Genomic DNA, 72,089 nt, shown 5'->3' with positions numbered 1-72,089 from the left:
ATTGTGATTGAACGCATACATTTACAGTCATACAAGAACAGATTATTCATAAATCTTAAATTACAGCATGCTTTGAAATAAAAATAAAGTTAAGAGATTATACCTTTTGAAAAACCGTTCTTCAAGTTAATCCTTCAATCATACCCATTCACGAATGCGTCGAACAAGCCACGAACTCTCATCGAACAGTAGCAAACAGCAACGAGTAAACTCGAACCAAAACAGCACACTACCACTTGGTGACCTTGGTATTCTCGGTGTGAGAATCCAAGAGTGGTGGATTCTGGCTAATTTTGGTTAGAAGGAAAGTTTGGAGTTTGGAGGAGGAAGACGTTTGAGGAATGGAACAAGGCTATCGTGTAGACGACCAAGTTTATCGCATAGACAAGTCTCTCGATCATGTAGGCCATGAGGCTATCGTATAGTTTCTCAAAGTCTACCGTCTAGTAAAACTCTACCGAGTAACCCTTTTTTGGAATAATGAAATCATATTTCATATATCCAATTTTTCCATAAAAACTAAATAACTTCTTACTAAGGGGCGGTTTGAGAGAAAAATGGTTAATTATCAAATAATTAATAATTAAAAATAAATGTGATAACTAATTTATCATATTATATTTATAACTTATAGTTTTAATATTGCATCATAAACAATATATAAACCATAGTTCTTTTTTTCTATTTCATGACATTTAATATAAAACATATTTATATTAAATTTAACAACTATGAATCTTATTCATAGAAAATATATTTGAATCATATTCAAATATTAGTTCCTCCAATCAAACAATAATGTATCAAATACATTATATCAATTATATCAATTATATCATATATAATTTAATTAATTTAATTATATCATATATAATCAAATTCCTTCTTATTAATTTGAACATTTCAAATTAACCCAAAAACTGATTCTCAACTTAAATCCATTGTGCTACCAAGGGGACCTTATGGACTTGTAGCTTGAAGCTCAAACGGTACGTGAATAACTGATTAAACTCTTTAATCACATTATCCACCATCCGTTAACTGCCGGACACTCCATTAAAGACCGACATCTGCATTCTTCGTATTACAGATATATTTATGTGTCCATTGGATATAACCAATCAACAGTAAGATGACCCTTAACAAATTGCTCATAAGAACTACTAGGCCAATTTACTGTTTTACCCCTATAGTTACATATAACTCCTTAAGTACCACTAATCCCTCTAAAGAACAATATATCATAGTCCCACTATGACTAAATCCCTCTCGGGCCAAGAGAGGGTGTGGCGTCACATTGTTCAAAACCCCAAATCAGCCCTTAAGGGAGCAATTTATCTACTTACCCTGCTGTGGGGAAGAAGTGAATTCCATCTTGTGTAGCTGAGTTCCCAACTCTCCAATCAGACGAATCCCCAAAATGGTAGGCTTGTTGAGTCGACGATCTAGTCACTCTCACCCATACAAATCAAAGGACCACCCTCATAGACAGGAGTTTACAACTCACTTAGGATTAAGGTCACGTTACCTATGGTCATCCTAGTAAAATATGAACAGCATTATATACCAAGACTAAACATTTCGTGGTCCAATCTTATATAAACTCCTTTGTATAGAATATCCCTATTCTCATGTCTAATACATGAATGATCAAGATCAGATCATTTGTAGTACTTTACAACATTTATAACACCTACAAAGCAGATCATACTCATAGTGTCACTAGGATAAGGTACCCAGCCTTATCCATATACTACAAACAATTTAGGTTATCACTTAAACATGATCCACTTGTATGTCTTCACATACATGTTTAAGTTACAATGATAACTATGGATCTTAGTTTATTGGTTTGTGGTTAATGCAACTAAAATATCATATATTTCATAGACAGAAGTGAATAAAATACCATATATTATTAATCACAAAAATGTTTGTTCATACAGGTGTTTACAAACTACAGAACTTTACAAGATTTAGGGTATCAACCCTAATAATCTCCCACTTGTCTTAAAGCTAGTGGGGTGTACAAGATAATCAAATTACAAGTACACAAAACAATAAACTAGGACATAATATGCCCAGTACAAGATCTCCCACTTGCCCTAGTCCAGTCGTAGTCTGTCCCATAGACCCATACTCAGCAGGTGACCCTTGAATAATCATTAGTAAAAGTGATTAAATATTCATAGCCTCCTTTGGCTCGCACATTCATCGAACCACAAAGGTCTGAATGCACTAGTTCTAGAAGCTATTTGGCTCTATAATCTTTTCCAATAAAAAGCCTTTTAGTCATTTTGCCTTCAAGGCATGACTCGTACACAGATAAAGAATTTTCTTCTAACTCGTTTAGAAGTCCACTCTTCATCAATCTCTCAATCCTATTGAGATTAATGTGCCCTAAATGTAGGTGCCAAAGTTGAGCGTTTTCTTTTGGTGATATTTTAAGTCGTTTATGTTAAGTTACGACAGTTTTAAACATCTCTATGTTATAGAGGGCATTTGTAGCTAACGACTTTAACACATACAAATTATTTTCCAGTTGAGCTAAACATCTATCAACACCATTTTTTGAAATAAACCCTTTATTGACTGAAAAATTGAGTTGATAATTACATTCAAGCAAAGACTTTACAGAAATTACGTTTCTCTTTAACTCTAGAACTACATATACATCATTCAGAATGATAAACCTATTCTGTAAAGTTAACCAGAGACCTCCCACTACTATAGTTGAGACGATGTGCTCAATTCCAACTTACATCGTCATCTCACTAGCACTAAGCTGCCACAAGGAACTACCCTTGAAATGAAGAACAAACATGGTTAGTGGCCCAGAGTCAATAATCAGGCAGAATCATCATTCTTCACTAAATAAGTTTCCAAAACTAGTAAATCGTATTTACCTTGTTTGGCCTTCTTCTTCTCAGCCAAATATCTTGGGTAGTTCCACTTCCAGTGCCCGTCCTAGTTGTAATGAAAACTAGTTGCCTACCCCTTGGAGCAGCAAGTTGTGGGTTAGCAGGCGCCTTCCCTTTACCACCCTTCTTCTTCTTTCACTTTCTGGTGCTAGAAGTAGAAGGTGCAAACTTAATTCTAGAGGTCGAACCTTTATGGAACCTTTTGGAAGATGAGGCAACATTTCTGGCAATCTTGAGGAGACCATTTATATGGTGAAACCCGAAGGATTCATAGCCCAAGGTCAAGAGCAAATGGTTTGCAAACTAAATCGGTCCATTTATGGACTAAAACAGGCATTTCGATCTTGGAACATACGGTTTGATACTGCGATCAAGTCATATGGCTTCGACCAAAACGTTGATGAACCTTGTGTCTACAAGAAGATCATCAACGCTTCAGTAGTCTTCTTAGTGTTGTATGTAGAAGATATCCTACTCATTGGGAATGATGTAGGTCTACTGAGTGCAGTTAAGAATTGGCTAGTGACCCAATTCCAAATGAAATATTTGGGAGAGGCTTAGTTTGTTTTAGGTATATAGATCTTTCGGGATCATTAGAACAAAGTGCTAGCACTGTCTCAGGCATAGTACATTGACAAGATGTTGCTCAAGTACTCGATACAGGACTCCAAGAGGAATCTACTGTCGTTCAGGCATGAAGTCACTTTGTCTAAGGAAATGTGTCCTAAGACACCTAAAGAGGTTGAGGATATGCGACGGGTCCCATATGCGTATGTCGTTAGCAGTTTGATGTACGCGATGCCCTATACTCGTCCAGACATCTGCTACACTATGGGCATAGTCAGTAGGTATCAGTCTAACCCAGGTCAGGGTCACTGGATCGCAGTGAAGAACATCCTCAAGTATCTTCGGAGAACGAGGGATTACATACTCGTGTATGGTTCGAGGGATTTGATCCTTACAGGATACATGGATTCTGACTTTTAGACTGATAAGGACTCTTGCAAGTCCACATCAGGGTCAGTCTCTACTCTTAACGGAGGAGTTGTTGTGTGGTGAAGCACTAAGCAGGGGTGCATCGTCGACTCCACTATGGAGGCGGAGTACGTAACGACTTACGAAGCTGCTAAGGAGGCCATCTGGCTCAGGAAGTTCTTGACAGACCTAGAAGTTGTTCCAGATATGTTTAGACCCATTACCCTCTATTGTGATAATAGTGGAGCAGTGGCAAACTCAAGGGAGCCAAGGAGTCACCGGCGCGGCAAACACATAGAGCGGAAGTATCGTCTGATCCACGAAATAGTGCATCGAGGGGACGTAATCGTCACACAAATCGCTTTGGAGCACAATGTTGCTGACCCGTTTAGAAGGCCCTCACGGCTATAATGTTTGAGGGTCACCTACGGAAGCATGGGTCTACAGCCCGCGGCTGGACTAGGGTAAGTGGGAGATTTCTTGTACTGGGTTTTTATGCCCTAGTTTATTGTTTTGTACTAAGTTTTTGTACATTCCACTTTGTTTTAGGACAAGTAGAAGATTGTTGGGGTTGATGCCCTAAAGTCTTGTGTCCTGTAGTTTGTAAACAGTATGTACGAACACTTGTGTTGTTAATATATGATATTTACTTCACATCTTGTATTTTGCTCGATTAATTTTTTTATTTGCTTTACCACAAACCAATAAACATAAAATCCCTGGTTATCTGTATGTGACTCAAGCATGTATATGATGACATACAAATGGATCATGTCTTGAGTGATAATCAAAATGGTCTGTAGTAAATGGAAATAGGAGGGAAACCTTATCATGGTAACGCTACGGACGTGGCCCGCTTTGTGGAATAGTCACAAATGTTGTGACTTGTCACAGATGCTCTGATCCTAATCATTCGTGTTGCGGACATGCGAGCAGGGGCGTCCTATACAACGAGTTTGTATAAGACCTGACCACAAAGTGTTAACATCTCGTTATATAACACCGTTCATGATAGAGACTTCACTTCACTACGATGACCATAGGTAACAGGACCTCAATCCTGAGTGAGTTGGGAACTCCTACCATTGAGGGTGGTACTTTGATTTGTATGGGTGCAAGTATTCAGGTCGCCGATTCAAACCTACCATTTTGGGGATTCGTCCAATTTGGGAGCTGGGAACTCAGCTACACAAAATGGAATTCACTCCTTCCCCGTTATAGGGGTAAGTAGATAGATGGTTCCCTTAAGGGTTGATTCCGAGGCTTGAACGATGTGGTGCCACATACCTTCTCTTGGCCTGAGAGGTGTTCACACATAGTTGGACTATATTGTATTGTTCATTAGAAGAATCAGTGGTACTTAAGGAGTGAGATGTAACTATAGGGGTAAAATGGTAAATTGGCCTAGCTGAACTTATGAGTATCTGTGAAGGATCAACGTACTCATGATTGGTTATATTCAATAGACACAGAAATATATATGTGGTAAGAAGAGTTCAGCTGTTAGTCTTTAGTGGAATCACTGACAGTTAACGAATGGTGGATCTCGTGGCTAAAGAGTTTAGTCAGCTATTCACGTACCATTGGAGTTTTGAGCCACAAGTTCATTAGGTCCCCTGGGTAGCTTGGATAAAGTCGAGAACCAGTGTTTGGGTTAATTTGAAATGTTTAAATTGATAAGAGGAAGTTCAATTATATATGATATAATTGGCTAAATGTATAAGATACATTATTTTGGAGGAAATTAGATATAATATGATTTATATCAAGTAGAGGAGAAAATACTATAGTAGATATGTGATATCAAACTTAATGATATAAATATAATATGATTATATTTATTAATTAATTAATTGATTAATTATATGATAATTAACCAATTCTTCCACGTTCGGACGTGGGTAGTGGGCAGCGTTGGTTATGGTAACCGGCAGGATAAAAAATGAAAAGAGTTTTCATTTTTCGGAGGGTGAATTCATTATTTTCGACCACCCAAAAAGAAGTCGTGAAACGATCGCCCAAAAGTCTATACGATAGTAGCTCTTCCGTCTAAACGACCGTTTACCTCACGACTTCTCTAAATGATCGTATACGTTTTTACTAAACGATCGTTCAGTCTTTCCTACACGATCGTGTAACTCTTCTATACGATAAGCACTTTTGTTATACGATAGCGTTGTATTATCTCCCACTTGCTTATCGTATACACGACTCGTTGTCCTCCGTCCTCTACCAAACTCACCAAAGCCCACTCTTTGGGTTTTCACTCCGAGGACACCCGGGGTTCATTAGTGGTGGTATCTCCCTGTCGCAGTGTTCGTGTTCGTATTGATCGTGTTGTTGCAGCCGACATACCCGCCGGGTGATAGTAGATCTGTTGAAGGGATCTACTACTTTGGGTTCAGAATTTCAAAGAGAGTCTTCAACTAGTATGAACCCTTTCTCTGTTATTTATTGTGTTCTGAGCATGCCGATAATTAGATTTATGTGCATAACTATTAGTGTTGAATGTATATCTTTTGTGTTTCGGTCATTGTGAAATCGGAGCGATCTGAACACGCGCATGGAACTCTCGGTATGAGATCCTTCAACTTTCTGGTAACGACTCAAGAATAATGTTAGCCTGACTGACTTCATCGATGCTCGACTTGTTTATCTCAGTCGCGTTAAAGTGGACCATCATATTGAGAACATGTTCCCAAACAGATATTCCCTCCTTCATGCATGAATTAAAGATGTACTTTAGAGCGTCGTGTCTGAACTGCGCAGATGGTTGTCCAAAAATTCCTCTCAGCTACTCCATGATCTCGCGTGCAATGATTATGGGCTCATGCTTCTTGGCCAAAACGCCGTTAAGGTTGGCCAAGATATACACTCGGGCTTTTTCGTTTGCCCGTGTTCAACGCTCATACACATATCAAACGTTTCAAGCGGCGGTAGGAGGTGGAATAAGCGGACACTCCTTCGTAGGGACGAACCTCAGGTTATCGATGATTAGTATCATGTTAATTGTGTTTTTCCAACTAGCATAATTCTCGCCAGTCAGTTTATCGGCGACAAGTAAAGATAGAGTAGCAATAGCCATATTAAAATTACTGAAAAATGAACAAAATTAATAAGTCTACTTGCATTAAACTACTTTTAAAACCAATCAAGTTTTAGCAAAATAGTTCTAGTGTACCCTAAATGACGTCTATTTTGTAATGATGCTCCAGTGAGTTAGGACAAAAGTCACTATAGGGTGATCAAGTACCCTTTCACTGGAATGAGACAATCTCAACCATTAGACAGAAACAACTCTTTATAACTGAATCTAATAGTCACCATTGTTCGGTCCAGAATTTGTTAACATCCTTAACAATTTTGTGTAAGTGTAACCTCTCATTTTAGGCCCTAGAGTCTGCCCTAATGAGCCAACCTTAGGGAAAACCTGATTAGGACAAGAGAGTAAAGCAACTCTATCCATTTTTGGAGATCAGATAAAGAGTTGTGCAAAATTGCCATCCTTTAGGTGGACACTCCCAGGGTGCCACGAGACGATGCATGAAAACTTTATCCAACCTAATGAGAGAGATCGAGGGATATGTTATCACACGTCCCACTCCCACATACTATGAACATTATCTCTATTCACCTTGTTATTGACCTACCTAAATGTCACCCGTAGGAGGACACTCTAGATGTGCCTCGAGGTCGAGGATAGATCTCACGGTGTGAACTTTTAGGGATAAACGTGTAGAAGTCAAGTGAAGTATCATATACCCCAATTACCACCCACTAAATGTTCTACCTAGGGTTCATTGACTTAGAAAATTCAGCTACTGATTTTAACTAAGTGGTTTGTTTAATTTGCTCAAAAAGAACACTTGCTTTTGATGATTAAACAAGTTTGATTCTTTCTTATTAAACACTTTAACAGACTTTCATCAAATTTGCATGCATGTAATAAATCTATCTAATTCACTTTTCTAAGTAGGTTTCCAAGTAGAGGTGCGACATTTTCATCGACTTAAGTACCCCAACCTAGCCAGAACAGCCTTAGCAGGTCCCTTATAGATACATTTGTTACATATTTAATATTTTATTAGTCAATTTAATCCTATTAAATCGAATTCATGGATTAAACTTAGATTTCTAATCTCATTAGAAATGTGATAGGTCTATCTCAATCAAATTTTAAAACATTTTTTTAAAAGATGATTAAAGCCTAAGGTGTGCATGCAACTCTTTATTATTGATTTTAATTCTAATTTCATTAATTATAACTCTTATAAAAAAATGAAACAATTAAAACCATTCCACATTGCTAGCTAGACATGCATAAGGTATTTATAACTTTTATAAATAAATTTAAGGTGTCTTGCTTCATGCAATGTTCATTCATCACTAATATATAACTTTTATATAATAAAGTAATGAACTAAACATACATTCCATGCCAGCATACAACCTTATATTATAACATTTATAATATAAATGATACATGGATATGCTTTAATGCATGTATATATTATATGATGCATGAGCATACTTTAATTAATTTAATCATGCATACTAATATATTATCTCTTATAATATAAAATGATGCACGAAAAAATGCAAACCTTATGGTGGGTTTTAAAACTATATGACATACATTATGGCTTCTAATATAGACATACATCGCATGCACATTTAATAAAAGTTGATGGACTGAGATAGCTTATCTCAAAACCGAAAAAGAAATTCTAAACTATTAAAAAAGTTCGAGTCAACCGGTTCGAACAGATGAATCGGGTCTTGAACCTCCCACCTTGAAGTCTTATCATTTGATCGTGTAGCAAATCCTTTGATCGTCGAGCAACGAGTGTCGAGTGTAAACGATCGGGTAGCTTAGTTAAATATCTAATCCTTCGATCGTACTCGTTCACGAATGCATTGAACAAGCCACGAACACTCCTCGAACAGCAACGAGTAAACTCGAACCAAAATAGGACACTACCACTTGGCGACCTTCGTATTCTCGATGTGAGAATAAAAAAGTGATGGACTCTGGCTAATTTTGGTTAGAGGGGAAGTTTGGAGTTTGGAGGAGGAAGACGATCAAGGAAGGGAACAAGGTTGTCGTGTAAACGACCAAGTCTATCGCATAGACAAGTCTCTTGGTCATGTAGGCGATGAAGCTATCGTATAGTCTCTCAAAGTCTATCGTCTATTAAAACTCTATCGAGTAACCCTTTTTTTTTTTTTGGAATAATGAAATCATATTTCATATATCCAAGTTTTCCATAAAAACTAAAAAAACTTCCCACTAAGGGATGGTTTGAGAAAAGAATGGTTAATTATCAAATTAATAATTATAAATAAATATGATAACTAACTTATCATATTATATTTATAACCTACAGTTTTAATATTGCATCATATATAATATATAAATCATAGTTCTTTTTCTCTATTTTATGACATTTAATATAAATCATATTTATATTAAATTTAACAACTATGAATCTTATTCATAGAAAATATATTTGAATCATATTCAAATATTAGTTCCTCTAATCAAACAATAATGTATCAAATATATTATATCAATTATATCATATAAATAAGGTACCCAGCCTTATTTGTATACTACAAATCATTTTGGCTATTTACTGAACTTGATCCACTCTTATGTCTCCATATAAAGTTCATATATTCAAATAATATGCATGGATCTTTAGTTTATTGGATTTAGTCTTTATAAGTGCAATTCACATATTCAATAACAGTTTTATTGAATAAACGTCAATAATATCTTTATTGATAAAAAATATGTTTAACATTACAAACTGCGAGTTTTAAGACATACAACCCAACAAATTTCACCTTCACCCATCCTCAAATAACTCCCACTCACAGTGATGCATTTGAATTCCTCATTCCAGCTGAATCCACTACAATTGGTCTTCTTATTTCTGCAATCACTTGGTTAAGTTTTTTCAGAGATTTGACTCGACAATCATAGTCGGTGATCCTTGGAATACAGTCGAGCAAATTCTCAGCCATCAAACATTGTAGTTGTACAAGTATCAAAGTCAAAATGTCTCATTGCTGATCTCCATCCATCAGATGCGACCAACGTCACCAAGCACTCGACCAGTTTCGCTTCTTCCTCTTTAGTCCATGTATGCTTCGGGGCCTTTGAGGAACTTGACATTCTAGTGTATACACGTACACATTTTAATACAATTAGACAATAAACAAAAATATGAAACGTAATTAATGGATAAAGTGACGTACAAAATATAGTAAACATAATGTGAGAGTTCCGAATGAAGTTATTTCACAACACGAAAAATAAAATAAGTATTCTAATAAATTAAAAAAGCATAAAGGCACTACACGCTATGCAACTCCGATTCAGTAAACATCTGTTGCGCCAATTCATCCCTCTATTGGGTCCATTAATTTGAACTCTCAATATAAACTGATATCACCCCCCCTCCCCCCAGTTATAGCAAATCTTAAATCCAACTCATTCAAATCTTCGACCAGTTCACTATTAGTCATCTCCCTATTGATAAGATTGTGCAGAAGGCAACACGCCATGATGATTCGACATTGGATTTGCACTGGATAGTATAATTTTCCTCATAAGATTGCCCATCTATCCTTCAACTGAAGGAACCATTAAAGGTCCTTGAGCAGAACACAGGAACAGACCCAAACCCAAAATTTACAGAATCATATTTTTACAGTAATCATACAGAATTATGAATCTAATTAAAAACAACATGCTTGGAAGAAAATGGGAAAAAACCTTTGGAAACCCATACCTTTGAAGATAATTCTTCAATGGAATCCCTCGAACCGACGAATACCACCACGATGGAAACTCAGTATTCTCTAGGTGAGAATCTAGGAGGAGTGTGTGCTCTGTCTATTTTGGAAGAGAGAGAATTTTAGAAGCAAGAGAGGAGGAGGAAGATTCAGATCTTTTCTCTGTCTCTGTATTTTTTATTAAAGAGAGAAGAAACTTCCAAAAAAAAGTTCCCACTAACACGTAGTAGTTGAGAGAGAATAGGGGAGGAAAGTTATTTCCCTCCCATCAAATTTTTTAAAAATTAAAATTAATTAATTTTAATTTATAATTAAAACCATTATATATATATATATATATATATATATATATATATATATATAACCATATGTTATATCATATATAACATACAACTTATAGTTTAGTATTGCATCATATACAATATAACCTATAGTTTTAATTCTCTCATCAATGCATTTAATATAAATCTCATTTATATTAAATTATATGAATTAAATTCACATAATTAATATTCCAATTATATTCAAATATTCATTTCCTCTCGAGTAAATTTTATATTATGATGTATCATATACATTATAGTAATTATATCATATATAATTAAAACTAAATTAATTACATCATATATATTTAATTCCCTTAATTAATTTGAACAATTCAAATTAATCCAAAAACTTATTCTTTTTAATTTTCGTTGAGCTACCGAGGGACCTCATGAACTTGTAGCTTGAAGCTCCAACAGTATGTGAACAATTAATTAAACTTCTTTAATTAATTACTCACCATCCGTTAACTGTCAGGCACACCACTGAATACCACCAGCTGCACTTTTCATACTACAGATATATTTTTGTGTCCATTGGATATAACCAGTTAACAGTACGATGACCCTTCACAAAATGTTCGTAAGTACAGCTAGGCAAAACTTATTGTTTTTTTCCCTGTAGTTATATCTAACTCCTTAAGTACCACCGATCCCTCTAATGAACAACAAATCATAGTCCAACTATGACCAAACCCCTCTCGGGCCAGGAAAAGGTGTGACGCCATATTGTTCAAACCCCGAAATCAGCTCTAAGGGAGCAATTTATCTACTTACCCCGACGTTGAGGAACGAGTGAATTCCTTCTTATGTAGTTGTGTTCTCAACTCTTCAATTAGACAAATTCCCAAAATGGTAACTTATTAAGTCTCTATCTGGCCATTCTCACCCATACAAATAAAAGGACTGCCTTCATAGGTAGAAATTCACAACTCACTCAGAATTCAGATCATGTTACCAATGGTCATCTTGGTGAAATGTAAGTCTCTATTATGAACGATATTATATAATCAGACTAAATATTTCGTGGCCCAGTCTTATAAAAACTCTTTTGTAGAATATTCTCGCTCACAGGTCTCCACATGAGTGATCAAGATCAAATCATTTGTAGTACTTTACAATGATTGTAACATCTAAGAAGTGGGTCATAATCGTAGTGTCACTAGGATAAGGTATCGAGCCTTATCCATTTACTACAGACCATTTAAGTTATCACTTAAACATGATTCACCCATACATGTTTAAGCTACAAAATAATCTTAGATCTTAGTTTATTAGTTTATGGTTAATGCAACTAAAATTGAAATAAAACATCGTATATTTTATTAAATAAATAAGAAGTTTGTACACTATAATTACAAACTATAGAACCCTACGAGATTTAAAGCATCGACCCCAACAATCTCCCACTTAACCTAAAGTCAGTGAGGTGTACGATATAAAAGTAAAAACTAATATATAGAGTACACAAACAATAAACTAGGACATAATACGCTTAGTACAGATCTCCCACTTACTCTAGTCTAAACGTGGTCTATCCCATAAACCCATACTCTGCAGGTGACCCTCAAATATTTTAGTAGTGAGGACCTTTGTAAATGGATCAACAATGTTGTGCTCTAAAGCTATCTGCGTGACGATCACGTCCCCTCAATGCATAATCTCTCATATGAAATGATACTTTTACTCTATGCGCTTCCCGCACTTGTGAATTATTGGCTCTCGGGATTAGCCATAGCACTACTATTACCACAATAAAGTGTGATGCGCTTTCACATGTCTGGAACGATTTTCAGTTCAGTCAAGAATTTCCTAAGCCAAACAGCTTCCTTCACAGCTTCACAAGCCGCTACATACTCAACTTCCATGGTGGAGTCAACAATATACCTTTGCTTGGTGCTCCTCCAGACTACTGCCCCTCCGTTAAGAGTGAACACTGATCCTGATTTGGATTTCCTAGAATTCTTATTAGTCTGGAAATCAGAGTCCGTGTATCCTATAAGGATCAGATCCTTAGAACAATACACGAACAAGTAGTCCTTCATTCTCCATAGATACTTGAGGATATTCTTAATGGTGGTTTAGTGATCAAATTCAGGATTAGACTGATATCTACTGACTATCCCCACCATATAGCAGATGTCAAGTCTAGTAATAAACATCGTATACATTAGGCTGCCAACAGTCGATGCATAGGAGATTTGTCTCATTTCTTCAACCTCTCGAGGTGTCATGGGACACTGTTCCTTAGACAATATAACTCCATGCCTGAAAGGTAGTAAGCCTCTCTTGGAATTCTGCATCGAATACTTGACAAGCATTTTGTCAATGTACGATGTTTGTGATGGAGCTAGCGTTTTGTTCTTTCGATCTCTAAAGATTTGAATTCTTAGAAAAAACTGAGTCTCTCCCAAATCTTTCATTTGGAATTGGGTCACTAGCTAGTTCTTAACTTCAGTCAATAGACCTACATCATTCCCAATGAGTAGGATATCGTCTACATACAACACTAGGAAAGCTAATGAACTATGGATGATTTTCTTGTATACGGAAGGCCATTCTGATCAAAGCCATAAGATTTGATCGCAATGTCAAACCTTATGTTCCAAGATCGAGAAGCCTGTTTTAGTCCATAAATGGACCGATTAAGCCTGCAAAGTTTTTGCTCTTGACCTAGGATTATGAATCCATTGGGCTGCTCCGTATAAATAGTCTTCTCAAGATTTTCATTCAAAAAGGCAGTCTTAACGTCCATTTTCCAAATCTTATAGTCATCATATAAGGAAATGGACAAGAGGATCTGGATAGACTTTAGCATATCAACAGGTGAGAAAGTCTCCTCATAGTCGACTCCCTTAACTTGGGTATAACCCTTTGCACTACTCTAGCCTTGAAAGTTTGCACCTTTCCATCAGCACCTAATTTTCTCTTGTAGATCCATTTGCAACCTATAGGTTTAACCCCATCAGGTTGATCTATAAGATCCCAAACCGAATTAAAGTACATCGACTCCATTTCGAGATCCATAACTTTGATCCACTCATGTTTGTCAACATCCTTCATTGCCTTCTTGTAAGACAATGGATCCTCAACATCTTCATTAGCTACCATAGCTAAGATTTCCACTACACTAATATAACGAACAGACGAGTTTGCGAACCCTCCCATTGCATCGACGCTCCTTTAACCCTTGAGGTGAATTTACCAACTAGATGATCCAACTTCAACAACTCTTGTTGAGGTATCAAGTTCTTCAACAACTCTTGCTGAAGGTTCAGTAGATTCCTTGCGAAGTTCATTCAACACAATCTTACTACGGAACTTGTGCTCCTTTATGTATTTTCCCTTATGTAGACTTGTCCACATAAACACTTTATTTTTCTTAGGATTGAAGAAGTAACCACCTCTTGTTCCTTTGTTGTAGTCTACAAATAGGCAAAGTTTTGAATGAGGTTCTAGTTTATTGGGATATACCTCAATTACATGTGCTGGGAAACCCCAGATTCTGAAATGATGTAAATTAGCTTTACGACTATTCCATAACTTCAAAGGTTTTTTTGTAACATTCTTGGATGGAACACAGTTCAAAATATATACTGCAGTCTGTACTACAAAATCTCACAACGAATCAGGTAAGGAATCGTAACTCATCATATACCGAACCACATCCAATAGGGTTTGATTTCTCCTTTCTGATACACCATTTTGCTAAGGTGTACTAGGTGCTAAGAGTTGGAATACAATTCCATGCTCTATCAAATAGTTCTGGAATGTAAGATCCAAAAACTCTCCACCTCGATCAGATCGAAATGTCTTAATTATCTATTTAATTCATTTCAATTTCGGCCTTCAATTCTTTGAACTTTTCAGATCGAAATGTCTTAATTATCTATTTAATTCATTTCAATTTCGGCCTTCAATTCTTTGAACTTTTCAAAGTATTCGGATTTATGTTGTATCAAATAAACATACTCATAACTTGAATAATCATCAGTAAAGATGGTGAAATATTCAAACTCTCATCTTGCTTTTACATTCACCGAATCACAGAGGTTTGAATGTACAAGCTCTAAGGGTTCTTTTGTCGTGTGACCTTTTCCAGTAAAAGATCTTTTAGTCATTTTGTCTTCAAGGCATGACTCACACACCAGTAAAGAATTTTCTTCTAACTCGCTTAGAAGTCCATTCTTCACCAACCTCTCAATCCTATTGAGATTGATGTGTCATAATCTCAAGTGTCAAAGTTGGGTATTTTCTTTAGGAGAAATTCTAAGTCTTTTATTTTGGTTACCGTAGTTTTAAACATTTCAGTGTTATAAAGGGCTTCAGTTACTAATGGTCTTAGCACATAAAGATTGTTCTCCAACTTAGCAGAACATATACCCACACCATTCTTTGAAATAAATACTTTATTTACATAGAAGCTAACATAATAAGAATGTTCTAATAAACACTTTACAGAAATTAAGTTCATCTTTAAACCAAGAACAACAAATACATTTTCAAGTAAAATATATTTATTCTATAAAGTCAGTTGGAGTCCTCCCACTGCCACAGTTGAGACGACGTGTCCATTTCCAACCCATATTGTCATCTCTCCAGCTACAAGTTACCACAAGGAACTAATTCCCTGAAATGAAGAACAAATGTGCTTGGTGGCGTCCAAATCAATTATCCAGGTCGAATCAGCATTCTCCAGTAAACAGTTTTCTAAAACAAGCAAATCACATTTACCTTGTTTGACCTTCTTCTTTTCCATCAAGTATTTGGAACAGTTCCTCTTCCAATGTCCCTTCCGGTTGCAATGGAAATCACTTTGCAACGTTGGCTTTCTTGCTCTTTTGGGCAGCAGCTGGTGGGTTAGCTTTCCCCTTTCCACCTTTCTTCTTCTTCCACTTTTTGGTGCTAGAAGAAAAAGACACAAACTTTGTCCCAGAGGTCAAACCTCTATGAAACTTCTTAGAGCATGAAGCAACATTTGCTTCACCTTTCTATTCCTTGGTTTTCATCAAGGACTGAAAAGTCTGTAGCTCATTGAGCAAGGTGGTCAAGTTGTAATCAATCCTATTCATAACAGCATTGCTACATAACTATAGAAACTTTTCGGTAAGATTCCAGAATGAAGCTAACCTAGCTGGCTTTATCTATGATGAACAATTCATCTCCGCCACGTTGAAGAAGACCATCATGTTGAACATGATCTCGAACAGATGCCCTTCTTGCATATGGGCATTGAAGATGTGTTTGAGAGCGTCATGCCTAAGCTGTACGGATAGTTTTCAGAACATTCCCCTCAGATACTCCATGATCTCATGGGTCGTGAGTATGGGCTCATGCTTCTTGGCCAAGATTTTGGAAAAACTTGCTAGGATATACAATCGGGCTTTTTCATTTCTCGTATCCATTGCTCATATGTTTCTCAAACATTAAGTAGCATTTGGAGTTGGAATGGGAGGACAGTCCTCCATTAAGACAAAATGGAGGTCATCGATGATTAGGATTATGTTGATAGTATTTTTCGAAGACATGTAATTTTCGCCCATTAATTTATTAGTGGTGAGTAAATTAAGAGTTGCGAAAGTCATTATGAATAAGTTTGTTGAAACCATACAAATTATTTATATTAGTCTATTTGCATTAAATTACTTAGAAAGAACCAATCATTTTAGCAAATTAATCTAATGTACCCTAAGTGACATCTATTTTGCAATGATGTTTCAGTGACGTAAGACAAAAGCCACCGTAGGGCGATCAGGTGCCCTTTCATTAGAATGAGACAATCAGGCTCCATAAGTTTTAGGACAAGTGGGATATTATTATGATTGGTGTCCTAAATCTCTTTGTAATCTCGTAGTTTGTAAATTTTGTATAAACATATTGTTGTTAATAAAATAAGTGTTATTTTATAAGCATATATTCAATCCAATGAACTAAGATCCTAGGTTATTTTATGTAATTTAAACAAGTATGTAGAGACATACAAGTGGATTTTGTTTAAATAATAACCTAAACGGTCTGTAGTAGATGGATGAGGGTGGGTACCTTATCCTTGTGACATTATAGATATGGCTTGCTTTATAAGTATTACAAGTGTTGTAAAGTGCTACAAATGATCTAATCTTGATCATTCATGTAGAGATATGTGAGCGGAGGTATCCTATACAAAGAGTTTGTATAAGACTGGACCACGAAATGATTAGTCTCTTTATATAACGTCGTTCATAATAGAGACTTACATTTCACTAGGATGACCTGAATCCTGAGTGAGTTGTGAACTCCTGCTCATGAAGGCGGTCCTTTGATTTGTATGGGTGAGAGTGGCCAGATTACTAACTTAATAAGCCTATCATTTTGAGGATTCGTCTGACTGGGGAGTTGGGAACACAGCTATATGAGACGAAATTCATTCCATCCTTGATGCAGGGGCAAGTAGATAAATTGCTCCCTTAAGGGCTGATTCTGGGGCTTGAACATAATGACCACACCCTCTCCTGGCCCGAGAGGGACTTGATCATAGTTGAACTATGAATTATTGTTCATTAGAGGGATCAGTGGTACTTAAAGAGTTAGATATAACTACATGGGCAAAACGGTAATCTTGGCTCAACTGTACTTACGAGCAATTTGTGAAGGGTCATCGCACTGTTGATTGGTTGTATCCAATGGACACAGAAATTTATCTATAGTGCGAAGAGTGCAGTTGTTGGTCTTTAGTGGAATGACTGGTAGTTAACGAATGTTGGGTAATTTAATTAAAAAGTTTAATTAATTATCCAAGTATCGTTGGAGCTTCAATCTACAGGTCCATAAGGTTCTCTCTGTAGCTCAACAGGAATTTAATTGAGAATTATTTTTGGATTAATTTGAAGTGTTTAAATTAAATGATGGAATTAATTATATATGATATAATTAATTAAATTAATTATATATGATATAATTAATTAAATTAATTATATATGTGATATAATTAATATAATTTATTTGATACATTATAATATAAGGTAATATGAGAAATTTGAATATGATTCAAATACTAATTATATGAGTGAGATTCATATAATTAAATTTAATATAAATATGATTAATATTAAACCCCATAAATAAGTTGAGAGGAATTAAATATTTGAATATGATTCAAATATTTATATGAATGAGATTCATATAAGTGAATTTAATATAAATGTGATTTATATTAAATATCATGTATTATTGAGAGAAAATAAAATCTATAGATTATGTTGTATTCGGTGCAATATAAAACTATAGACTATATGTTATATTTGATATAACATATAATATATATATATATATAATAAAATAGTTATTATATGTATTTTTTTAATTATTAATTTAATTTAAATTAATAAAAGGGAGGGAGTTACTCCCTCCCCCATCTCAGTCAATTATGTGGGTTGTGGAAGAATGAATTAATTAGAAAAAACTCGGCTACTGATTCGTGAGTTTTTAATTTACCCAAAAACAACATTTGCTTTGGATAGTTAAAGAATCTTATATTAAGGTTTATTAAACACTTTAATAAACGTTACCCAATAATTGCATGCTTGTAATAAATCTATCTAATTCACCTTTCTAGGTAAGTTCCCAAGTAGAGGTGTTACGTTTCTGTCAACTTAAATACCCAGCATAGACAGAACAAGCCTTACAATGTTAATCTTTTAATTATAACCAATTTAATCCTATTAAATCGATTAAAAGATTAAACTAAATTTCTAATCTCATTAGAAAGTGATCTTAGGCCTATATGATTCATATTTTAAAACTATTTTAAAAAATGAATTTTGACCTAAGGTTTGCATGCAATTTCGATTTATTGATTTTAATTTCTATTTTTTTTTTATATAACTATTACAAGCAAAAGAAATAAATTAAAATCATACATTGCAGGTAAAGCATACTTAGGTAAATTTATAACAATTATAAATTATCCTAAAGTGGTAACATGATGCAATTTCATCTCATTACTAACATACATAACAATTATATACTAAAGTAATGAAATTATAGATAACATACTTCAAACATACATTCATACTATACATTATAACTCTTATAATACTATATATTATAACTCTTATACTATATGATACATGAGCATGCTATAAAACTAAATCATGCAAATATATATAACATAACACTTATAATATAAATGATGTATAAAATCAAATGCATAACCTATAGTGGATTTAATACGATATGACATACATTATGGCATATAATCAAAAACTATAAATCATACATCATATGCATAATTTAAAAGCAATTAATGGACCGAGATTGGACACCTAAAAGAAATAAAACTAACTATTACAACATAATAGCCATCCGGTTCGAAACAAGTGAACCGGGTCTTGAACCGCTCGAACTAGACCACAAACCGGTCTAGAGGAACTTAAATAAATCGAACTGGAGAACCCAAAAACTGAATCAAACCAGCAAACCTCGAACCGCATGCGAACCGGAACTGGACTGCACATCTTCTCCATCTCAGAACGTCACAACATCGTGCCCTAGTGCCGCAATGCTACAGAGAAGATCATCATCCGCAGCATTGACACTACAGTACAGTCACCCACTGTACTGCTTCAACTCCTTCAAAACACCATCGAAATTTGCCTCAATTTCTCCATAAATTGATCGGGAACAACATGAACGACTCCACAACATAAAAATATAGACTCGATAACGATTTAATGCCCCGAAACAGGGCCCTTACAAAACAATTTTGTAAAAGAAAAGCAATTAAATCTAAATGCCCAATCCTGAAACATCCATTATTGCAAACAGCATTCACAGACAACCATCACATGAAATATATAATACGTTCCATCCCACTATTAAGCTATAAAATCATTTTGAAATTTTGGAAAAAAAAAATCTTAGGCCAAAAAACCTTCTCTGATACTAATTGAAGGAACTATTGAAGGTCCTTGAGCGGAATACAGGATCGGACCCAAACCCAAAACTTACAGAATCATAATTTTACAGCAATCATACATCGTTCTTCAATGGAATCCCTCAAATCGATGATACCACCACGATGGAAACCTCAGTATTCTTTGAGTGAGAATCCAAGAGGAATGTTTGCTCTGTCTATTTTGGAAGAGATGGAATTTTAGAAGCAAGAGAGGAGGAGGAAGATTCAGATCTTTTCTCTGTCTCTATGTTTTTTACTAAAGGGAGAAGAAACCCTCAAAAAAAAAACTCTCCACTAACACGTAATAATTGTGAGAGAATAGGGGAGGGAAGTTATTTCCTTCCCATCAATTTGTGTGTGTGTGTAACCATATGTTATATCATATATAACATACAACCTACAGTTTATATTGCATTATATACAATATCACTTATAGTTTTAATTCTCTCATCAATGCATTTAATATAAATTTATTAAATTATATGAATCAAATTCACATAATTAATATTCGAATCATATTCAAATATTCATTTCCTCTCGAGTAAACTTTATATTATAATGTATCAAATACATTATAATAATTATATCATATATAATTAATTCCCTCAATTAATTTGAACAATTCTCTCATCAATGCATTTAATATAAATTTATTAAATTATATGAATCAAATTCACATAATTAATATTTGAATCATATTCAAATATTCATTTCCTCTCGAGTAAACTTTATATTATAATGTATCAAATACATTATAATAATTATATCATATATAATTAAAATTAAATTAATTATACCATATATAATTAATTCTCTCGATTAATTTGAACAATTTAAATTAATCCAGATTCTCATTAATTCCCGTTGAGCTACCGAGGGGACCCCATGGACCTATAGCTTGAAGCTCCAACGATATGTGAACAATTAATTAAACTCCTTTAATTAATTACTCATCATCCGTTAACTGTCGAACACTCCACTAAAGACCGAGAGTTGCACTCTTCGCACTACAAATATATTTCTATATCCATTAGATATAACCAGTCAATAGTAAGATGACCCTTCACAAAATGCTCGTAAGTACAGTTGGGTCAAAATTACCGTTTTACCCCTATAGTTATATCTAACTCCTTAAGTATCACTAATTCTTCTAATGAACAATAAATCATAGTCCAACTATGACCAAATCTCTCTCGAGCCAGGAGAGGGTGTGGCATCATATTGTTCAAACCATGGAATCAGCCCTTAAGGAAACAATTTATATACTTACTCAACGTTGGGGTACGAGTGAATTCTTTATTGTGTAGCTATGTTCCCAGCTTCCCAATCAGACGAATTCCCAAAATGGTAGGCTTATTGAGTCGTCGATCTGGCCACTCTCAGCCATACAAATCAGAGGACCGCCTTCATATGCAAAAGTTCACAACTCACTCAGGATTTAGATCATGTTACCAATGGTCATCTTGGTGAAATGTAAGTCTCTATTATGAATGGCGTTATATAATGAGACAAAATATTTCGTGGTTCGGTTTTATACAAACTCCTTTATATAGAATATCCTCGCATATATCTCTCCACATGAATGATTAGGATCTGATCATTTGTAGTACTTTATAACGATTGTAACATCTACAAAGCGAGCCATACTCGTAGTGCCACCAGGATAAGGTATCCAGCCTTATCCATCTACTACAAACCATTTAGGTTATCACTTAAACATGATCCACCCGTATGTCTCTACGTACATGTTTAAGCTATAAGATAACCTTGTATCTTAATTTATTGATTTTTGGTTAATGCAACTGAAATTGAAATAAAACATCGTATATTTTATTAAATAAATAAGATGTTTTTACATTACAATTACAAACTGTAGGACCCTACAAGATTTATGGCATCAACCCCAACACCAACAACCTGAATTTTCTCTCGATAATATTCCGTGCAGAAGAATATTTCATGTTAAAGAATTCTCGTGGAGTTGTTAATGCATTACATCCTCCACTCCACTCTGAAAGATGATATCTTTCGCCTTTATATGGAGCCAAAAAACCCTCTGCATTTGGATACCGGCATCACATCAATAATAATACCCTGTTAAATATCCAATCGTTTCAAACCTTATATTAGAAATACAATGAGTAGGGAGAGATAGTATGTGTAGCTAGTTACCCTTCGGAACCTTTAGTCCATTAGGTCGTGTTATTGCATCTTTGAGAACTCGAGAATCAGCTACAGATCCTTCCCTCCCTGATAAAATGAATAAAAAGTCGCCATTTGTATCACACACGCTAAGTACATTTGTTGCAATTTCACCCTTCCTCGTCCTATACCTTAGGCGCAAACCATTTAGGTTATCACTTAAACATGATCCACTCATATGTCTCTATGTACATGTTTAAGCTATAAGATAACCTTGGATCTTAGTTTATTGGTTTGTGGTTAATGCAACTGAAATTGAAATAAACATTATATATTTTATTAAATAAATAAGATGTTTGTACATTACAATTACAAACTATAGAACCCTACGAGATTTATGGCATCAACCTCGACACCCAACAACCCAAAATTTCTCTCGATAACATTCCATGCAAAAGAATGCTTCATGTTAAGGAATTCTCGTAGAGTTGTTAATGCATTACCTCCTCCACACCACTCTGAAAGATGATATCTTTCGCCTTTATACGGAGCAAAAAAACCCTCTGCATTTAGGTACCCAGCATCACATAGATAATAATACAATGTTGAACGTCCAATTGTTTCAAATCTTATATTAGAAATATAATGAGTAGGGAGAGATAGTATGTGTAGCTAGTTACCCTTCGGAACCTTCAATCCATTAGGTCGTGATATTGCATCTTTGAAAACTCAAGAATCAGTTACGGATCCTTCCCACCCTGATAAGATGAATACAAAGTTGCCATTTGTATCGCTACAATGAGTACATTTGTTGCAATTTCACCATTCCTCGTTCTATACCTTGGGCCATCAGTTGCACTGACATCTACCTTAATGTACGTGCCATCTAACGCAGTCAGACAATTCTACGTTGGAACAAAATAAGAAATATTCATGTGCATATGTTCACCTAACAAATAAACCACGTTGAACTAATGTTAGTGTAGTTGAACTATACCTCAAACCAGTTTCATCGCTGATCTGTACACGAGTTTGTGACCGACAAAGGTTTTTTTAACAACACGTCGTGTAATCATAATACCGCTAATAAAATAGCGTTGAAATGTCTAGAAACAGTCTCACCAGATCGTACAAATTCTTTTTGAACTATTCGATTCTTAATATCGTGGGCTAAAATCTGTAAGAACATGGAAACCATCTCCTCTACATCTATAACTTCAGTTCCGACTAATCCGTCAGTTGTCTTAAGTAAATGACACAATATAGCAAAACATCTACTATTCATTCTTGTACTTTGACGACAACATAAGTCGGACTCATGAATGAGTTGAAAGCATATTAATTGTCTAATACGATGTCTACTGTCGTGTGATGTGTTTTCTATTCTCCTATGGTCATTCAGTAATAACTCTAGTGTTAAAAGTAACTGACATTGTGAAGTTGTGAACTCTTTTACTATCATAACTAGTTCTATTGGGTCCATTATGTACTAAAAAAATTGGAACTGGCCTTGAAAGAAAAATGTTAGATCATAAAATAATTACAATATCGATTTTTTATGTTATTTTTTTACGTTATTTAAAAAAAATACTATCGATTGATACTATACTTTTTTTAAAACAAATCCAGAAAATTGACTTTTTTCATGTTATTCTAGAAGCGAATTATTTATTTATTTTTTTCTTTTTTTGATCCACTGTTAATTAGGATTCTTTTCTTAAAAAACTATTTTTTTTTATCTTCTTTCTTTCATCTTATTCTACAACTATTTTAGGTACAGGTATTTTAATCTGTTAGGTCCTTTGTTATGTACAAACTATTTTAATTAATCCAAATTTTCAAACAACTTTAGTACAATGGTTGAATTCTTAGTCAAATTTCAAAAATAAAACCATTTTTTGAAAGCTCCTTAATTCTCAAATTTTGCCTTAGTTTTTTGAATTCTTGTAGATTTTAAATTATACGGAAGTTCTGACTTCTTGTTGTCCAATTATCCATTGATTTATAAATTTGGGTGGTTTTGATTTGAATTTGAAACTTATTTTAATCAAGATGGGCAAAATTACTCCTCAAAAATGGCGAAATAGAGTCGAGCAAGATGTAATAATAAAGATTTTAACTAATGTTATTCATATGAAAAAACCGATTAATTGATTACAAAAAACAAAATTCTTTTGAAACACGCTACTCATTACCGAATAAAAAAGATAATATAAAAAATGTGTATATAAAAATCTACAATTCTAGGATTTCAATCAACTATTTTGTTAGATACGACTATTTTAGTTAATCCAAAATTTCAAACTTTAGTAAAATGGTTGAATTCTTAGTCAAATTCCAAAAATAAAAACCATTTTTTGAAAGCTAATGTTTTTAGTTCTCAAATTTTGCCTTGATTTTTTAATCAGTGGTGAAAGGTAGATAATAAAGAAAGAAATTTGGAAGTGAAAGTAGTGTCCACATGCTTAATTTTCAAAAACATTATTTTCTTTAAAAAAAAACTTTCTTTATTATAGTCAATCATCCAAACATAGCAACAAGTATAAAGTAATATTATTCATCCAAACATATTCATCCGAGCAGCTATAATTCTTCCAAACAGCTATAAATACGAAACAAACATATATTACTTTTTTTTTTTTTGAAAGGTATTGTAATTTAGGTGTGGGGTGGGGGAATCAAACCCCAAACCATGAGGTTGATAGTATGAACACTATGCTAGTTGAGCTACGCTCTTGTTGGCTACATATATTACAATTTCCATCATATAAACAGCTATAATTAAGAATCTATGAATATTCATCCAAATTATTATAGATTCATGTTAACGAACCTCATGCAATGCTCGAGTATGCTAATAGTCCACCCTGACAAGAGTACACAAAAAGTAATGATTAACAACAAATAAAAGTAAGATAAAGAAAAATGTGTAACCTAAACCCCGAAAAAGATTACATAAACCATAATAAAGACAGATAGTTATCACCTTAGCAAGAGAAAGTTGGTAAATAGTGTTTGATTCGGTTGATTCGTAATAAGACCAACCCTAAAACAAGTTACAATAAAGAACATTAGTACTATACTTAAGAAGTTATAACAAGGAGGCACTTGTCAATGCCCATGATTAAAAAAAAAAAAATAGATAAAGAGGGAGAAGACATACCATTTGCATTTATGAAATAGATGGAATGTGTTTATCCTTATACTTAAAGGCAAGTGAGAGCATAATTATAAAGTGCAAAAAAAATGAATGGAATAGGGTCCAGCCTCAAAGTTATGAAATTCATTCATTGAAACTTGAATTTCAGATAATATCATGAATAATGATAAATGATAAATCAACAATGTAGATAGAACGACCAACAATTGATTTTAAATCAAGGACAAATAATGGTAAATTATTTCATTCAGGGAAGAAGAATTGAAAATTAGATACGAACAATAGAGACAATAGAATCCAAAAAGATGCAAAGTTCATGGAAATACAAAATAATAAAAAAAAAATGTTGGAGATAAGAGAAATGAAATACCAATTGCATTAAGCAAATAGATGGAATGAGTTTTGTCTAAGTTGAAGTGAAGTGATACACATATATAGTTGTATGAACTGATGGCCCATGAATTTTTTATGTGAGATGCACATATAAATAAAAGTCAATGATTTTGACAAAAAACCTACCCAATAAACAGTAACTAACAACCACTGTCAATAAGTATACAATAAACCATTTGAAAAAAAAAAAATGCAATGATGAATACAATAAACAGAACCTAACAACCACTGTCAATCAATATACAATAAATCATCCTAAAAACAAGGGATGCGCTAATGAAGAATATAACATATAGACAACAAAGTGAAAATAACCTAATCAAAATTACCATATTTCATCAAATTCATTAAATATCCTAATCAAAATTACCAAATCCATCAAATACCCTATAAAATCAACCCAAGAATACCTGGCAGCTCAAATGCATGTTTCTCCATTTTTTTTTATAATTTAGAAATTGGACAAATAATTAACAAATAGAGACGGTAATAGCAAAATAATGAACATGAAACGAAATTCAAAGCATAATTTCGAAGCAAAATAATTCAAAGTAAAACAATGAACGTGAAACGAAATAATGGACAACAGTGGACAAACACAGAGCATGATTTACAAAATGTTGAGCTCAAATTGGGAAAAAAAAAACCTCATCATCGGCTGAGAAAAGAAAAAAGAAGATTACCTTCGACTTCCCCCTTACCAAGCTCCAAATCTTGTCCTTCACACCTTACCACTCTCCAAACAATAACCTCCACCCCCACCAAGGCACAATCGTCCCTCAACCAAACAAATTAGGGTTTATTTTGACAGAGTGAGAAGATCGAATAAAGCAGAAAAGGGAATCAAAGGTTTGGAGCAACAAGAGAGATCATTTGAAGCAGCAAGAGGAGGAAACACGATCTATAGATCTGTGAAGGGTCTAGAGAAAAACATGCAAGAAGAAAACCACCATAAACGTAAATCTATAGATCTGTTAGGGGTTAGATCTATAGATCTAAGGATCAATATCTGGTTTCGACGGTGATGGAACTGACGAAGATAAAGAAACGCGAAACCAGATATGAAAATAGTACCGAACCTAGATCTGAAGCCATAGAAGTAAAGAGAGAAGGAAGAACGAAACCAGATTCGTGCATAGTATTCGATCGGACAAGAAATGAGACAGAAATGACGAGGGAGAAGAAAGAAGATGTTGCAAATGGTTAAACGGCATTAATCGTGGGGTTGGGAACAATTTTCCTAAGGTTGTAATCTAAGGATAAATTGAAGCTCCAACTAAAAATAGTTAAAGCCCTAAACATGGAATAGACTATTATAGTCACTCCACCTTACTTCACTCTTGGGCTCAAACAGCCACTAAGAATGTATACTCATAACACATATGGTCTATATGTTCAAAGACACATGAAGTAGTAGGAGAATATCATTTGTTATTATAAGACATCAAGCTTTGGCACTAATGGGTATCTGTTATTATTATAATATTTATAATAAGATCCATAGTTATATATGATTGTCCAAATTCCCAACGACAAACCTTTATGTTGACTATATTGTTTTATTGTTACTTTTGAACATTGAAACTTGTTCGAAAAAAGATTCTTTAAATTAATTTTTTTTAAATATTCTTTTTTTTTTTTTTTTGCTAAGATAAATTATGAAAACTGATGTGACAGCTAGTGTTCAAAAATTAATGTGCATAATTGATATGATTTATTAGGTAAGTTAAAATAATTATTCTCTAAACTATTTGTTGGGGTTGATGCCCTAAAGTCTCGAGTTCTGTAGTTTGTAAACAGTTTGTACGAACGCTTGTGTTATTAATATATGATATTTACTTCACATCTTGTTTTTTGCTCAGTTGCTTGTTTTATTTGCTTAACCACAAACTAATAAACATAAAATCCCTAGTTATCTATATGTGACTCAAGCATATATATAGTGACATACAAGTGGATAATGTCTTGAGTGATAACCAAAATGGTCTGTAGTATATGGATATAGGAGGGAAACCTTATCCTGGTAACGCTATAGATGCGGCCCACTTTATGAAATGATCACAAGTGTTGTGACTTGTCACAAATGGTCTGATCCTGATCATTTGTGTTGGGGACATGCGAGTGGGGGCGTTCTATACAAAGAGTTGTATAAGACCTGACCACGAAGTGTTAACGTCTCGTTATATAACATCGTTCATGACAAAGACTTCACTTCACTAGGATGACCGTAGGTAACATGACCTCAATCCTGAGTGAGTTAGGAACTACTGCCATTGAGGGCAGTTCTTTGATTTGTATAGGTGCGAGTGGCCAGGTCGCCGATTCAAACCTACCATTTTTTAGGATTTGTCTAATTTGGGAGCTAGGAACTCAGTTACACAAGATGGAATTCACTCCTTCCCCGAGGCAAGGGTAAGTAGATAGATAGCTCCTTTAAAGGCTGATTCTAGGACTTGAACGATATGGCGTCACACACCTTCTCTTGGCCCAAGAGGTGTTCATACATAGTTGGACTATGTTGTATTGTTCATTAAAGGAATCAATGGTACTTAAGGAGTGAGATGTAACTACAGGGGGAAAACGGTAATTTGGCCCAGCTGTACTTATAAGCATTTCTGAAGGGTCATCGTACTCATGATTGGTTATATCCAATGGACATAGAAATATATTTATGGTAAGAAGAGTTCGGTTGTTGGCCCTTAGTAGAATGTCTGACCGTTAACGGATGGTGGATCTCGTGGCTAAAGAGTTTAGTCAGCTATTCACGGACCGTGGGACCTTCGAGCCACAGGTCCATTAGGTCCCCTGCTTGGATAAAATCGAGAATCAGTGTTTGGGTTAATTTGAAATATTCAAATTGACAAGAGGAAGTTTGATTATATATGATATAATTGGATTGGTTAATTATATATGATATAATTGGCTAAATGTATGAGATACATTATTTTGAAGGAAATTAGATATAAATATGATTTATATAAAGTAAAGGAGAAAATACTATAGTACATATGTGATATCAAACTATAGGGTAAAAATATAATATGATTATATTTATTATTAATTAATTGGTTAATTATATGATAATTAAGCCAATTTTTCACGTTCGGACGTGCGTTAGTGGGGCAACGTCGGTTATTGTAACCGATGAATTAAAATGAAAATTGTTTTCATTTTGAATTAGTCGTCCAGAAAATGATAGACGCGCGCATTGGTGAAATCGTAAACGATCGCTTAAGTAAATCGAAAGCCTATACGATAGTCGCTTTGCGCCTAAACAATTGTCCACCTCGCGTCTAAACGATCGCACACTAGTTCCTACACGATCGAATAGCTTCCCTAAACGATCGTATTGTGTACCAAGTTTGCTAAACGATCATATACCATTTCCTAGACGATCGTTTAGTATAACCTACACGATCATGTTGTTTCTCCTAGACGATAAGCATCGTGCTATACGATAGCGTCTTTTTTCCCTCCCACTTGCTTATCACCTACACGATCTGTTCTTTCTCCTTCTTCTACCAAATTCACCAAAGACCACGCTTTGGGTTCTCACTCCGAGAATACCTGGGACTCTTTTCTGGTGGTATCATCCCCACGGCGTTCGTGTTCGTGCGGTTGTTCGGGGATTGGTTGATCGGGTAGAGATTTCCGCTGCATTGAGTTCCGAAGTTTAAAGAACGTCTTCAACTGGTATGGAAACTCTCTCCCTCGTTAATTTCTTGTTCAAAGCATGTCTTTAATTGACTATTAGTTTGCATAACTGAGTGTTTGAATGTATAATATGTATTTCGGTCACGGTGAGATCGGAGCGATCTGAACATACTCATAGAACTCTTTGGTAAGAGATCCTTCACTATTAAGTTTGTGTCAAATAAGTCACTGAATTTTAAAAAGTTTTTAATAAATTCTTAAAACTTTCATTTGTATTTAATACGTTTTTTAATTTTAAAAAAATTGTTAAATAAGTCCTTACAACTTTCTACAACTTTTAATTTTGTATCTAATAGGGGTGGTCATTCAAACAGCAAAAACCGAACCGAACCGAAAACTCAGTGAAACCGAAAAATTCAGTTCGGTTCGGTTTCACTTTCAAAAATCAAATTTGAAACCGAACCGAACCGTTTTTAACTAATATATATATATATTCATATATTTAAAAAAAAAAAGAGTAAAAACGAATTTAAAACCGAACCGCATTTAATTTAAAGAACAAAACTGAATTTAAAACCAAACCGAACCGAACCATTTTTAATTAAAAAAAGAATATAATATGGATTTTTTAAAAATGCCAAAATCAAATTTGAAACCGAACCGAACCACATATATGCGGTTTGATTTCGGTTTCGGTTTGAATCAATAAATCGGTTCGGTTCGGTTTGACAACCAAACCGAATCGAACCGTTTCCACCCCTAGTATCTAATAAATCATTGGACTTTCAATTTTGTGTCTGATAGGATTTTGACCAGTTTAATAATTTTTAGAACTGACAAATCTATTGGACACAATGTTGAAAATTCTAAAAACCTACTAAACATAAAATTGAAAGCTCAGGACTTGACATTTCTAAAGTTCAAGGACTTATTAAATATGAAATTAAAAAAAAAATCAAGACCTATTAGATACGAACATTTAAAAAATCATAGACCTATTAAACACAAACATAAAAATTTGAGGGGCTTTTGTATAATCCTTGAGAGTAAAGAATCATCACCACTTTACATATCAATTGCTAGCGACGAATGAATCTTTAAAGTTAAAGAGTAAAATTTGAAACTGAATCATAATAAAGGCACCCATCCTTGTGTTTCCTCTCTAAGAGCGTTAGGGTAGCCTAAATTTTTAAGGTAAATTGGGATAAATTTAAATTAATATTGGTTAAAGATCTATTTGGATTGACTAGAAAGAAAAAAATTCAAAAAGGTCATTCTTATTTAAACACTTGTGATAAAAAAAAAAATATTTAAAATACACTTCAAAAACTGTTTTGAGTAGTTCCTAAATATTTTTTTTTTTTCCAAAATAACTTATTTTCAAAGTTGAACCAAAAGGCAGACTTTATGATGAAATTTGTTGAAGAATAAGGTGATAAAAAAAGAGAAGAATCATGAACAAAGGGTTGGGTTTGGATCTCCTAAAAATAAAGAACACGCACGTTACAAATCTTGAAGTTGTTTAAAGAAGATTGGGCTTCTTGACGCTGAACTATGGCCTCGCTAGTTTTGGAGCAAAAGACACAACACGTAGGAGAGGTTTTGGGTCGGGTCTCGCTGGTCTTGGGGAAAAATACTCGAAACTTCCCCAATTTGTTTCGAGTCAGGTCATGAAATCGTTGGCTAGATCATGTTTGCTTTCTTCTTTTTCTTCTTTAAAAATTTTAGATGATTGCAGTCATCTCAAATTTTGGACACAATGAAACATGTCCTGCTTTCTAAAAAAGTTCTGTTTACTTTTTACTTGTGTTATCATCTGCAAAAGTTACCAAAAAGACCTTATTGTGCATGCATGCTTGGCTCTCACTACTATGAAGCAAAAAGCAAGTACGAGAGCAAAGGAAAATAGAGTGAGGAGTAAACATTCAACCAAGAACCGAGAAGAGCAAATGAGAGCTAGCAAGAACAAGAGAATATAAATAAGCTCAAAAACCTAAACTCAATCCTTTGTGAGAGAAAATAAATGATGGAAGACCTAAACTCAAAGGAGAAAGCGAGATTCTAATCCGTGTACAAAATGATTAGTAATTTCACTTTGATATGACGTAAACAAAAGATTAAAAAAAAAAAAAAAAAAACCTCAAGTACTAAAGGGTAGTGCATGTTTCATTTTTGGCCCAAATTTTAGATCATCCATACAACTCTTTGAAAACTACACATTTTCTCCAACTGCACCAAGGGTTCCAAATAGCATCACTTTCAACTTTTAATGTACATTATGCATGTTCTCTATATTTTATTGTCCGACAAAGCTAAAAGGGCATTGTTTTTTCTCTCCGTGGGAAAAGGAAATTCTCGTCAAAGTTGGAGCACAAGCAACTCCTACATACACTATAGAAGAGATGAATGGTAATTATTGAAAAATAAGGAAAAGAAAAATAAATACCAAATTTACGTGAAAAAACCCTAGGTCAGGGAGAAAATCACGATAGGAGAATTTTATTAATTTTTGTCACATTTACAAAACACCCTAGACTCGAATATAAATAGATTTGGTAGAAACCTAAAAATAGTAGGAACATGTAAAAAAACTAAAAAGCCCTTAGGGCAACTACTCCTTATTTTAACACTCCCCCTCAAGTTGAGGGCATAAATATCAATAAGACCCAACTTGCTAACACAAATGTCGAAGCTCTTTCTTAGTAACCCTTTGGTGAGAACATCAACAACTTGTTGACTCAAAGGAAGGTAGGGAATGCAAATGTTGTCACTGTCCAGCTTCTCTTTAATAAAGTGTTTGTCAATTTCTGCATGTTTGGTTCTATCATGTTGCATAGGATTGTTGATAATAATAATAGCTGCCTTATTATCACAATAAAGTTTCATGGGACCATGACTGTCCTGGTGAAGATCATACAAAACTTTCTTCAATCATCTCTTCACATATTCCCGAACTCATAGCCCTGTTATTCTGCCTCAGCACTACTTCGAGCAACCAATCATTGTTTCTTACTTCGCCAAATAATAAGATTACCCCACACAAAGATACAGTATCCTGAAGTTGATTTTCTATCTGTAACGGATCCTGGCGAATCTAAGTCGATACAAGTTTCAATGCATCTATTGTCATGTTTTCTGAATATTAAGCCCTTTTCAGGAGTAGACTTCAAATACCTCAAAATCCTAGTAACGGCCTCCATATGTTTCTCATATGGAGCCTGCATGAGCTGACTGACCATGCTAACAGTATAGGATATGTCTAATCTAGTATGAGATAGGTAAAACAATTTCCCTACGAGACGCTAGTATCTCTCTTTATTTACTGGAACCCCTTCAACAAAATCTCCCAGTTTAGTATTGACTTCAACGGGAGTATCAACGAGTTTACACCCAGTCATCCCTGTTTCCCTTAACAGGTCCAGAGTATATTTCCGTTGAGAAATGGATATTCCATCCTTCAACCTTGCTACCTCCATACCAAGCAAATATCTCAAACTACCAAGGTCTTTGATCTCGAATTCACCTGTCATTCTTTGCTTTAATTTGTCAATTTCTATTATATCCTCTCTTGACAAAACTATATCATCAACGTATACTATCAGAACAACAATCTTCCCTGATTCGAATCTCTTCGTGAGTAGAGTATGATCAGAATGTCCCTGAACAAAACTTTGGGACTTAACAATGGTAGTGAATTTGTTGAATCACGCTCTTAGAGACTGCTTTAAGCCATATAAGGACTTCCTAAGTTTACAAACCCGATTGTTAAATTTTGCTTCAAACCTAGGAGGAGGGCTCATATAGACCTCTTCTTTTAACTCACCATTCAGGAAAGCATTCTTTACATCAAGTTGATGAAGGGTCCATTCTCTGTTAATTGCAACTGGGAGAAGGACCCGAATTGTGTTCAACTTTACTACTGGAGAGAGACTCTGAGTAATCAATCCCATATATCTGAGTGAACCATTTAGCAACCAGTCTGACCTTGTATATATCAAGAGTCCTGTCAGACTTATACTTGACAATATATATCAAGAGTCCTGTCAGACTTATACTTGACAATGAACATCCATTTGCATCCAACTATTTTGTGACCCTTGGGAAGAGTAACAAGATCCCATGTCTTTTTGTTTCGAGAGCTTTCATTTTTTTCCATGACAGCAGCTCTCCACTCGAGGACTTCCATGGTCACATGCACATTGGTTGGTATTGTTACAGTATCCAAATTGGTGGTGAAGGCTTTAAACCCAAACGACAAGTTACTGTAAGACAGAAAACTATGCATGGAATGTTTAGCACGATCTAGTCCCTTTCCGTAGGGCAATTGGTATATCAAGGGAGGCATTATAATCTCCTGTTTTTCCAGACTCCTCACTAATACAAGGGTAGTGATCATGCTTGCTTATTTGTGGCAAGACCTCACTCTCCTGAGTTTCTCCTGGTGACTCATTAAAACTTGTAGGTTTGTCCTTGTCAAGAGTAATCTCATTAATTCCACCCCTATCCGTTATATCACCTTCAACACACTCATTTTTACTTCCACGAGCATCATTAGAAACAGGGGACGCTTGAACCTAAGCAGGTACCAGTTCTGATTATTGAGCAGTTCTCAGTGCAGCAACAGGAGCCACTATTTCCTTTATAAGATCCTTCCTGTAGTATGTTATCCGGGGTACTTGTTTTATAGGAAGGACTGAATCAGACACAGGAGAGACAGGGTTTGTATCAGGAGTAGGCTCAAAGTTTATAGGAATAGAGTCGGTAGATGAGTTAGCCTCTTCGCTAGAGTTCTCCCCCTAAAGAGGACTAACGGGAAAAAAAGGGATGATCCTCTAGGAACGTAACATCCATAGTGACAAAATACTGCCTTGAGGATGAATGAAAACACTTATAGCCCCGCTCGTGAAAAGGATACCCCACAAAGACACACTTCTGAGCATGAGGAGTAAATTTTGTTTGGTGAGGGTCATGGCTATGAACAAAGGCAGTACACCCGAACACACGAAGAGGGATATCTGGAAAGAGACGCGTAGACATGAAAAATTCTTGAAAACACTCCAAAGGTGTTTGGAACTTAAGAACACAGGATGGCATACAATTGATGAAATGAGTTGCAGTGAGAACAGCGTCTCCCCAAAGGTACAAGGGAACGAATGCAGGAAACATGACAGATCAAGTAACTTTTACAAGGTGGCGATTTTTCCGTTCAGCTACTTCGTTTTGCTAAGGAGTATAGACACACGAGTTTTGATGGATAATTCCTTTTGAATTCAAAAACTCACGAAGAGTGTTATTAACAAACTCCCGCCCATTATCACTCTGAAGGATAGCAATTTTAGTATTGAACTGAGTTTCGACCATAGTATAGAACTGTTGGAAAACAGATGATACTTTTGACTTATCAACAAGAAGAAACACTCATGTAAGACGAATGTGGTCGTTAATAAAGGTGACAAATCATCACTTGCCAGATAAGGTAGTAATGTTCGATGGGTCCAAACATCATTATGAACCAAATGAAAAGGTTGGAAAGGTTTATAGGGTTGTAAGGAAAAGGTAACTTTAGGCGGTTTGGTACGTATACAGACATCACAAGACAAAGAGGAAATGTCTGCACTAGAAAATAAATAGGAAAATAAATATTTCATATATTAAAAGTTCGGATGACCAAGGCAAAAATGCCATAACAAATAGTCTTTTTTAGAAATTGAAAATGACAATAACAAACTAGTCCTAGACGAGCTACTAGAGGTAATATCTTCAAAAATGTAATAAAGACCCTTATCATGCCGGACAGTACCAATTGTCGTTCCCAAGCTCAAGTCCTGAAAAGAAACATCATCATGTGAGAAGATAACTCTACAGTTCAAATTCCTAGTTATTTTACTTATAGACAAAATATTATAAGAAACTGTAGGCACATGCAGAACAATTTGTAAAACCAACCCTAGAAAGGAGACAAACGACCCTTTCCAGCAACAAGAGCAAAGGACTCATCTCCAATCTGAATCCTCTCATTTCCAGCACACAGAGAGTACGAACGGAATCGATTAGATGAACCAGACAGATGATCGGTCACTCATGAATCCAGTATCCAAGAATCTTTTCCCTCAATAAAAAAATTAAAAGATTGAGTAATACCTGATTGAGCAACTGTACTGATTCCAATAGTACTGGGTCACTTGGGTTGGTCACTTAAGACTGAAAGGCATCATCCGTAGTTTCACTTACGAGGGCTCGGCCAAACTTTGATTTGTCATTTGAAGGCATGTTTGCCATTCAGATGTCGACCATATAATTTCCAGCACTAATCCTTCGTGTGTCATGGTTTCTTATAATGCTCGCAAATCAGAGGCGATTTGCCACTCTGCTTGTCATTCTCCAATCCGGATGATTTTACCCCAAAAGCAAGAGAGTCCACAGTTGTAACCACAAAACTGTTCATAGCACTTGACCTATCTTCCTCCAATCGAACTTCAGAGCAAACCTCCATAAGGGATAGTATCGACCTCTGTCCCAGTATTCTACGACGAACCGTATCAAATTTTGAATTCAACCCAGCACGGAAGTCATAGACATGATCAGTCTCCTCAATCTTCGAATACTGGACCCCGCGCCACAAGAACAATTCCAGGCAATTTTCCGACATAAATCCATCTCTTGCCATAATAAAGACAACTTATTGAAGAACAAGGACACGTCCATGGTCCCTTGTTTGCATTCATGGATTTGTTTTCGCAACGTATACAGTCGCGAGGCATTCTGTCTTTTTTAATACAGCTTCTGGACCGCAAAGCAAGGGCTTCTGATCTAAGGTTCCATACTGTTAATCAACATTGAGCGAGTAGGGAGACCTCTCCCTTTCAAACCCGTTCTTGAGGGTCCCCAAGGTTTAGTCTTGGTATTTCGCCAGTCAAATATATCCAAATTTATATCACCCCTCAAGAACCATTTTTACATATTGAGACCAAGAAAAATAATTCTGGCCATTTAGTTTCTCTACTGTGACTATTCCTACAGAATTCCCCACAGACCTAGATAAAATATTTACAGTAGGTAAATTAGGAAAGGTTGTTACCGGAGTTTCTGCGTATAAAGGAAAAGTTGAAGATAAATCTGGATTAAGGTTTGTCTGAGGGTTGGGTGTGGTCTCAAAAAGCGACCCAAGTGTTGCGATCTATTGTTGGAGGCTAGTAATCTGTTGTTGAATCCTAATCGAAGAAACACCCATTGGTCCTAAACCTCCATAGTCAATCAACCCATAGGTTGTAGAAGGTTGATGCCCGTTCAAACCTGAAGGATGATGTTGACCCATAGGTTCGGTGGCTTGGGTGTGAGGCTGTTCGATCGAAGGTTGCACGTGTCGCAGCAACTGAAGCCCTAGCTAAGCTGCAACTTGGAGGGCATTAAACTGGGTCGGAGCGGCACTGAAACTCGACATCGACTGGGTAAGCTGGTGGACGGGTCGGCCAGCCCTGAGTGACGCTCGAACGGCTCAACGTTGGGCATCAGCACAATCGACAATTGCTAAACTTGTGCGCCAGTGGTCTGGATCGACTGGGTCTAGACTTGTTGGGTCGTGAAGCTGGCAGAATGATCTCTGAATGGTGGCTGGAGCACGTGAGGCGCGGTTGGGCTTCCAATCGACTATTGTGGGCTAAGAATCGACCTGAGGTAACAATCAGCAGCAGCCTGGATCGTAGCAGTGTTCGTCTCTTTTACCATTGGTCCACCACCTGCTAGGGTTGATGACTGAATTTCTTCTATCAAGTCTAGGGTTTCATCCCCTTGCTCTGTTACCATATTGAAAAATAAAGGAAAGAAAAATAAAAACCAGGTTTACATAGAAAACCCTAGATTAGGGAGAAAAAACCACAATAGGAGAATTTTATTCATTTTTGTCACACTTACAAAACACCCCAGACTCATATATAAATAAATATGGCAGAAACCTAAAAATAGTAGGAACACGTAAAAAGACTAAAACGCCCTTAGGGCAACTACTCCTTATTTCAACAGTAACATTCCTAGGGGTTTAGAAATTCCAAACCAATAGTCTTTTTAACTAGAGTTTCTAAAAGAAAGTACTTCAAAGATGGTGATTTTTTGGAAAATGGCTGTTGGGAAACAATCTCTCCCTGATCCGGAGATTTTTTAGAAAGGCTATGGGTTGAAAGTGGGGAGTGGAAGACACATGATTGAGCAAGATTCTTGGATCAACAGAAAGCGAAACTGTAAGGCAAAATCCCTGTCAAAGGACAAAGATAGTTTTAAAGGAAAATGGGTTAGGTGTCTCTTTGGATGACAAAGGGTGTGGAAGGAAGCTTTGATCATGAAAAAAAATTCATCCAATAGGATTCCCAGGCCATTATCAACTTTTTTCATATTTTTCTGGTCTAATTGGACGGCACTCAGACAGACAGATTTGGAGAAATCAATTATAATCCTTTTGGAGTTTTTATGGAATCAAAGGAATCAGATCAAACTTAACAAAGGTACACCAGATTTCCCATTTATTCATACAACTATTCATAAATACATTGTTGATTGTCATGGAGATCAAAGGGTTTACTGACCAGATTACGCCAAGATTGGAGAGCCACCTGAGTCAAGGTTCTTGGTGCCCGCTGCTGCAAAGAAGCTGGAAGATGAACTCTGACACCTCTTAGAGCGAGCACAAACTTGCACAGGTGATGCGTGACTCCAGAGAATCTCCGGAGCTATCGAGGAAGGGCTAAACCCCCTATATAATATGGCTGCTCAAAACCTGGCACGGGCTGCCGTTAACACCATAGACATTTCTCCTTTGGAACAAAATATTTTTGGGTCTTTTGAGGAGGTTGTCGTACCTTGATTAATTGCGGTTTAATGCATTTCCATTTTTAAAATTCAAAGTGACTGAGATGAGGCAAGGAATTAGTATATGAATTTACAATACTTATTAACAGAAAAGTGAGAATCCAGTTCCGGAAAGATTCATTTACCAAGTAAAAAGTAAAATAAAACTTGAATCAGACTACCCCTGAATGGGGTTGATACTGCCTGTAAAATCCAAAGTTCAACGTTTGAGGACTGTATGATTCTTCTCCACCTTGACTGGCCCAATGATTATGAATACGAATATGATAGTTCCAATTAAATGTTTCATCTTGTGTGGCTTTGCAATCTTAATTCATTAGCCGTCATCAAATCCCACGTCTGCCGCACAGTCTTGAGTAGAGAAACCAAGATACAGCCTCCTCACCTATTTTGAGTGAGAAAATTCGATCTTCAGAAGTCTTTTCAACTTAATTGAGTATAAAATAAGAACGAATTCCCTGCCATAATAGAGATTCAGATATTCGACTTTAAAAAAGATGTGTAATGTCTAAATAAATTGGCTAAACTACAACTTAGGTTGGCAACCATATCAGATATCAAACTCGTGTTTTGAGTAAAAATCTAATTAAAGTCATATGATCATATGATTCACAATTTGACAAGCACTAAGACACATATATGCTCAAGAAACTTGAATTCGAAGTAATAATATGATGGATACAGATCAAGAGAAACCCAAAATATGGATGCAACCCTCTTTCACTTAATAAGTCTTCACATGACTAACCCCCAGAAAGGTTACAGACAGTAATAGAATAGAGGATGATGTTATTCTCTTTTGCACATATATATACGTATGTATGTATAAGGAAGAATTATGTTATTCCATAATCAATCCCTTGAATGAGATTAAAATCATGTGATATATGCTGGCCAACCAATATGATTATAAGCTGAAGACATGATAAAGAATGATGGTAAGCAAAGAACTTGAAAGACCTGATAATTATCGCAGAAGGCACTAGTTAAACCTCCATCTTAACCTTCATATCCCCATTTGGTAACATACTTTGTGCTTGCGCTATCCTTTTTGCTTCCTACATTTGTTACACAAGATTAAAATCTGAGCCCAATAACATTAAAAGTTAATGAACTAGGTACTTTCATGGCAATCTTGTTGATTAATAACGTGAAATAAACAAAAGAAAAATCAAAATCAAGAGTTTTCTCCATAGTATATCCTTATGCCTTTTATTTTTATAATTGATTCAAGTCAAAAGATCAACATAGATGCTTAAGAAAAGTAGAAGGTTCCGGCTTTCCAAACTCATACATTCATGGGTTGTCCAAAGAAGGGTTCTGCTAGGATTTGAAAGGAGACTGGCACAATACTATAAGATGATGATGATGAGTTTGTTGGTAAAGGTTGAAGGAAAGGAACAGCTGTCTCAAAAGGCTATTGCCCACATATTTTAATACAGCAATCCAGTTTTATCTTCCATTTTCTTCTCAGTCTCAAGATCAGGTTTCAACCAAATTGATACCCGAGCCATTTGATCTCAGGAAAAGATCTGCCAAATAGGAAAATATTGGCAGGATTTATGTGCTTCTTTTGCTCATACATTTTACCAATATTATCGGTTGGATCGATAGTGGAATGGGAGAAATCAAACAATTCAACTAGAAAGCACAATGAAAGGGCACAAACAGGAAAAGATGGGCGAAGATGAAAAGAGCTCTTATGGGCATGGGTTAAGTTACTCTTGCAGACATTTATCAAGAGAGCCAGCAATCCATGGTGAAAAATTGGAAGGTCAACTTACTTGAAGACAGGAAAGGATTCAGACACTTGGATCCTGCGGTCCCATCTAACAGAAGATATTTAAGCAATGATTGTAGACGAACCTCTTATCTCAAGCAAGATGGATGTAGTAAGTATAGATGGTCCTAAATACTATAGTACTTGATCCAAACCTTTAGAGAATAAGGTGCATTTCATGTTTCATAGTAGAGCAATATTAGAATTCTAGATTTGTAAATTAGTCATCAGATAGAGTTTAATAGAGATAGTTATAAATAGTGAGCAAGGAAAAATTTTGAATTCAACAATCACTTGGGAAATTTTTGCAGAGGAGAATTAATCCTCTTGAGAGGCTATTACTTGTGTATTCCACTGACATTGCAATAAAATTTTAGCTCCTACCAAATTGGTGTATCTAAGTCACAAGGAAACGACTCGTGCTCAAGAGGCCGGCAGTAGTAGCATCTATACAGAGACACTAATTGGAATGAGCAGAGCTGTGATCATTGATTACTATCATGGTTTCTAGACATACCATCAATCTTGCACCAAAGTGGAAGGATGGTTATAGAATTACAGGCAGGAAGTACTCCAAGTTCTTTACTTCACATAAGGTCATCAAAGAACTTTGTTCAACAAACTAGGATATAAAGTAGTTTAATCTGATTCTAAATACATAAAACCATTTCGTTCACAAAGGAAAATATTTCGAGGTAAAATTGGCTCGAGAGAGGTATATAAAAAACCAGATAGTTTTTAAGCAAGCAGAATTTAATCATCCTATGAATTACAGAACAAAAATGCTATTTGTTTCCTTTCATTTTTTGACAATAAAAGAAAACCAATAGAAACCTTAGAATGGAAAGTAGTTTTTAAGCAAGTAAATAAAAAATTGAGAGTATAGATAAAGTAAAAATTAATACATAAAAGTCAAGAAAATGTTTCTGATAAGTTGGAATATGAATATGCTTATATCCAATCATTCTGAGAAAATTATGAAGGTAGAGATAAAATTGAAAGAAATTGAAAGAAATTTCAACTCACGGCAGCAGAAGCAGCCCGAATTTCTCTGTAAGACTCAACTTCATCAGGAAATGTCTGTTCAAGTTCCTCCAAAAGATGCTTCCGTAAACCCTGAATGTAGTAAGCAGGACAACATTCAATAAAGATTTTCTTGAATTTATCGTAAAAAAGATACAAATAGATTTTTAACAGCCTGCCACATGGAGCCGTAAGGACTTACCTTAAAGGCATCAGTTTTGCCTTTCGTACTCTGATTTTTTGCAATGCAACTATTTAAGACATCCCTCGTGAATTCATCTGGGTTCTTCCCGTCATCGATCAAACTAATCAAAGGAAAAGTAAGAAGTGGGCCATGAAGAAATATTAGAGTTAAAAGAATTAAAATTAAAAATTAAAAAGCTTGCAAAGATAGAGATCAGAATAGGTGTACAAAGACTCACTTAAGAACCTCCATAGGGACCTGGATGGCGCATTTCTCAGATAATTTAACCATATTATCTAGCTCCAAGACTAAAGAATTACTACAAAATCAAGATACACACCAATGGTACAGAGTGAAATCAGGAGGTGAATAGAGAACGAACTAGATCTTAAATGAAGTAAAACTGGGCGTACAGGCGTTGTAAAAGAGGCAGCTGATAGGCAGCATTGAAGTTGGAAACGGTGAGGTTGAGCTGATGGAGGATACCCAAAGTTTTCTGTATGGAGTTGATTACTTGGTTCAAGTTTTGCTTTGAATCATCCACTGTAGTTGATGCTGACGTATCATTGATGACGGATCCATTGCCACTGCTTCCACCAGTCCCAGCAGCTGACGATGCATTCTGAGCTGAATCCATTATCTTCTTTCCACTTCCTAAACACCTTGGAGCTCAGAAATGCCTATTTTCCAACAATTCAATATCAAAAAGTTGTTAAGAACTTCATTATATAGCTACTATTTGGTTGTTGTTATCAATTTTAGTTTGTTAGATGAACTGGCTAATGCCCACTAGCTTCGTTAACTATGGCAAGTGACATACTCATACTCAGCAATTGCTAACTCTCCAAACTATCCCTAGCTCATTTCAATTTTCACAATATCACAAAATCAGCCTTTATATATATATCAAAGTTTTAGATTCACAATAGATATCCCAAATTGTACAGCGGCTGCAAACACGTTTATAACGAAATTACTCTCTTCGTCCAGTGAGAAAGTCCAAGTATGCGAACCCTAAATTGAAGGGACTCGATCTATTAGCTCCACAGCATCGTTGAGGAAGGAGAAAAACAAAACCCTACACCTGGTATGAAATCCCACAAATCCTAACAAGCTTAAACTAGAATATCCCAAAAGGAACGAAAAGAAAAATCAATCTTGTCGCTGTAAACCAAGGAAGAAGAAACGCTCCGACAAATTAGAATTACAAAATCATGGACCGAAGAACCATAATTCCCAGAAATCCAGCGGTCTAAAATCAAAAAATTGAGAATTAAAAGAACACAGAACTTGAATTTCTTACTTGTTGGAGGAAGATTGAGGAGAAAATCCAGCGGGGGACGAAGGCTGAATGTTAAACCGTGGAAGCTTGAAGCTTTGAATCCAAGATGGATGTGGTAAAGAGGTCTAATTGGGGATTTAATGCCAAATCTAATAATTTAAGTAGTAGGTAAGGACTTCAATAACTAATTTAATATGGCCTATTCAATATAATTTCACCAAATGTTACGTTTGATTGTCCCAAATAGCACTCAAAGTTTTTCACTTTCATAATCTTATACTAAAAATCATTTCGTTTCAAACTTTCAATTAAAAGATAAAATGACGTTTATACCTGCCCAAACGATTGAAATACAATTGCAAGTTTAATCACTTTTGAGATTTATGCTATGGTCTTTATTTGAAAATCATTTATATCTCGTTTGATAGCTATTTGATTATTTATTTTTCAAAATTTGATCTTAGAAAGGTTACTTCCACAGGTTTCTTTGTTTTGCTATTCACTTTTCACTAGGCCAAGTTTTAAAAATTGAATACAAAATAGTTAAGTTCCGTTTGGTAACAATTTGGTACTTGATTTTTTATTTTTCAAAATTAAGCTTATAAATGTCACATTCATCTTGTGGTTTCTATGGATTTTTTCCTTATGCGTAGGAGTGATTTTAAAATCAAAGCCAAATTTTAAAACTTAAAGTAATTTTCAAAAAATAATTTTTGTTTTTAGAAATTAGCTAAGAAATCAAATGCATACATATGAAATGTGGAAGTCATGAGTAAGAAATGGTTAGAAAATAAGCACAAAGTGGTTACCAAACGAGGTCTAAGAAAACAATGGCATGTTTTGAAAATTAAAAATAAAATAATTTTCAAAACTTGTGTTTTTAGAATTCAAAGTGAAAATCATAATTGAAAATTTGGGAGAAAACAAGCATAAATTTCAAAAACTAAAAACTAAAGACGAAATCGTTACTAAACTGGCCATGATTTTTGTTTTCTATTTTGAAAATTAAGTTTATAAACACTCTTTTACCTATTGATTTCTTTGTTTTGTTGTCTACCTTTTAGGAGTATTTTCAAGAAGCAAACGAAGTTTTGAAACCTAATCAACTTTGAAGTTTTGTTTTTGTGTTTTAGACTTTGGACAAAACTTTAAATAATTAATTAAGAAATATGAAAACTATGATAAAGAAAAGCATACATAATTTTTAAAAATCAAAATGGACCAAACTTTTAAAAATGGCTGATCATCTATAAACTTTCTATTTTGCTTTTAATAAGCCTATGATAAATTCAATTTTTTCAAATTTAATTAGCCTGTTAGATATAAATTGAAATTTTGTTAAGGTTGGTACGATATCTCCTAAAATATTATATTTCTTCAAATTCTTATTGATATTATGGTATATGAATTTAATCCTTTTCATTTAAACACTTTTAATAAAAATACCTATATGTTTGAAAACGGTTTCTCAAACATATTTTGATATACAAGTTTGTTTGATTTGCTATACATTAAAAGTATTTTCATTAATGTTAAACTACTAAAAATTACGATTATCAAATATTATGAATTAATAGTTTAAAATAATGAGTATCAAAATTGGTCATCTGGGGTGGTTGATGCTATAGTTGATCGTCGGTGCTGGTGGTCAGAGTTACCAATGGTGGTGTGTGATCGAGGTGGTCGAGTAGTAGTGGCTGTTAGTGTTGGCCGTTAAAGGTGGCTGCCAGTAGTGATGGTCGAAGTCACGAGGTGGTTATCGAAAGTAGTCATTTAGAGGTGCCTGCCAATGGAAGTTCATCAAAGATGGTTGCTAGAAGGTCGACCTGAGCAGGTTGCCAGTGGTGGTCGTTAGAGGTGGTTGACAAAGGGTGATGGTAGCCATGTCAACATAATGGAAGTGACATAGAGGACTAGGAAGAGCATTTCGATAATTTTAAGATTATACAAATTAGAGAAATATTAACCATTAAACATTCAAAAATCATTTTTGTAAAGTTGATTTCAAGTTTTTCTTGCAAGCCAACTTACTTTATAAATTTATTTTAAACTTATTTTAAGTGGTTGTCAAATACTCCATTTTTTTTTTTTCAAAATGGCTTATTTTCAAAATTAAATATTTGAAAAAATAAACCAAACACATCCTTCAATTACTTTAATGTTGGCCAAAATGAGTCGAGTTCAAACATACCTACGATAAAAAGAATAAAATAAAAACTAATATTACTTAATTTCATAAAATCCATACAAAACCTAAAATGGGATCCGAAGGATAATTTTCTATGTTTCTATTTTGTCATTTATTTGTATACGTTGTTTCTATTTTGTCTATTGGCCAACTCTAATTTGCTTCACTAAAAATGTTTTGGTTGCCAACGAGCACATTTTAGTCGTCGAGACATCTTTACCTGCCACATAAAATATCATAAGGTTTAAATGGTTATATTTCTTATAAAAAAAAATTGACATGATAATCCTTAATTAATATAATTAGTGTCAAAACGAACATAGTTCAATTGGCATTCGGATGTGTTAGTTAACTACGAGGGTTGTGATTGTAATACTAGAAATAATAATAATACAATTAGTAACAAAAACATAACTAATTGTTTAACTGCTAAGGTCAAGGATCGAGGTGATGGTCTGGAGGTTGTTACATGCTTTCTCTCATGTTCACCACGGACAAAATGAATTGGCTCACTTTGTTGCGCGTGGGCTTTGTAAAAAGGTATACATAATTAAATAGGCTTAATTACTAAAATGCCTCCAACTCTCTATTTCTTTAATGAATAGCTTCATGAGATGAAATATCTCACAAATATCTGACTCAAATATCTATATCGTGCTCCACGAATCATTTTGAAAAATAATAATAACGATAAAATAGCATAGAAAAGCATCATATATTTACATAAGAAGCGGAATACAGAAATGAAATACTGGAATCAGTAATTTTTTTAAATACATTATGAATTAAACCTTGTATATATACATAAAAAAAATGCATATGACAACATAGATTTATAACCACAATTATGCATTAAGACGCCCTCGGTTGTCGGGAGACAGGGTATCTCCCGACGTCGTAAAGCACCGTCGGGAGTTCTTTGGCCGTAATGGACCGTCGGGAGTTCCTTAGGACTCCCAACGAAAATAGGCATCGGAAGTTCATAAAGAACTCCCGACGGCCGTCGAGCGGCATCATGAGATGAGATCTGGTAAAAACCATATCCCCTTCTCCTTCATTTTCACCATTCTTCTCTATATTGAAACCCTAACCCGCCACCCCCACCCCCGCCCTCCCCCCTGATAACTTGTAGAAATACAAGTTATTTTTGCTTTTAAGTTAGAACAACTAAGATTTTTAATGATAATCTCTTCTCATTTTTAGTAGAAACGCATGGTTTATTCAAACATCAGCAAACTCATGCAAAAGAAGCTTTATTACTAAATATCGCGGCACTAATGCACTGTACAGGAAACGCATTAGACAAGTGTCGCAAGAAAAACTCTAACGCATGGGTCATGCATCGGAGGGAGTTCAACGCATAGAAGATTCATTGCTCCAGGCTGATTGTGTCACATCACCACTTGCAAGTATGGGTACCTGCCGCAGGTGGCGTCTGAAAAGCTTCCAAGCAGCATGCGGCATCTGAAAAGCTTCCAAGAGTCAGGCGGTCAACCAGGGCATGGACTTTAATGCTGACCAGGACATGGACTTTAACGTTGCCCATTCACCAAATGGACTTGACCAACGCCTATAAATAGATGAAGTCCCTCCGGAGTTAAGAGTTCGAAAATCATAAAGATCCTTACTCTCTGTAAATTGTAGTTATAGTCTTAATTCTGTAAAAGTTGTGTCGTGGTGTTGAGACGATCAAAAGGGTTGAGAACCACCACCGCCGCCAGTCTAGGAGTGGAGGACGCCACTCTTGAGAAAGACACTCCGTCCACTTCCTATACAAGTGATTATACACAATGAGATTGAGCCAGAGAACTACAAGAGATTGTATTCTTTGGCTTGACTCAATTTCCTTCTTATTTATTGCTTTCATTCCATTCAATTGAATATTGCTTTTGTAAAGACTCCTTGTTTCTTTATAAGATTCATATATTTGATCCTTCATACTTGCTATTGTTTATTTCTTGTTTATGTTGAATGCATTAATACTTTATGCACAACTTCATTCTAACGCTCAAGCCAACTTGACAACTTGGTAAAAGCATCCTTAACTTAGATTGTTCGAAAGAATAACTAAGCCGCATCAAGTAGACGCCTAGTATAGCTAGATATAGACTTATTGGTGTTTCCTGCATTTTATGTTAGACGCATGTATCCTAGAGATAGGCTTTGTATGTTATTCGCATTGAGAAATGTTGAATAAGGTCTAACGTATAAACAAACAGATAAGCAAATCATCTTATCTCATCCACATCACATCTTAGTTGTGTACATTCATCTTAGATCGACGTGTCCTCCTACCTCAAATTCCATTTTCGCATGACCCATCATATACCACTCAACTCTTTTGTATCTTCTTGCACAGGCATAGCAAGTTAGTGTAAATAATACATCTCTCATATTCATTTAGGAAAACCCCTACAATAGATACAACGCAAGGTCTGCGTTTGGTTAACTGAATCCCTGAGATCAACCCTGGACTTACCAGGATCCTAAATTAGATTTATACTTGGGTCTAGTTTAGGAAAACTTGAACGCCATTATTAGGAGTTGTGTACGTTCTGTGCATATAACTAACGCCCCAAGGCGTTACAATTACTTAAATGCATCAAAGCATAGACGCATCACTTATAATTAGAACTTATTTCTCCAATTTATTTTATACAATACACTCATAGAGCATCTCGCGATAGCAACGAACACCCCCTCCCCCCCCCCATTTTCCCTCTTCCCTACCGCTCTCCCTTCACGCCGCTGCCCCCCCTTCACGCCCGCCGTTTCTTTCTTCCCCGCCACTCCTCTTCACGCCCGCACCGCCGCCTGCCCTTCCCCCTTCGCGCTGCCGCCCACCGCCTTCTCCTTCTTCCTTTGCACCGTCGTCCGCCACCGCCTTCCCCCTTCATTGCTTGCGAATTTGTTGTTTATTTTCAAGCTTTCAACAAGGTTCGTGCACATCCATTTCATTTATTTTCTCTTATTTTGTATATTAATTTAAGTCATTGTTTTTAATTTTTAGCATGTTGGTAATGTTGATAATTAATGTTGGTAATGTTTAATTTCTAGCATGTTGGTAATGTTGGAAATTAATGTTGGTAATGTTTAATTTCTAGCATGTTAGTAATGTTGGAAATTAATGTTGCTAATGTTTAATTTCTAGCATGTTGGTAATCTAATGTGAATTATGAATTGTGGATTGTGGAGGTTATTATGGATTGAGTTTTTTTTTTCTTTTAATTCTTAAGGTTATGGATTACTTAATTTACTATAGTAGATGTTACAATTTCTGCAATTTGGTGGGTTATTGTAAATTGTGGATTATGAATGTTACAATTTATGCAATTTGGCAGATTATGGATGTTGCAATTTACTTAATTTTGGACTTAGTTTAGGGGCAAAAAAAAATCAATAACATTAGGGGCAAAAAAAAATCAAATCACCTATTACAAATTATTTAAAATTTTAAATTCTCCGAACAAACTTAGAATTGTTTATTAAATTAATCAAAATTCATGCTTAATAAAGATTTGTACTTTGTCCTCTAATCCAAATTATTGTTTTTTAAGGATGAATAAAAAATGGATTAAATTAAGGAATAAGTTATCAGTGGAGTATAGAGAAGGAGTATCCCAGTTTTTAGATATGGCGAAGTTTCATGTTAATAATTCCAAACGAATAAAATGTCCATGCAAGAATTGTATGAATTCAATTTGAGAAAAAATAGATAATGGAACGATATCTATTAACATATGGAATATCTCCCTCATACTGTGAATGGGTATATCATGGAGAGCCAGTAAACTTATCTAGAGGTTTTGAAAGTCATACAACTCATTCAATACATAATGTTGAAGTAGAAAGTATAGAGGGTAATGTTGTCGAAGAAAATGAGATGTTGAATCTTATAAACGATTTACAAGTTCCAATTGAAAACGAAGATGCAAATGAAGAAAAGATTGAGAATGAAATGTCCTCTAATGGTCAAGAAAGAGATACCACGAACTTATTCGAGGATTTAATGATCGAAGCACGTAATGAATTATACCCTGGTTGTTCGCAATTTTCGTCCTTGAACTTTTTAATGAAGTTGATGCATATCAAAGCTCTCAACGGCTGGAGTAACAAATCGTTTGACATGTTGCTGGAATTGTTAAAAGCAACGTTTCCAACTAGCACCCCTATACCTACTTCCTTTTATAAAGTCAAACGCGTGATTTAGGCCTAGGTTATGAGTCTATTCATGCGTGCAAATATGATTGTGTATTGTATTGGAAAGAGTTTGCAGGTTTGCAACAATGCCCCATTTGTGGTGAGTCTCAGTAAAAAGTTAATGATGGCAAGGGTAAAAAAATATCACATATGGTATTGAGTCATTTTCTATTGATACTGAGATTAAAACGATTGTTTTCATCAAAAGAAGGCGCTTCTGACATGAGATGACATAAAGATAAGTGAGTTGAAATGAAGGATGTATTGCGACATCCAGCTGATGCAGAGGGGTGGAAACATTTTGATCGTGAATTTTTTCATTTCTCTTTAGATCCCCGAAATGTTCATTTGGGATTAGCTTCAGATGGGTTCAATCCGTTTGGAAATTCCTTATATTATCACTTCTTATAGTATGTAGCCTGTGGTGATAATTCCTTATAATTTACCCCCTTGGAAATGCATGAAGGAAACAAACTTCTTCATGTCTTTGCTTATACATGGTCCAAAATCTCCTGTAAAGGAAATTGATGTTTACTTGCAGCCGTTGATTGAAGAGTTGAAAGAGTTATGGACAATAGGTGTGTAAACTTATGATTCTGTTACTGGTGAGTTTTTTCAACTATATGCTACTTTATTATGGACGATTAATGACTTCCTTACATACGGTGACCTATCTGGGTGGAGTACAAAAGGTTATCAAACATGTCTAATATGCAAAGAAGATAATTCGTCCTTCGGGATAAGAGGAAACATATCATTTATGGGACATCGACGTCGAAATAGGCAACATGATGGAAAAGTTGAATGTAGACCTCCTCCAGTTGTAATGAATGGAGAAGATATCTTACAAAAAATAAATACGTTAAACTTTTTTGTACTTAGCAAACATCCATCGAAGCAAGATAAAAAAAAAAAAAAACGAATTCTAAACTGGACTAAGAAAAGTATTTTTTTTTTCCAACTTTCATATTGGTCCAGACTATTGTTACGACATAAATTGGATGTAATGCATATTGAAAAAAACATATGCGACAATTTGGTGGGCACATTGTTAAATATTGAAGGAAAGATAAAGAATACAACGAACACTCGATTAGACTTACAAGATTTGAAGATAAGAAAGAACTTACATTTGATACAGGTCGATAACAGATTTGTAAACCACACGCAGCATACATATTAACTAATGGTGAACGAATTTTGTTTTGTAAGTATTTGAAATCAGTGAAATTTCCTGATGGAAAAATCACTGATGTGTGAATGACAAAGATGGAAAAATATCGGGGCTAAAAACACACGAATGTCATATGTTGCTTCACAGACTACTCCCTATTGGTATTCGAGCATACCTACCGAAAAATGTATCCACTGCTATTGTTGAATTGTATACATTCTTTCGCGACTTATGTGCAAAGACAATATATGTAAGTGATTTGAACAGACTACAAGCAGATATCATAGTCATACTTTGTAAGTTGGAGAAAATATTCCCGCCTGCCTTCTTCGATGTAATGGTACACCTTTCAGTTCATCTATCATATGAAGGAAAAGTGATGGATCCAGTTAGTTATAGTTGGATGTATCCTATTGAAAAAAGTTTACGAACATTAAAATAATTTGTACGAAATAAAGCACGTCTCGAGGGGTCTATAGCGGAAGCATATGCAATGAATGAATCATGGAATTTCTGCTCGCGATATCTAAGTGGGATTGAAACGAGATTCAATAGAGATGAACGAAATGATGATAACATTCCCGATCATGAGATATTTGGTAAAAAAAATTAATTATTTAGGCAGAGGGTACGACCATTAGAAGCGTGAACTTTACGAACGCTATCAGCGAAAGAAAAGTGTATTGCACATTGGTACATTCTCAACAATTGTAAAGAAATAATAGACTATCGCAAGTACGTTTCAAACTTTATAAATTTCTAAGTTCTAGGTTAAATCCTTTGATATAACTTTCAAATGATCAATTTCGTGAAGCTCAAAGCGCCTCTGACTTATATATAAGACATCAACATAAATTTCCCGATTGGTTCAAATCTCAGGTATATATAATATTGAAAGTTGAGAAATGATTCATTTTTCGTAGTCATTTTTAATGTATAATTAATTATCAGGTTCTACAACAGCGCGAGAGAGAGAAGATATCTCTGATGATTTCTTTTCACTTGCAATGGGACCTTCGTTTGAGGTACGCTCTTACAATGGATGCATTGTTAATGGGGTACAATTTCACACTGTAGAGCGTGATAATCGTCGAGCTACACAAAATAGTGGAGTCCTAATGACCGGAGAGATCAATGGGAACAGAAGTGTGAATAACAATTTCTACGATGTTGTAGACGAAGTATTAGATTTCCAATATACGAACAGAAGACGTGTTTTTTTGTTGAAGTGTAGATGGTTTGACACGGATAACAACAAAAATAATAGGACATATGTGGATTTAGGATACAAATCGATCAATACATCACACTTTTGGTATGTCGATGAGCTTTTCATCTTTGTTATCTAAGCATAACAAGTCTTTTACATTGATGACATCAAATATGGTAGCAATTGGAAAGTTGTTCAAGTAGTCCAAAATAAGCGAATATGGGATGTACTAGAAGTGAATGATGTTGAAAATGCACAACTAGATTTACTAGAAATTGTTGGTGGAGTCTGAATCGATGAAACCATTAAGGAGGTTACTTTATGCAGAGTTGATGTTGATCCTATAGTTGTGGAAAGACCAATTATTGGACATGGCGATGATGACTTCATAAATGATGATGATGAAGAACAATTATCTCCCAATGATGAAGTGTTTCAGATTAAAATAATTTAGGGCGTGTATCATTTACTGCATTTACTATTATAGAATATTTGTTATTTACTTTTTTGTTAAAATATAGGAATTGTCGGAGACGAATAGGAAGAATAGAGAGAAATTACCGTTCAACCACATAGGCAGATTAGAGTCATTCCTGCACATTCAGGCAGAATTGCAGGTAAAGGAAGGTCGAGAAATAGGACGTGTTGACCTATCTATAGAAACATGCTCTAAAGGTGGCAAGTTCGTGAACGAGGTAGCTGAAAGTGCATATGTAACATTTTTTGTTTTACTATCGTGTTGTTTTTCATTTATAACTTCAGTCACTCGTACTTACACATTTAACTAATATATCTAGAATCAAATGTTAGAAATACAATCCAACCCCACTCTAGAAGGTTCTCAACCACAAACAGGGGATGAAATCTGTGAGACGGTTTTGGGTAGACGCTCCGAAAATTCAAAAGGCCTAGGGTGGGGCCCTAAACCTAAGTCAAGAAGGGCTAGCAGCTCATCGAGTTCGTCATCTACTTAAGGAATGTAGAGGGGGATGAAGGAATTGAGAGCCAATTTCGAACAGTCTCAGTCAAAGATTAAGGAACTTGAAGACGTTCAGAAACAAATGAAAGAGGATCATGCAAGACAAATGGAAGAAATGAAAAAAATGATTGAAGACATGACATGATCATAAAGAAGAGGGCCATTGAATTAGGTACGATTACTACATTATTTAGTTGTCTAATATGTTGCTATCTTGCAGTTATGGTAGCAAAGTAGTTATGTCTTAAGTAGCTTTATGATAAAGAATTGTTGGCTATCCTGCAATTATGGTAGCCAAACAACTGGATTTTGATGTGTTTTTTGTCGTTTTGTCGTTTTTGTGTGTTTTTGTGTGTTTTTGTGTGTTTTTTTTTTTATGTTCGGGAGGTTTCATGTTTGTCGTAGGGGGAGGGTAGAGTTTGATTATACTCGTTTTATCGTTGAACTTGGAGTTTTTATGTATTTATGGATGTCTATGAAGTTCTAATGTGTTGTGGGGGGTGGGTTGAGATTGGTTTAAATTGTTTTGGGGAGAAAGTTTGAGTTTTATGTGTTCGTTCTTGTTTATGAAGTTTGAATATGTTGTGGGGGTGCGTAGAGTTCGGTTGTAATCGTTTTGGAGTTGAATTTGTAGTTTTTTGTGTATTTTTTTATGTTCGGGAGGTTTCAAGTTTGTCGTGGGGGTGGGTAGAGTTTGATTATACTCGTTTTGTCATTGAACTTGGAGTTTTTGTGTGTTTATGAATGTTTATGAAGTTCTAATGTGTTGTGGGAGTGGGTTGAGATTGATTTAGATTGTTTTGGGAAGAAAGTTTGAGTTTTATGTGTGTTCGTTCTTGTTTATGAAGTTTGAATATGTTGCAAGGGTGCGTAGAGTTCGGTTGTAATCGTTTTGGAGTTGAATTTATAGGTTTTTGTGTATTTTTTGATATTCGGAGGTTTCATGTTTGTCGTGGGGGGTGGATAAAGTTTGATTATACTCGATTTGTCGTTGAACTTGGAGTTTTTGTATGTTTATGAATGTTTATGAAGTTCTAATGTGTTGTGGGGTGGGTTGAGATTGGTTTAGATTGTTTTGGGGAGAAAGTTTGAGTTTTATGTGTGTTCGTTCTTGTTTATGAAATTTATGAAGTTTGGTTGGACGATTATGAAGTTCTAATGTGGTCTTGTTTATTTATGAAGTTTGGTTGGACGAACATTTGAATGTTTTTGTTTTATTGTAGGATGCTATTCAGATATGAGGTTGGATGATTGTTCAAGATGTTTTGTTCCAGACGTTGTTTTATTTGGTATCAACTTTGTTTATCGTAGGATATTGTCATTTTTCATTTATGTGTTATAGTATGGATTTCGTTTTCTTTGTTTTATAAATTATATGAATCTGTTTAATTTGGTTAATTATGTTTTACAGGTTATTCAGATCAAATTTTAAAAAATTACAAATTATAAATTAAAAATATTTAAAAGACAATTTTCAACTAATGAAGGAACTCCCCATGCATATTTTACTGCGTCAAGAGTTTCTATAACTCCCGACAAATAAAACAAACCGTCGGGAGTTCCTGACGCATGAAACAAGGCATCGGGAGTTGTCGAAGAACTTCCGATGCATGTATAGGGCGTCGGGAGTTCCTTAAACTGTCGATGCCGTATATAATGCGTCGACAGTTTAAGGAACTCCCGACGCCTTTGTTTCATGCATCAGGAGTTCCTCTCCCGACGGAGATTTCCCAACCAAACTCCTGACGATCTATTATTAGTCAAGAGAGGCTCTCCTGACGCATTTTCCACCCTTTCCCAATGAATTGTGACTTCGGGAGAAGTTCAATTTCTTATAGTGATATATATATATCAAAATAAAAGCTCCTAAAATCAAGGGAATAATATTATTACAAGTCTTACATGGATGGAATAAAATGAATTTAATAAATATCACTTTAAAAAGTCAAAAATTGGATTGATGAGAATAATAGGAAACAAAATAATACTAAATTTTCAAAAACTAAAAATAAAAAAGTTAATTTTGTCTAAAATTATAGGTAAAAACTCTTAATGAAATAATTCAAATTTTTAGGACATGTTTATGACATATAAGATGCAGAGAGGATTTTTCGCATAAAAGTCTTTTAAAAAAATAAATTATTAAGTAAGTAGACACAAATTATAAATTTTAAAGATTAAACTACCCAAAACATGATTCAATTAGTAAAACATGATTCAATCAATATAATAGTAAAATTTCTATTATATTGATACTTGATAGTACCGATGGTTATTGTTTCTCGTGGCTTCATTTCACAACTTTTCCTAGCATACATCTCACTATTTTTCTTAGTAAATCTCTTTTTATTTCATGCTCATAATTATCTTCTCTCTTACATCTAATACTTTCAATCATACCCAACATGCATATAATCAACCAAGTTAATTGTTCAACCAAAATGCATAAATACCATTGTCTAATTGATGTGTTAAATAACATGTATTTATTCTTTAATTTCAAAACATCATACTCATAAGCAATAAGCAACTATACATATTATGGGTGAAAGTCGATTCGATTTTATCGATTTTAGAGTAGACACCAAGAATCAAACCAAATCGATCAGTTTTATAAAGAAGAGGTCCAAACCGATGTCCCATAAAGAACAAAACAGATCTGAACCAGTAATTAAGGTTCCAAATTTGTGATTAATTGTTGGACAATGGAAGCCCCATGTCTTGCAATTTGGCAAGAGCCTTCTCAAATTGGCTCCATTTTTGGTCCAATGTGCCCATATATCCAATAGACATTCTTACAAGGCCTGGTGAGATTCCAGCCAATTCCTTTTCCTCTCCACTCATTTCACTGCTTGTGCTGCTGCCTGAGCATGACATTAGGGTTTCATAGTACCCTAAACTGACAGCCATGAACCCAAATTGGGTGGTGTTTTGGAGTACATTCATGAGCTTGTTTGCTCTTTCCTCGGTCCCCATGTCTATACACAACATTCCCCCGAACCCGTATTCTGGGTTCGCGAGGCTCTTCATTAGTTGGTGTTGTGGGTGGTCTTCTAGTCCCGGGTATATCACCTTTAGCCCTGCCGCCTTCATTCGCTCTGCAAACACCAACGCTCTTCTGCAATGTTCCTTCATTCTCAAGCTCAAGTGAGGGATTCTCTCCGACAGCTCGAACGCCACCTTTGCGTTCATAGTCGGCCCCAGAAGCATCAAGCTCCCCTGTCGTAGGTCCATCATCGAGTTCACTAGCTTTGCAGGCCCGCACACCGCACCTACACACCCCCATCAAATCCAATTATTTTTATCTACCTCAACACCTAATATGTTAAGACTCTCATTCTTTCGACATTATCTCATGCTCTTATGCCATGGTTTCTTTTCTTTTATAAATTTTCCAAATATCAAAATAAAAATCAAAGCTTTTGAATTGCCTACGTTTATACCGAACGATGATCCGTCAATGTAAATATAGTTCAACTGACACATGAACTTGTATTATTAACCTCCATCAACATCTGCATTTTGATTCCCCATCTCATATATGAAAAATCGAATCTTTTAACTTTATGACATTTTTTTTTTTTTCTTTTAACCTTCATGCATAGCCAAGTCCTTAAAGCACTTCTACTTTTGCTAAACCTTTCATATATAGGAATATTTGTCACTTCATGTGATGTTATATTTAATTTCAAGGAAGGAAAAGAAAGAAAACATCCATATCCCATCCCATTCCCAACTAAAAGCACTTTTAGAAAAAGCATATGAAGACGACAAATTGAGTCACAAATAATTCACGAGAAGCCAACACCAAAAACCCATCATCTGTCATCACATGACATGGCCCCCATCCCCCCACCATTTTTTTTAAAAAAACTTTTTTTAAGAAAAAATATATGTATTATCCTTTGCCAACACGATAAAAAATAGAAAAGAAATTTATGGATTCTAAATTCTAGAATTTTTCTTCTCTCTAGTCAAATAAATTTAAAATTTTAAACTGACACTAGAAACTAATTTTAAATTGGTTGTATTAGAATTTAGATAGGGTGATAATTAGCTGCACCTTAAGCAAATCTCATGCATTCTATTTTTTTTAGATAGTAAAAATTAAAAAAATTAAAAATTATCAAATGACAATCTGGATTACATCATACACTCAATTTTTTTTCTATTAAATAATATATTTTAGTTCTTAGTTAATATATATTTTTTTTCATTTAATCTCTATTCTTTTTAAAAGTTTCCCTTAAGGCATATTCAAGTGTAACTATTTGGTTTTAAAAAATTGTTGTTTTCTCACAACACATAAATCATGATTTTCATTTTTCTAAGTTAATATTAGAATTTTTAACCAAAACTCCAAAATTAAAAATAAATTTTAAAATTTTCTTTTAAAAAAATCAGAACGTAGCTAAAACTTTGAAAGCATTCTTAAAAGTAGAAAACAAAATAAACAAATCATATGGATCAAAATAGAGTTCATAAGTTTATTTTTCAAAAAGCAAAAAGCAAAAACTAATAGTTGTCAGACCGTTGACTTCTTATTAAAAAAATATCTATATCAATTAAACTATGCTCAAATTGATACCGATAGATATTACTATATAATGACAAATTGCTCGACTATTAATGCAATATGATGTTACTTTCCACCTTTCCAATAGTCACGGAACAAAACTAGACAAACTAGTACACTCTTCTAGCCATATATCATAGAGCACTAAAAGAATATTTCCAATTTTTTAAGTAAATAGCATATACTCTTTAATTTACCTTAATCCCTACATTTAAAAGAAGTCAACAATCCATTTATGTGAAAGTTTCGATCTAAATCTACACAATTATTAGTTATAATTGAAATAGCTCTCAAAAGTTTAGGGATGTTAAGAGATGTTAGAATTTTTAGCAAAATTCTAAAATCAAAAATAGATTTTGTTTTTTATTTTCTATTTTTAAAAATTAAATTCCCAAAAAAAAAATAATAATAAAAATAATTGTTTAAAAAAAAATGGCACCGACATTCTTAATATAACGAGAGATTTGTTAACCATTTTTTTCAAATGTCTAAAATTCAAATATTTAGATAAGTATAAAAAAAACATGCATAAATTTTAAAAAACCAAATGGATAAACAAGAAAATAAGGGTATATCGTTTTCTCTCTACATATATTTCTATATTCCATTCTATTAATAAGTCAAATACTCACGTTTTAATAACTATTTGATTTTCATTCTTATTTCTGTCTATAAATTAAGTTCGTCGGATGTTTAAATTTTTAGTTAAATAAAAACAATATAAATTTTAAAAAAATATATGGAAAAAAATCATTAACGAGGAAAGAGAGATATATCAGTAGGATTATTCTCAAAATTGAGATACACTTTATTTTTTTTTAAATTCTACTTCCAATTTTAGTCGATATATTTTATTTAAATCTTAAATTTAGTTCAAGGATTAGTTTATGGTTGATCTTGAAATAAAAATATATTATCTTAAATTTCATTTTTTATTGTTTACTTTTTAGAATTGTTTTGAAAATTCAAATAATAATTTTAAAACTAGGTTGTTCTTGAAATTTGGTTCAGAATTCAAATCTTTATTTCTATATACATACATAAAAATCATGGTATGAAAATATGAAAAAACAATCACAATTTCCTAAACAAAAAGTAAAAAAGTAAATAATTATTGCAAGCCGAAAGGTCTATATAATATGGTATTAGTTAAGGCTGTTCAAATGATTCGACAAACTAAACAACCCAACCCAAATTATAAAAGTTAGGTTGGGTTAGCTTTAATTTTAGATTGGATTGAGTTGAATTCTTATATTTTTATGATATTTGTATGAAATTTGTAATAGATTTCTTGGATTTTGATATTTAACCTTTGATTTTTAGTTATCAGTATGTGTTGTACACAAATTTAATTATTTTAAATTAATAAAAAATGTAAAAAAAAATGAGAAAAATAAATAAATAACTTGAAAACAACCCGAGTTGGATTGGAGACCCTATTCGGATTGCCAATCTGATTAAACGAATTTCGAGTTGGTCTAAAACATCCCACCAACCAAATTCATATACGTCCCTACATTAATAGTGAAAGTTTAAAATAAAAATAAAAAATCCTAAAACTAAATTAGTATTAAAACATTTTTCTCAAGAAAAAAAAGAGTAGTAAAACATAGGTTAAAAATCATTTACTCACTAAACTTCCAAAGTAACCACTCAATCAAGTCTACTTTGGTTTATAAGCATTTAAGTCATATATTTTAGTTGGTAACAAATTTAGTTTATGACTAATAAAAGTATAGCTCAATTGGCATAATGATTATACTATTAATCTCGAGGTATGAGATTCATTCTTCGACCCCACACTTTAATTACAATATTTTTTTAAAAAAAAAAACAAAAAACAAATTTGGCCCTATAGAAAATTGGTAAAAAATGAATACGAACATGTATCCAAATATTTGTGAAACCTAATTGGTTGTCGTCGAGGTGGCTATCAAGGTCATAAAATTTAAAACACATACTTGCAAAAAAAAAAAAAGGAAAATACCTGCAATGATGTCAGCACCACCGCTTATGAACTTAGAAATACTGTGAACGACAACGTCAGCACCGAGCCTCGCCGGCGACAGAACCATAGGCGCAAAAGTATTATCCACCACCACCGTCAGCCCATTTTCATGTCCAATCCGACACAATTCCGGTATGTCCGCCACCGCCAACGTCGGATTCGAAACCGCTTCAAAATAAAGCACTTTCGTTTTCCCTTCCACTATTTCCTTCTCCACTTCCTTCAAATCCCCTATGTCCACAAACGACGTCGTTATGTTCGATGTCCTCGGTAAAAAGTGGGTCAACAAAGCGTGGGTCCCACCGTACAATGTTCTACTCGCCACCACGTGGTCCCCACTCGCTAGGAGTTGGAGGAGAACGGAGGCGATGGCTGACATTCCACTGGCGGTGCAGTACGCGGCGGCGGTGCCTTCTAAGGCCGCCATCTGACGGCTGAGATTCAACACCGTTGGATTGAAATGACGGCTGTAGATGAAGAAATCGCGGTCAGGACCTAACTCTCCGGAGAACATCCGCCGCATCGTTTCCGGTTCCATGACGGTGAATGTAGCGGAGGCTTCAATTGACATGTTTACCCCTCCGTGTTCGCCGAATTCGTGACGCGTGTTGGCAATCGCGGCCGCTGGATCCTCGAGGAGAGATGAAATCATGGCCGTTGATTTCTTTGAATCGATTTTCATTATATCGTCCGATTCGTCGGGGGCCGATCTTTTTGTGCCGCAGAAATTATGGTTCTTCAATTGAGCCATGGAATGAGAGGAACAAAAAATTGGATTTTTTTTTTTTAAATAATAACTTCTTTTTTTTAAAAAAAATATTGTGGGATAATAACTGAAGAAGGGGGAGTTTATATAGAGACAAAATTGGGGGTGGGGGGTAAAATTGGAATATAGTGAATGTGGTCGTGTTTCAAGGTCTGTGGGATTTTTTGGAAAACTTAAAATTAAACACGTAACTGAACTGCATGTTGGAATGTCTGAGTGTTTGACTGTTTTGAATGGGAAATTAAAGCCAATTTAAAGTTCCGTTCAAAATAAATAAATAAAAATAATGTTTGATTTTTTTAAAAAAGGGCCAATTTAAAGTTGTTTTTTTTTTTGGAAAAAATTATATCTTAAAAAAATCTAAAATTAATTATTTTCATCATTGAACTTTTGTGATTGTATCAATTTACACCTTGCGTTACATTTCATTTAGAAAAATCTCATGTAGAAATTATAATCATATTAACAAAACATCTAAATATTCATAAAAGAATCTATTTAGACTCTTAGAATTTTTTTTTAGAATCATCTATGAATTTACTCTAATTATCAATTTTATAAGACTGATATTTGAAAAAGTCTACATGTATTTGAAAATTAATATAGGAATGATTTTTAAAGGTAATTGTCATGAAAAATTTAAATTGATTGACTGAATTTAATTGTATCAAATTATAAATTTTACACGTTGAATGAAATTTGGACAGAGGTAATCCATGAAAGTTTTAAATTGTGATACAATTATTATTGCCTTCCAAGTTTAGGAGAATAAATCCTTTTTTTTTTTTTGGTGAGGGTGCGTTTTGAAATGTGGTGTTTAATTCAATTGTAACGTAGTTGTGTGTGGGTTGGAGCAATTGGAAACTGCCAGCAAATTTATTTTAGGATTTGATTTTTGAAATCAGCAAAAAAAATTTTAAAATCCTATATTACTTTTGGATTTTCGATTTTTCTTTAATATCATATATATTTTTAATATATTAACTAGAAAACATCAAGATTTTATGTTATTATCTTTTTTGGATTAGATTTTTAGTTTTTTTTCTTTAAATTTTAGTTTGTTGGTGTATCATTTAATTATCTTATCATATGTTTTTATCGATATAATCAAATTAAAAATTCAGATTTGAAAAAATAAAAAAAAAAATGGCCAAATACGTATGCACCAACAGTCATTGCTCATATGGTGTATTATAGACATTTAAATTCTTAAAGTTGAATCAAATCCCTTCCATCTCAAAATATATATATATAAATGAGTTTGTTAGTTTATTGGTTAAAATACAAAATCTTATTTAAATTTTTACTGATTAAATTTTAGTGACCGTTGTAAATATAGGCATTAGATTCAAAGTATTAGCATATATAACATAATGTAAAAAAAAATTATAATCTTAAGAGTGCGTTTGAAAAACATTTTCAAGTGATTAATTCAAAAAATAAGTTATTTTGGAAGAAATTGAAGTGTTTAACAACCACTTAAAATAACTTTTCAAATGTATTTTAATTAGTTTTATGAATAAAAATGAGTTTTTTTTTTTTAAAAAAAAAAAAAAAAACTCATTTTTAAGTCAATCCAAATAGACTCCAAATCAATCAATTCAAATTCCAACCTTCCATATTATAATGAGATTAAACTACAAGTTTAGATCTAAACTTTGAAATTTATTTTTGTTTTATCCTTAAACTTTTAAAAGTGTCTAATAAACCGCTAAAACTTTGATTTTGTATTTAGTAAGTCATTAATTTCTTGTCTGATAGATTTAAAAAAAATGATCTAGTTGATTAAAATTTAAACTTTATATCTAAGAAAACTTTTAAATTTTTTAATTTGTATCATGTTCATGAATTTAACTAACTCAAAATTTCATAAACTAAATTTGTAGTTTTAAAAATTTAAGAGCCAATTAGATACAAAATTTTTAAGAAACTGTTTTATAATTATTTAATTTCGAAAATTAAAAAAAAAAATGTAGTTTTTAAAAACTTATTTTTTAAAAAAAAACTAACTAAAAATCATGATAAGAAATTTTAAAAAATAGATTTAGTTTTCAAAAATCAGTTGATTAAGCCTAAGTATTCTCTAAAATGATTTATGTGTTAGTTTGGTCATTGCAATGAAACGTACTTTTAACTGATAAGTTCTAAAAGAAAAACGGTCTAATTTATGAGTTGGAGCTTTTTATTTTTTATTTTTTGAAAGGAGTATTATTGTTTTTTTTTTTTTTTTCTTTTAAGGAAAGTTTTTTATATTCATTACATGCAAGGTAATTTGAATTGTGATAACTACATTACCTTTTGTCAATGGTTAAATTAAAGTATTAATATTCTTCTCTCTCTCTCTTTTTGAAATAGTATTAATATTCTTTCTTAAGTTTAATATTTATTTTTTTAAAGAATAAACTTCCTTATGTTGGAATGTTTAAATAAAAATTTCTACCTTTATAGTGTTATATTCTTTAAAAGATATTTAAGAAAAAAATTATTATTTATTTCCAAAAACTTGCATGTGGTAAGGTATATTCATATTATTCATCCTAATCACTTTTTAATGTATTAAAATTTATCTTTAATAAACGTTTTTTTCTTGAAAAATCTTTAATAAATGTTACCATCTTTACTTTAAACCAATATTTTATAGATAGATGTCACAATTTTTACCTTTTGAAAAATTGTACCAAGGTATATATATTGTGTGTGTTTATTGAATTATAAAAGATATATATTTGTAAAAATTTATCACTTAAATAGGTTTGTGTTTGATATATTTGATAAGTTTGTGTCTGATATACTTTGACAATAAATAGTATATCATTGATACGTTTTATATCAACAATACAAAATAATAGAAAAATACTTGCATGCATTTCGAGCTGCCACGTCGCACCTATATTTGTGCAATCCACTCAATTATCCAATCATAAATTACCATCTCGTAAAATCTATTATTTAAAAAAGAAAGCACCCCAGGTCAAGAAATGAGGCTTAGCTCAGTTTTCGTGCTATGGATTGTGTTATATCTTGGAAGTTTATGTTCGCACTACTACAACTTTTAATTACTTGACATTTTTATGAAAAAATGTCAAGTAATATGTAATTTTTTTTTTTAAAAAAAAAGTAAAAAATAATGAAAGAAAATTGGAGGCTCATGAAATTTTTTAGATTTTTCATGCTAGCCTAAACTTGACACGTTTTTAAAACGTTAAAGATATCAAATACAAAAGTTATATAAAATCTTTTATAATTTGTTTCCCATTCTCTTTCATTTTTATTTTCCTGCTCTCATTTTTGTTTCCCTCCCTTGAAGTAAGAATAAAAATAAATAAATAAAAACTCAAAAGCCCTAAACCTCTCTTCCCCCTTCTCTTCTTCGTGGTTCAACCTGAGCATCTTCAACTTGGTGCTCTTTTGTCCCTTTTTTCCATTTGAGTTGCTCCCGAACGGCAGCATGGTGATCTTCGACTCCAACCACAATTCGTTTGGCAGAGCTTCAATATCCCATCGAATACACCCCTAGTCCGCCAATCACTCTGTCTCGGCGGTGCAATGAAGCTAGGAAGCCGCGAATTGGAGTAATCAAATGTGAATGGACCTTACAGCTTCGTAGTGGAACGAAAAGCCCTAGATCTGTACTACAAAAGCCCTAACTCTCGAAAACCAATGTGCTACTTCGCATCCTCGAATCGGTTCGATCCGAAAAGTTATTCTCTCAATAATCACTCTCAACCTTAAGTAGATCCAGATCAAGGATTCACCGAGCAAGACGTGTATGGCGATGAAGGTAAGTTCCTGTGATCCTAAAAGCTTCCATTACTATAAACTTGAAGGTACGTTGTTTGGTCTTGTAAGTGTTGGGAATGTCTTAGAACTCTCGTAAATTTTATGTTAAACATTCTATTTATCAATAAAATATTATTGAGTGTTTTGTTCAATAAAGTAGTTGATTTTTTGCATTCTATTATGAAAATCCAATAAACATATTCATGACTATAGTATGAATACTTTAACTTTATATGTGGTGACATAAAAAGGATCAAGTTATGGTCTATAAGTATAGGGATGAAATTGAGTATCTCATCCTGGTAACACTATTGGATGCGACTCATTTTGTACATGTAATACAAATGATGTGATCCACAAATCATTCATGTAGAGACATGAGTGGAGGCATCCTATGCAATGAGTTTGCATTTAATTGGACCACGAAATAGTCACTTTTCTTTCTAACGACCGTTTACTGTTAGAACTGACTATTTCATATTTAAAGTAACCTAGGATAACTCGATCTTCTTAATCTTGAGCTAGCTATGAACTCCTGTTTATTCGGGATTATCCTTTGATCTGCATGGATGAGAGTAGTCCAAAAGTATTGCTCAATAAGCCTTCCATTTTGTGGATAAGACCAGATGGATAGTTGGGGACATAACTCTGCAAAATGAAATTCACTCCTACCCATTTTAGGGTTAGCAGATAGGTTGTTCTCTTAAGTGCTGATTCCAGGTCTTGAACAATCAGGGCTCCGCCTTCTCATGATAGAGAAGTACATGATTCATAAGTAGTATTATGAATCAAATTGTTCATTAGAGGGTCAGTGGGAACTTAAGGAACGAGATGTATTTACAGGCGTCTCACAGTAATTTTGACCCAGCTGTAATTACGAACAACCTGTAAAGGATCGACTTACTGATTATGGTTTATATGGACAGAAATATATCTACAGTGAGAAGAGTGCAACTATCGAGCTACAGTGGTGTGTCTTGATAGTTAACGAATAGTAATTAATTCAATTAAAGAGTTTTTAACGAATTAATTACAGATTATTGGAGCTCATGATCTGTAGGTCTATTAGGTCTATCTACTAGCTCATTAAATTGGAATAACAAATTGAGTATTGATGTATGAAATTAGGGTTATGAATTTGAAATGTTCAAATTCAATTTTAGGGTTTTCGATTGATTGTATGTGATACAATTATAAACGTTTATTTTAATTGAAATTTAACAAAATTGAAAAATAAATTAATATTTAAATTATGATTTAAATATAAATTAATTCATTGGTGATATTGATATTTTATTAATTTAATATTTAGGTATTAAATTAATATTATTTTAATTAAATAAGTTTAATTAAAAAAATAAATTAAAAAAATTAGTTTTATTTAATTAATTAATTTCGAATTAATTTTATAAAACTAATTTTTTTAAAAGAAAAATAATATAATAATGATTTTTTAATCATTTTTGGGAAAAATCCACTAACCATTATGTTGGATAATCACCAAATTCCATTTCTGTTTTGCAATGATCTTCAAGCTGGAGTTGTTCTTCATGCAACCCTGTACATTTCCATGAATTCTTCCTATATATAGAAGCTCCATGCATGAAGATCAATAAGGATGTTGAGATATACTTTCTCAATTGATAACCCAAAAACCCTACTCTTGTTCTTCATCATATCAACTTGTTTAAGTGTTTCCACCAAACGTTCCAGCTTGAGCATAGTAGAGAAGATCTGGATGGTAGTCCTTTCGTTGTTTCAAGCTCTTTCTTGGTGGAACTCAGTCGAATTTTTGAAGGATATCTTCAAAGGTAATAGGTGTTTCAAACCCTCTTTTGAATATCATATGTACAACATGCTTAAAACTCAAATTAAATGTAATTTAAGTACTTATTGATTCTGTAGTCTTCCGTTGCTTGATATATCATTCCTTCAGTAAGATTGTGTAATTCCTCTTCTGAATTCTTTAAAAACATTATGGGATATGAAAATAATTTAGTTTGATATGTAGATTGTGATGGTTCTTGTGAAATGTGTGATTCCCCAAATTTCTTTAAGAAGTGGTTTGGACAGTGCTTGCTGTTTCTTGGTTGCTTCTTGTACAGAGATGTTCATTTTAGGGAATTAGATTATTGAGATGTTCCTTAATTTGTCCACACTCTTTGCTTTTCGATTAACTATTTTGAGTCCAGTGTTTTTGTTCCTTGGAAAATTAGTTGATCATACATTTTAATATTGGGAAATGATAAAATAAAAAATGGATTAGAGTTTGTTTTTTGCCCTTAATTCTGAAGTTGGTTGAAAATGGCTAAATGCTTGTGGTTTAAATCTTTATGGAGTGGGAATGACAAATTTGTTAGGTCAAAACAATTAAAAATATTTTTTTTAATGGATCTTGACAGGTTAGATATAAGTTTTTTACACATTTTTCTCCTCTATATCAAAACTTTCTTCTCAGATCAACTTAACATGTGTAGAAATTCAGTGTGAACAAATGAAAGTAGATGAAGGGAAGGAGGAGGAAGAAGAACACTCACAATTATTGGTTTAGCATTTGAAGCCTACATTCACTATGAAGACAGCCTTAGGAGGATTTTATTCATATTCTTCGAAAGCATAAGCAATGGAGAATTACAAGATAAGACTTCATAATGCTATGTTCTTGGTCTCTCTTTTTCATATAAAAGTTGAATTCATATAACATTTAATGAAATTATACACATGCTTTTTCTATTTCATTTCTTTGTAACATAATTGAAGTTGATTGAGGAATTCAGAGAAAAGAATTCAATTATGGGATCAACTGATTTTTGTTCACCGTAGCTATCGTGGAGCAGAACTTCAGGTAATTTCTTAATGACTTTGGTGTAGGGGATAACTTTTTCCTGTGATGTTTATAACTTTTGTTCGATTGACATGTTTACTATTTCATATTTGATTATGTATTCCTAAATTCATCCACAAGAATGTTATGTCTTTAGAATTCTTTCACGTCTCTTTGAATACATATCTATATTTGAGAAGTGTAAAAAACATCATTGATGATATTGAGTTTACTTATGAAAGTGTGCAGACTATATGGAAGTCATCTAAACTAAATCATTTGTTGTAAACTTTATTTTGATAGATCTAGGATCGTGACCAATGTTCAAAGTTCAGATTAGCTTGTTTGTTTAGTTTCATAATCATTGTTTGAGTGATTCGATAGTTGATCAGTCAAGAGTAAAACATTGATCCTGATAATTTCAATGTTTACAGGTTTAGTCCCTTCAAATTTTGTCAAACACTTTCCAGCTCCCACTCAAATATGTTTGGTGAAGTTAGTGAAGAAAATCAAGTATGAGGATTTCCATGAGCAGCGGAAGGATCGTTCCAAATTCTATTCGAATTGAACATAAACAATTACAGTACAAACGGAAACTAACAGGTCATGCACAAAACGAAATTATAGCATGCTAACAAGAGTATCAAGGGATAGAGGATGCATACCTTTGAAGAAATATTCTTTAAAAATCCCTCGATCAATCTCCAAGCGTCCAAGAACATCAACTCTCGAACACAACGACCGAAACAACACGAACAATAACACAAACACAATGAACGGCCAACAGCTTCCTCGAACCCAATCGAACATAACGAACTAAGTGAGGACACCACTACAATAGTTACCTTGGTATTCTCGGTGTGAGAATCCAGAAGTTGTGGGCTCTGTATGAACTTGGCTTAAGGAAGAGACAAGAGGACAACAATCGAGTAGACGATCGAGCAAGTGGGAGATAAGATACTGTCTATTGTATAGACGATATGCTCAATCGTTTAATAAATGGTAGCCTATCGTATAGACTTGTCACTCGATCGTTTAGCTACGATCAGTTGAATGACTATCGTATAGTCAAAGGTGCGATCGTTTAGTCTCTGAAAGACTATCGCTTGATGAAACACTTTCACTTGATAGCTTATCCATGAGTTACTTTCCAAATGAAGTAACACTCCTAAATTTAGGAAAATATTTTTCCTTTTTATCTCACGATTACCATAAAACCACCAATAACCTCCCACTCAATCGGTTATTAAAGAAAAAGAAATCAATTATCATATAATTAATATATTATAAATAAATATGATAACCAACTTACCATATTATATTTATAACCTAGAGTTTTAATATTTCATCTCATGAAACATATAAACCATAGTTCTTTTTCTATTTTATGGTACTTAATGTAAATCATATTTACTTTAATCCTCCACTTGATGTATCTCATACATCACACCAATTATATCATATACAATTGAATTTCCTCTTGTTAATTTGAATACTTCAAATCAACCCCAAGAACTTATTCTCAACTTGAATTCATTGAGCTACCAAGGGGACCTTATGAACATGTAGCTTGAAGCTCCAACGGTACGTGAATAACTGACTAAACTCTTTAGTCACGGGATCCACCATCCGTTAACTGTCAAGTACTCCAATAAAGATCGACAGTTGCACTCTTCTCACTACAAATATATTTATGTGTCCATATTAACCAATCAACAGTACGATAACCATTCACAAATTGCTCGTAAGTACAGCTGGGTCAATTTACCGTTTTGCCCCTGTAGTTACATCTAACTTCTTAAGTACCACTAATTCCTCTAATGAAAAATAAGTCATAGTCCTACTATGACTGGGTTCTCTCTTCCAAAGAGAGGATGTGACCACTATGTTTAAGACCCATAATCAGCCCTTAAGGGAGCAATCTATCTACTTACCCCTGCTTCGGGGAAGGAGTGAATTCTGCCTTGTGTAACTGAGTTCCCATCTCCCCAATCAAACAAATCCCCAAAAAGGTAGGCTTGTTGAGTTGGCAATTTGGTCACTCTCACCCATAATAATCAAAGGATCGCCCTTAAAGGCAGGAGTTCTCAAAACACTTAGGATTAAGGTCATGTCACCCATGGTCATTTTAGTGAGATGTAAGTAAAGAGACGAATCATTTCGTGGTCCGATTTTATACAAACTCTTTGTATAGGATACCCCCGCTCACATGTCTCCACATGAATGGTCAGGAACAGGTCATTTGTAGTAATTCACAACACTTGTAAACCTCTACAAAGCAGGTCGTATCACTAGGATAAGGTGTCCCTCCTTTATTCTTATACTATAGACCTTTCATGTTATTACTTAAGGCATGATCCACTTATATATCTCATATACATGCTTAAGTTTACTTACAATAACCACGGATCTTTGTTTATTGTATATGAGTAAATGTAAATAAAATAACTCTTATTTTATTAATAACAATATGTATAATGTTTACAAACTACGAGACTCCGGGAGAATTAGGACATCAATCCCAACAGTTAGGTGAGTTCCAATATGTTTTCCACTTTTGCACATCAATATAAGTGTTGTAGCATAGGTCCTAACGTGTGGGAACCTTTTGTTTGCAAACTTCGATCATCAAATGCAAGAGCAGATTCTTATGTTAGTCTTCTGTCTGAGTAATTTTATCGTGTAACATGAAGGTAGAAGCAAGTAGGTTGAATTGAATCTTATTATAAGGTTTAGTTATCAAAGCCTTTTGTGATGTAGTATGGAACAATTCTCATGTGAACAATTCTTGTTAGTAGATGATTAGTTATAATGTTTGACAATCTTCCCTAGATTGCTTAGGTGTAGATTATCCAGAACTTGGTTTCTTTTGTAAAATCTATATCTTGCAGCTGTTCACTTTTTTTCAGGTGGAACTTTCATGCACATGCTTCTTCGAGCTGATGGTGATATTTTCCAATCCTTCCTTCATAATGTTCCATAATTATGGTCATTCTTACTATATTTGAATGGACTAGAAGTTGCTTATTGCTTCATCTTTTTCTTGTCAATGATATGCTAACTACCTTTGCTTGGGTGATTCATGAGTTCTTAAATTAAATGTCTTCACCTTAATTTGCTTATTGTCAATTCAAGTTGTTGTACATTTTATTGATTTTTGCCTTATATATGTTTATGTATTTTTCATATATATAGCCTAAGATAAAACAAGTATTAACTTCAATATTTGGCCTTTATATCGATTGATACAAGAGATTCGTACTCATAATTTGAGTTGGATAAGGTACAAGTTGAGCTAGCTGAATTTTTGGGTTCCTGCATGTGATGGCGACGACCTAAATTTTTTAGATTTGACAAAAAGTTTGATCATTTTTTTGAAGATGTACTTATGGAGATATGGGTGCTCATTTTCTTGAAGATATGAGTTAGGAGTATATGTTGACATTACTTTTTCATATGGGATTGACATATTTTGTTAGTATATGTGAAACGTAGATTGTAATGTTGGAAATATGTGTTGATCATATAGGGTACTTGATATAGATAGTTGTGTAATTTTTGGAATTGTTAGATATGTGTTTGATAATTCTTTTGGGATTTTAGTTTATATTAGGATTATACATTTTTTTTAAATTGTTCATATGGGGTTAATAGTCTTCTAACTTAGAAATTGTTCATATATGAACTTTGTTAACATGAGGTTGTGTATACGATAATATGTTGAAGATATATATATGAACTTTGTTAGGTTGATGGAAAAATTTGAGTTGATTGATGTTTAAATTGTTGTGTTTGTTTATTTTTTTAGTAAAGGATTATCCTTTTTAATGTGTCATTGTTGGACTTTAAAACAAGAGCAATTATAGGTAATTTCTAATAATATATATATATATATATATAAACACATACGAACTTGACAAGCAAAATGTATCAAATATTCCTTAAGTTGTCCGTTTTTGGGTGTTAAGAAGAAATTACATTTGACAAATAAAAACTGTCAAGTTATGAAAATTTTGATCTATAATAAATGTCAAAAATTTAGATACTTGACACTTAAAATAAGTCAAGAGATCTCATATATTTAACAATTATAACGTATCAAGTAAATGACAGCTTGACGCTTGTAGGCAGTAAAAAAAATCTCTTATTCTTGACACTGGATTACTTGACATTTTTAAAAATGTCAACTAACATTAATACTTGACTACGAAAAAACTTCAAGTAATACAGTTTTTGTAGTACTGTCGAATTAGCTAAGATGTAATTTTCTTTTTCCTACCGTTTATAAACCTATTTTTAATGCTATATATATATATATATATATATATATAATTTTTAGTTCACTAACAATGGCCTAGAAAAGATTAATTCCATTTTTATTTTTTTTTATCACATATGTGTATATATTTATATATAAATATTTTTTAATGGTACAGATTTAGCTATTGGTTTTTAGTTTTTAAAAATTAAGATATACAAACATCATTTTTCACATAATTTTTTATTTTTATTTACTTTATCATTATTTTAAATGACATTGAAATTAGTACAAGTTTAATCCTTAATTTTTAAAATTGACTAATAAATACCTAATCTTTCAATTTAACTCTAATAAGTCCCTAAAAAATGGTACTTAAAAAATCCCTTGAAAATTTTTAACAAATATATAAACTTTCAATTTAGTATCTCAAAACTTCATAAATATTAAAAATGTTTAAAAAATAATCGTTGTATTAGACAAAAAAAATTGTTTTTATTTCTAATTGAAGCTCAAATTTTCAATTTTTTAGCCGATGGTTAATTTTTATTTATTTTTTTTAATAAAATGTCTGGTACATATAAAACACACATATCAAAATTTCAACGATTTAGTATATATTTTTTAAAATTCAAGAACTATATATAACACAAATTTAGAAGTTAACGGGTTAAATTTTTAATCTTATATAAAGTTGTGCCCCTAACATGAAATTTTGGATATGTCATTATTCGTATATTAGTTAATTATGTTCGCTTTGACGATATTGTATGATTTGAATACTATATCAATGCATTTAAAATTAAATTTATATGTGTTTGTGTCGTCTTTAGAAAAAATTCTCAATCCGCCACCGAGTAAATTTGCAAATTATTTTTCCATCGAATAGATTTGTAAATATAGTTAATAATAACATAATTCAATTGACATAGGATATATCATCGAGCAAAAAGTAAAAGTCTGAATCTATTTTTTTTTTTTTTCTGTAAAGACACCGCATATGGTTGAACTCAAACAAAAAAAAATTATAGATTTAACAATTTTTTTTATATCCACTATAATTTTTCTAAATTAATGTTGAAATTTTGATAGAGAGAAAAGAAAAGAAAAGGCGGCTTTTTGGAAAGTTTGATTTGATGACTTTTTCTCCCTTATTTATGGGGAAGGATGAGAACAAAAAGACTTTAAATTTCTTTACTTTTTTTCCTAATAATTAATTAAATTTATTTAAAGCTTATTCATTTGGTAGATTAGAATTCCATGTCAAGGATTTCATTACATTTACAACATTATCCCACCCATGGAAATTTAATTTGATTATGAATCATAATTAGTAAAGTCCATAGTTTATTTTAAAAAGAAAACAAACAGCGAATGAATTCCAATATAATTATATTATTAAATAAGATTAAGATAACTTGTACAAAAGAAACATTAAATTCGTATTTTAATATTCATTTGAGAATCGACTTCTTTATCTATAGCTCAATTGGTTAAGACCTTTAATTTTTGTATGAAAATTTTAAAAGTTGTATTTTTTTTTTTCTATTTACAAAATTCTAACATAATTTTTTCATAACAAAAACTCACTAATACAAACTACAACATGGTAGTTAAATTTTAAGAAATTTATTAAAAGTATTGTGCTAAAATTGTTATAAACATATTAGATTGAAAACAAATGAAGAATC

General features: G+C 33.7%; 2 protein-coding genes and 1 long non-coding RNA gene across 9 annotated transcripts; 1 reads left to right on the top strand and 2 right to left on the bottom strand.

Annotated features, from left to right (window-relative positions):
* Positions 1-38,157: 38,157 nt before the first annotated feature.
* LOC120069001 (mediator of RNA polymerase II transcription subunit 10b-like) lies at positions 38,158-42,789 on the bottom strand. 4 transcript variants are annotated; one of them, XR_016524336.1, is made up of 8 exons: positions 42,457-42,770; positions 41,567-41,833; positions 41,392-41,472; positions 41,172-41,274; positions 40,973-41,062; positions 39,127-39,224; positions 38,292-38,624; positions 38,158-38,205 (listed from the first exon to the last, which is right to left on the bottom strand). XR_016524336.1 is itself a non-coding variant. In XM_039020648.2 (7 exons), exons 2-6 carry the CDS (start codon positions 41,788-41,790, stop codon positions 39,153-39,155), a joined length of 570 nt encoding a protein of 189 aa, XP_038876576.1. In that variant the 5' UTR covers positions 41,791-41,833; positions 42,457-42,789; the 3' UTR covers positions 38,224-38,551; positions 39,127-39,152. The 4 variants fall into 4 exon arrangements, 2 of the variants coding, with proteins under 2 accessions (XP_038876576.1, XP_038876578.1); XR_016524335.1 differs by having other exon boundaries at positions 38,292-38,551; XM_039020648.2 differs by lacking the exon at positions 38,158-38,205 and having other exon boundaries at positions 38,224-38,551; positions 42,457-42,789.
* Positions 42,790-54,777: 11,988 nt separating this feature from the next.
* MGL (methionine gamma-lyase) lies at positions 54,778-59,756 on the bottom strand. Its single transcript, XM_039020660.2, has 2 exons — positions 58,750-59,756; positions 54,778-55,458 (listed from the first exon to the last, which is right to left on the bottom strand). Exons 1-2 carry the CDS (start codon positions 59,519-59,521, stop codon positions 54,878-54,880), a joined length of 1,353 nt encoding a protein of 450 aa, XP_038876588.1. The 5' UTR covers positions 59,522-59,756; the 3' UTR covers positions 54,778-54,877.
* Positions 59,757-62,820: 3,064 nt separating this feature from the next.
* LOC120069016 (uncharacterized) lies at positions 62,821-69,269 on the top strand. 4 transcript variants are annotated; one of them, XR_016524412.1, is made up of 4 exons: positions 62,821-63,317; positions 65,030-65,127; positions 65,794-66,161; positions 69,050-69,269. It is a non-coding gene; the product is annotated as an uncharacterized LOC120069016 (long non-coding RNA). The 4 variants fall into 4 exon arrangements; XR_005479421.2 differs by having other exon boundaries at positions 64,852-65,127; XR_005479420.2 differs by lacking the exon at positions 69,050-69,269 and adding an exon at positions 66,575-69,042.
* Positions 69,270-72,089: the final 2,820 nt, after the last annotated feature.

Source organism: Benincasa hispida, chromosome 11 (genome assembly GCF_027475165.1).
Source record: "Benincasa hispida cultivar pf3 chromosome 11, pf3_genome.v1.1, whole genome shotgun sequence".
NCBI classification, from domain to species: Eukaryota; Viridiplantae; Streptophyta; class Magnoliopsida; order Cucurbitales; family Cucurbitaceae; genus Benincasa; species Benincasa hispida.
Note: the sequence above shows the minus strand (reverse complement) of the source record. Positions and strands in the feature narration are given on the sequence as shown.

Excerpts from the sequence above, each read along its gene's own strand:
- LOC120069001 (XM_039020648.2), bottom strand. The coding sequence starts at position 41,790 with ATGGATTCAGCTCAGAATGCATCGTCAGCTGCTGGGACTGGTGGAAGC. Across the intron at positions 41,473-41,566 it reads CTGCCTCTTTTACAACGCCT|TAATTCTTTAGTCTTGGAGC; the intron begins GTACGCCCAGTT and ends TTGATTTTGTAG. Across the intron at positions 41,275-41,391 it reads GTCCCTATGGAGGTTCTTAA|TTTGATCGATGACGGGAAGA; the intron begins GTGAGTCTTTGT and ends TCCTTTGATTAG.
- MGL (XM_039020660.2), bottom strand. The coding sequence starts at position 59,521 with ATGGCTCAATTGAAGAACCATAATTTCTGCGGCACAAAAAGATCGGCC. Across the intron at positions 55,459-58,749 it reads TGGTGCTGACATCATTGCAG|GTGCGGTGTGCGGGCCTGCA; the intron begins GTATTTTCCTTT and ends GGGGGTGTGTAG.